Here is a 72089-nt window from a genome sequence, read left to right as displayed (position 1 = left end):
ATGGCAACTATGGACAATATTTTCTTTTAGTACCAGTCAATATGGATTGATTCAGTCGTCTAGGGTCCTTTGTGTAACTTTGAAAGTTCTCTCTAGTATGATGTCATCTGACATTGTTTCCAAGAGTGAGTCAGCACACTCAGCGTAGTTAGATTATGGCGTTATAATTACCTTCCGTCAATGTGTAATGTAATGCAGTGCACAATACAATCTTTTCACAACATCGAAATGCAACTTCGAAATAATTAAGACGTTGTTGGTAGAAGGATGGCGTACGAATGCAACATTCATATCTGGACTCGACCATAGAGTGTTCCCTTTATTGCGACCTGGCAAGTAAGTGCGGGGCTCCTCCGAGATCGATTATACGAACATGTGAGAAACAGATTCTAAATTCATATTATTAATAACCTAACCTCATGATCAAACATCACCAAATTAGGAGAATTTTCACTCAACAGTAAAATCTACCTGCATTATTTCGAACTCGTTTCAGAGAAGGCCGGGGAAGTGCGAGAGACGATCTACTCGTCGAATCATGTCATGACCTTGTGCTTTGAGTCAGCATTTTAAGGTGGGAGAAATGGGTTAATGTCGCACTTGTATAACCAAGTGCAGGCAAGTGGGTTGTGTGTGTGTATGTGGCTGCCTGTACTAGTCCTGACTAATGCCGGTTTGATGGTGCCAACTCACTGATTATGAGTTACCATTCCACTGTTATAACAATCATTAATACCCCACGCAGACTAGATAGCCGCTCTAACGACAAGACCATGGATGTGGTCTTTTCAGTCTATATTAGTGTGCCTAGTTGTTGCAATGGCCGTTAAGTAAACAGTTATTCATGATACGAGAAGTTATCGGTTAGTTGATAGAAAGGCCGACATCTCTAACGAGTATCTACTTGAATGGTCAAACGGGGGTCTTGCCATTTTCAACACAAAGTTCAATGGCGATGAATGCTATGGTGATCCTTCGAAATTATGTCTTGTTTATTAATGGTGTTCTGAATCTTGACAGTTTAACGATACATGCATCACTACAATACACAAGAGAAAAATCCATATATTCATTCTGGCTTACACGTATTTGTTCTAAAGTCTTCTGCAAACATTCGCGAACCTGACAAATTGAGTAAAGTAAAGACTGTCCATATTTCAGTTATTTTGAGCAGAACACACATTGCCTGGATGCATCACGGTGCTTGGGATTCTAAGAAATGTCTATCTGGAGACCATAACATGTTTGGGAGCAAAGCAGACATTGTGCTACCGACGTCATTCGAATGAACAGCTGATGAACCTAAATAGACCCTGCGTACGTGGTGTAAAATACACGCGTATTGTTATTAAATTGGTTATCGCTTATAAGTAATATATATATATATATATATATATATATATATACATTCTCCAAAGGTATAGAATTTATGTCAGGCCATGAGTTTGCTGATGACTGCATAAGCTCGAAAGAGCTTATATCTATTCAGACACAAACCCACAATTTCAAATATTGATCTTACACTCTTTGCGTTGTGAAATAAAGAGCTGCGGTTCCTACATTACTTAAAGTGAGTGTGGCAAAAAACTTCGGGCGGTAAACCTGGCGAACAGATACGTAGAGAGTGTATTGTAAAATTCAGTAACATCAATATAGCTTTTGGCGCTACTCCAACATGTCATGTCTACCGCGCTACAATGCATTGACGTCGACATAGTTCTGTCTACTTTGGAACAAAGCATAAACAGGTCGCTTCATTTTCTCTGGGGATGTCTGTTTGACTGATGCTTAGAGGATATCTGCCTACGTGAGTTTATTGTCTTATTGAAGTAGACCAAGCCTCATGGTAAAAAAATATGGTTTGTCAACTTTATGACACTAAATGCAAAAAAACACATTCTCTACTTTTGGTATGTTTTGAAAAAAAAGGTTTTAGACATTTCTCAACGGGAACCAGTGATGATATCCTTTTACATTAGTAAACACATTTTGTTAGCAGACACACGGGTTTGACAAAGTACAAGTTATGAGATTTACATTGTCACCTGTAATTTACACACAGCATATTACATAATCATTACACAAAGGAAACAGTGAGAGGGGTAAAAGTAGAGCATACCCCTAAAGCACAGAACAGTTGAAACTTATGCATCGAGATGACTAGTACTAACCACTGACGAAAATAATTTTAATAAAACCATGCACGTTTGTAAGTACTTAGTTTTAAAGCATACCCTTTCATTTCCCTTTAAAATTGTAAGTTATGGAAAACGTGTCTGTTGTTAAGTTATCAATGAAAGCACTTCGCATGGTTTCCAACATGTAATTACACAAAGAGAAAAATAAGGTCGTTCGCAACGCTGGGGCTGCTCATACTTTCACTATGTCTTGAATAAAAGTGTATTTTTTTAAGATTTGCTGTTAGAGCCTTCAAATCTATAGCTGATGGAATGACGGATTAAAGGACATTTTGAAATCTGTGTGTTTGTACTGTTTCGTAGGATGTAACAATTTGACTTGGCAAGATAACTTAGCGTGAGGCTAGAAAATAGCGATACAATTTGGGATGGAATTTTTGCACATGGATTTTAATTTACTTTGACAACGTCTTTCTTTGAGGGATTCCCAAACTGTTCCAAATGGAGCAAAATGCGAGATTCATACATGGAAGAAAAAGTGACAAAACGTTCTGCTTCAAGTTGAAAGGTTTTGGAGTTTTCAGTGGCACCCGTCTCATTTAAGTTCTTCTTTGGGACATACTATTGCACAAGCAATTGCCTTTTATTCTAAAGTCCCGATCTACTTGAGTTTTAAGAAGCAAATTTTGTTTAATGCTGATAAAAGGTACAAATGAAATATGGTCTTCAGAACTACACTGGTACTACTGATAAGAAGTTGGTTAAAACATGTGTTGAAGAACACGCACGCGTGCACATATATATTTTCTTACACACCTGTGGGTGAGAAACCCGTTTGAGATAACTGGTATCAAACATATGTGTGAGATCGAATTCCAGGCCCGTGATTGGCTACTCCATGGTGATGACCTGGGGTCAGATGATGACGGACTACTTTCCTGAGTGTAAGTCATTCATAAGTTGCTCGTGCTTCAGTCGAATGTTCACCTACGTCTCTATTGAACAACAGGATCGTGTAATTAATAATAAAAATAAACAAACTCGTCCTCGTCTGCGAGTTTGTTTGTTATTATTATCAGTTACATCATCTGTTGTTGTGTCAACATTATCGTTTTTCAGAATGTAAACCCCCTGGATGCCACAGCGACACATATGTCCTTTCTCATCAACCCTCACTTCGAAATCGAAACAAAATTCAAAATACATCACGCACACTTCACAGTTTTGAATTCCCCCTTCTGTTCATCATTTACTGTCATTTTAGGCAATTCAAAATTACTGAAAGTGACTGAAAGTTAGGTACATTGTAAATCTCGCCAAATCACAATTCACGGCGTTATATAAATATATTCACTGTGTGTTTAGAAATCTAAATATCGGATATTTACTCGAATAATTAAAGTAGAAAACTAGCATATTAGCGATCACGGGTATCAAATCACTAATGGTAATTCTGAAACGTCGCTGATAAGCCTAGAATCGTTTAGAATGTTTTGGAAAATACGCATACAAGAACGCCGAAGTGTATAATCCGCCATATTGGATTGTGTTTACAAAATGCCGGTTATGAGACGCATATTCGATCAGATATCTTTCAAACTCAGCTGCTATACATGCATCCCTGAATTCCACATACCTTTTCGAACCAAATGACAAATCGTCTTTGTCACAAATGCAAATTATCTGGATGAAATCATGCGAAATAAATTAGGTATGGAAACGAAAACTGTGCTCGGAAAATTGTACTTGCTGAAATGTAAACAAGGCAGAATTCAGATTTTACACTGTGTAGCATTTTTAGAGGCACTTTCGCCTAATTGCTGCATACATTGGCTCGATCACGCGTTTGAAAATATTCATGGGAAGAGTATCGATGCACTTATTATGGAATTACACATATATGCATTACAATGATGTGGTAAATTCAACAGAAGCCGTTAAAGTTTCCGTCCTGTGTGACGCCATTACTAACGCTAAATCACGCACAACGATGACGGTAGTTATCTGCATTTCTGACTAATTCTCTTTGTTACATTGGAAAACATGGTAAACAAATAACAGTACGCAGATTGTCAGAATGTTTCTGATTACTTACTTGACACATTTATGTGTATACGATCCCTCAATCAACGAAAACCTCCTCTGGAAATCCCGCGCACTGTTGTCAGTCGGTCACCGGTAGTGATGTCATACGGAAGTAAACATTGTTGTACATGTTTGTTAATTTCTTTGAGATGTAAACTTTCAGCTTGGCACACAGCATGTTCTTGGTTTTTGTCTAGTTTGCATTTTCATCATCGCCTTGATAATCCACAGATATGACTGAAACCTTTTTGTGTAGGGTCACATTATTTATGAGGAGTAAGCAGCACATAGGATGACGTCACTTATGACAGTGGTGTTATGTATTAATGCGCTCCTGCAATCATGAGAATAGACAAAATTCATCGGTTCGATGCTAAAAGTTGCGATTTTAGGGTGTGTAAGAAACAGATTACTTCACTCGTGCCTGTCAGATACCATTGATCTTACAACTCGTTGTTAAAAAGCGTATCTAACGATCGAAAGCGAGTTTTGAAACAACTCGTTGTAAGATCAATGGTATCTGACAGACACTCGTGTAGTAATCTCTCTGTGTCCTGGTAAAGAGCTAAGATGGGACGTGTGCCACAGATGGGGAAAGATAAGCTCATATTTTCGCACACACTTGGTATCAGTTGATAGCTAGTGACCTTTTGGTCTGAGGGGGTTGATTTGCTGTCTGCTTTGGCTGTTGAAGTTTTATGATCTTTGATGCAGGTATCTACTCGGCTGGAGGTTTCACCGGCACTACAGTCACAGTTGCTTGAGTTATCTACTGATTTCATGAGACGTCTTGTGTAGGGTAGGCGGATTCTGACGGGGGTGGAATCTGGACAGGTCATTTTGGGTTGGGGTTGAAGTGTGGTGAAGTCTTCTTGACTTGCTTGGGATAATACTGGTTGAGAGCACAACTCTCTCTCTCTCTCTCTCTCTCTCTCTCTCTCTCTCTCTCTCTCTCTCTCTCTCTCTCTCTCTCTCTCTCTCTCTCTCTCTCTCGATTGTAAGTGGTTGCAAACGGTTTGAGACGTTTCTGGAATGTTGGCAGTATAAGTGCGAGACGGGAGCGATTCGAGACCTCCTTCTGCGTCTTGACTTGCGACTTATCTTTGTGTCCAGTTCGGACGGAATACCTTTAAACACTGTTTCCTGGGTTCAGGAACGGAGCACGTGCTTCATTCAAGACATTCGAATGTGAGTAATTCAGGACATTAGTGCTTGCACTGACTTGTTTAATAGGGCCTGTTGTATATCGCTGTTGTATATCAACTTGTTAGACCAGCCAAAGTAATACCCAATAATTGTCGCCCATTTCGGCAAGGGTAGAAACTGGTCACTTACCTCCCTTGCCTCGGAAAGGGTGAGTGATTGAGTGAGTTGGGTTTAACGCCGCTTTTAACATTATTCCAGTTATGTCGCGGCGTGTCAGCTTAATGTGGGAGGAAAGCCCGAATTGATGCAGGTCTTAGACGTTTACGACTTCGGTGAAACCCACGAGCACGGGTATGGTGCTGACAAACCTAGAAACATAATCGGGGTGAACCGGGATTCGAAACCACAATCATAGGTTTCTGTCGTGTCCAGGGGACGTAACTCTGCACAGCGAATCGCGGCGCCTTAGACGACTGGGCCACCCGTGGCCCCGCCTCGGAAAGATGATAAGCACAGGGTTATGTAAAATCAGTTACTGTACCTTTCTGCACCCTGAAGTTTGACCATGAGACAACTGTTAAATCCCCAAGTGAAGAGTAAAAAAGGATTTTGAAGAAATCATAATTGTTAGCTGCATCTTATTAAAACGTTCATAATATGTTACACACTGGTTTGACAGGTCATTTGGTAACTTAGTGAGTTAGTTAGTGAGTGAATATGGTGCAATAGTCCAGCACTATCACGACGGGGGACACCAGAAATGGGCTTCACACATTTAATCCATGTTTGGAATCGAACCAATGCCTTTGGCGTGACGAGCAAATGTTGCAACTGAAAGAGGTATTAACCAAAATCACTCACTAAAATATACATGAAAGGTATCTTTTTGAGAACCGTTCGTTTCTCTCGGTATAATGTTTGTATCATAAAAGAAAATATAAAACATAATGAAATACTTAAAATTGTCCTTAATTTATCTTCACTAAACATACATCTTAAGGTTTTGTGAATTGAAAGTTAATTTTTCAATTTTTACATATAGTTCAGAGATGTCCTGATATTATGTTCAAGCTTCTTAAGCACAACCAGTAAAATAAGCACGAAACATGTACACAGTATGAATATATACTCACCGCCAATAGAAACGCGAATACCATACACGTTGGTTAATATATGAAGACTTACTCATATTCAAGAAACATTAGATGGATTCGATGCACTAACGGACATACTGCTAAGTTGTGTGAACCGATTCTCTTGAACGCATCACATGTGACGTCATAGGTCCATGACTCGAGAGCCTCCATTTGTCTCGTGAAGGATTAGCCAGTAAAGGTTGGAAATAACGTGCAGCATATCGTGATAAGAATAAAGACGCTCTGTGGTAACTCTTGACTGATTTTTAGTTTTGTCATTAATAGGTACACATTGGAAACACCTCTTCTTTACTTACATATTTCTGTATATGTTTCTATGGTTCGCGTTTCTTTTGGCGGTGAGTATATTTACAGAATTGTTTTTCAACAACTAATTCAAAATAAAACTTCCTCCCTTCAGAGGTTTACACGTTTACGCACAAAAGACATCAGTTAACATTGTGAATGCATACTTGCAAATGAGATAAGAATAGTTTGAGGAGTTTACAGACCCCAATAACTGTGTAACATTTGTAATATATTTCATAAATTCAAGTTAAATCTGCTTAAACCTCAAGGGGTATTCTTCACACAAAGGACATCTACTAGTCAAGCGTCAACAAAAGCAAACGTCAACGCTGAACGCGTGCAAAAGAATGGGTGTCTCTAGCAGTACTTTGGCACCCAAGACTGCCACAGATGTTGAGGATCCTGGCTCAGTTGTGATGTCATCCTATCGAAGAGGGAACATGTTTCATTGAAGCTGTCAAAGCTAAACATCCCACACAATGGATGTACACGGCAGAGACGACCGCAGTCCGGTAGACTGATTGGTGTTTCCCCCAGAAGACCGTTCTCAAACTTGGTATTTTCACCGACCAGCTTGTACAAGCTTTTCTGGATGTCACCTAAAAATAAGATGAATAATTGAACATCGTAACTGAGAACTAACTTGCTCTTAGGCTACATTAGAATACTTAACCTCACCTAACATTGGCTTTATACAAATCGAAATGATACCTGTCTAAAAGAACAAAGAGATTGGTGTCAATGTATATGATGAAACTGCTTAAACATTTATAGAGTTATTTTGTTGGAAAGTACTTTGCATTTGTAATCATGTAGACATGTGACAGCAAAATGACATTGATTTATATTGATTAAACAATTGTTGGTAAAATCATCATGATGTGTACATATGGGTGTGGTAATCTATGACTAACAGGATAACATCGCTCACATTTACGTATTTGTCTCAGCTGCCCGAGACCGAATGGTCAGTAGTTATAACTCCCTGGCCCCATTTCAAGAAAGGTTAACACATAGTTACCCTACCTGGCGCTCGGCATTAAGGGGATAAAACAAGGGGACTAGGCAGAGTACAGTGGGTGAGTTGGGTATTCATGTTAAACTGCGGCAGTGTATCTCATTGGGCTTACACCATAAAAAAGGTCTTTTACAAACGCACGCACGCACGCACGCACAACACGTAATGAAACCCATCATTGGTTACACCTACTTGGGTTGTCAGTTCAGATTTGAATAGGTCATTATGCGACGATGTCGTTTTGGCCACAGCATATTTACACATGAATATTTATTGAAAGGTGAAGATCATCCGTTTTGTCTTGTGATGAAAGAATCGCGGTCAAGCATGTTCTCTTGACTGTATTGCAATCACAAGGGATAAATATTTATACAGTCAAGGACCTTTTAGTCATGTTAGTTATCATTTAATATTGTGCTTTGTAAAAGAAACAGAATTAATTAATTAATGGCTGTACCCTCGATTGGGGCTAAAGTAGCCTCAAATTATTGTCCCCATTAGTATAGTGTTTTAAATAAAATTATCAACTAGTTTTAAATCGAAACGTTGATTACATATACTGAACCGCAAAAGAAACGTCACCCAAAGTAACATTACATGAACAGTTGTCATATAAATATCTAGGTTATTTTTGCCAAAGTTTCTAAAATTTCTAAAATCTATCTTGTCCGGAAAAAAATAATTTGATGATAAAAAAACAAAGCAGATGACAATAAAACCGATCACCCAAACACATCACGGCAATGGCTATGGTAACCCGATGCACGTCAGTTCCGTGCAAATTGAAATGCACATGCGTTCCTCCATTTCTTGCTCTAAAAAAATCCACCAAGATCGGATTACATTCATTCGTTATTGAATGGCTACAACATGCCAAGACTGACAAGAACTCAACGACACCAAGCCCTTGAACGATTGCAAGCTGGACAAACCGCCCGGCAAGTAGCCAAAGCATTTCAAGTCCACGTACGGACCATATACAGGCTCCAGCAACGGTACCAGACCACAAACACTACAGATGACCGACCACGTTGTGGAAGACCAAGGGTCACCACCCGACGTCAGGATCGTCAAGATGCGACAGCATCTTCAAGATCGCTTTGTTATTGCTGCGGAAACTGCTCGATAGACCATGGGGGGTCACCAGCAACGCATTACTCTGGGCACCGTGCGTCGACGATTGACGAGCAGACACCTCCACTGTCACAGGCCACACCGAGAACCCATTCTGACACCACGTCATCGCCGGGACCGTCTTCAGTGGGCAACACAGCACCGGCATTTGCGCCAACAGCAGTGGAGAAGAGTCATCTTCTCAGACGAGAGCCGTTACTGTATCCCGACAGCAGATGGCGGAGAGAGTCTGGCGACGCCGTGGGGAGCATTATTCGGATGCTTGTGTTGTTGAGAGAGATTCGTGGGGTGGTACGAGCATCATGGTGTGGGGGTGGAATTGGTCTTGCACAGAAGGTCGGCCCTGTGGTCTTCCAGAACATCGGTCCAGGGAGAGGCAATGGTCTCACAGCAATTAATCAAGTCTTGAGACCACACGCCATACCTCATTTGGCACGTTGCCGCAACCATGAGTTTCAGCATGACAACGCCCGTGCCCACACTGCGAGAGCAACGAGAGACTTCCTCCAGCAGAATGGCATCGGAACCATGCAGTGGCCTGCCCTCAGACCCGATTTAAATCACATTGAACACCTGTGGGACGAGATTCAAAGACGGCTGAATGACATCCGACCAAGGCCGACAACTGTAGCTGAACTGCGTCAGGCGTTCCTCAGGGTGCGGGCTCTTGTGCATATGGCCTTCATCAATCGCCTCATCCATTCCATGTATCGTCGTTGCACGGCAGTCATCAATGCACATGGCGGACACACGAGATACTGACTTGTGAAGCCATTTTCTCAGAGACTAGTGTTGTGTTTCATTTTTAGAACATTTGACACTTTAATTTCAACCTTGATGATCAGTTATGCCAAGTTTCATCTTTTAGATATGTCTCCAAGTATGTTAACAGTGTTTAGACAAATAAGGTTTCTCATATATCTGTCCATGGTGACGGTTTTTTTGCGGTTCAGTATAGTTATCATACTGTCCATTGATGACATGTTTTTCTTCAATCTTAATATATTTAGTATAAATGTCTAAGTTCTCGTGACGACGTTACACTCACTCACTCACCTGTCTTTTTTTGTGACATGTAATGTCGTATCCTTGACGATTTGGCAGTTATGTGATTAAAAACATATGTCGTTAAGGCCATTTAATAAATTTACACAGGAACATGCATTAGTAATATGTGGTAATGGCCAGTGGCAGTATAACAACAAAGACAAGGTCTCATTTCTTGGGATTCATTTTGAAATGCAAAATGTTTGTCTCGGAACTCGACAACATAAGCAGATCCCCTTTAGGCAAATCATCTATGTTTTATGTCTTATTGCACAGTTCGGCGAAGGCACTTCATACGTTGTCCACGTTATACTTGAGCCAAGACAAGCTGCACCTTTTCATTGCCAGGCCGTAATTGAGGTTTTATTGCCAGATCACAAAAAAACATAAAACTATTTCACAGGTCCCTCACTCGTTTAGTCTCATAAACTGTCTACCCGCAACTACTGCTCTACCACCTCATTTAAATGTTGAATTAATAGAATGCATGGAATAGTGTATCAGCATAGAACAAATCGTAGTCGATTATATACCAAAGCTAAACGTTGCTTCGACAATACGTGCAGAAACGCTCATGGTTGTGACCCTGTGTACAGTAGATATGTCTCGATTGACTAGTACATCAGAACCCTGTATGGTTCCTCTTCCTAGAGTAACGTTGTCTGCAGACCAGGCGATCCACAAATTCCTGGAAAATTTAAAAGGGAAATCGGCTTATCTCTTCTCTGATACAGCCAAATGAAAAAATATTAACTTCCGAAATTAGTGCAGGGATGTGTTTAGTATCGGTTCATGCAAAATTGTAAATCTGGCCAAGCTTGTTATGTTAGCACTAACAATACCACATAAAGTGATAATTCAGAATGTGCTTTCGATATTTTTTGGAGAATTAGTCTCTGGAGAAAACGTTTGAGCTAACATATAAACTGTAACCTATTTAATGTAATCAAATCTATGTACAACGGTATAAAATCATGTGCAGAGAAAACTGATATATATCCTGATTTAATATATTGTACAAATGGCATTTGACAAGGCGAAACAGTATTGCTACAGATTTTTACAGTATACATTAAAGACAGAAAACTCACTTATGTCCAAATAACTGGATTGTAAAACGCTTAGCCTAGATGATGATGATAGTGATGTTATTGAATTTTTTTTTATTTGTATATTTATATCTATATTGTAAATCAGTATAAATACTTTATCAGTATTAAATCTATGTCATCCTCAGCAGTAACCGCTGTTATGTCACCGCCAGAAAGCTGACACAGCTATGCATTTGTTTTACAAACTTTATTGATATATTGATTTGTTGAACGTAAAATATATTTAGTTGTTTGTACAGTATGTATTATTTTTGTTTAGGGATGGGAAATATGGGGTTTCGAAAATGTTAGTGCCATCGCAAAGGTACGTACTTGATTTGAGATGTAGTACGCCCTTATACATGTGAAACAAAGAAACCGGTCGCTTACCACAAACAGAAATTAAATCTCGTATACTCTGCTACGGGTCTAAAATAGTATCAGAAAAATGGAATTTGGAAAACAAATGGAAAAAAACAAATACCAAATAGCATTGACAAATTCACAAAAACACGACTAGCACTTTAAATGGCTCCAGTTTATTAAATTATGACTGAATATCCTTTGCTAATCCAATATCTAGCAATCTCCAAATATCATTTAACCTACATGGTTTAAAATTGTTAATCTACGAATTTCCAAACAGTCGCTCCCATATATGAATGAAAAAGTAGCATCTTCCTCTAAAGGTACCTTTGTGTGAAATCACACTGTAATATTGCATGGCTTCAGACTAAACTGGGCACCAAGGATCATACCACTTGTTAAAATGTAGAACCTCAAACCCTGTATTATTAATTGAAACTTGTGAATGGGAAAATATTTGTCAAACCTGTCCAAGGCAAGGTGAAAAAAATCCACGACATTTTTTTAATGTTATAAGTTTGAAATGAAAGAAATATGTTTCTGAAAAAATATTTTGTTACCAACCCGAATTTCTATGAACTGCCAATTCTTCTTCAGTGAGAAATGTGACTGTCCTACGAAACTTGTGCAAATTGTTATCTATAAGTATGTCAGCTGCTGTGATAAGTGTGTGTGTAAATAAAATATACTAGTAATACCAGTATATATACATATACCGGGTATATTCCATGGGCTGCACTGTAACCGTAACTGCCTGTGTCTGTCTTCTCTATCTCCATACCCGCAGCGACATTGCTGGAATATTGCTAAAAATGGCGTAAAACCATACTCACTCACTCACTCACTCTATCTCCATAATGGTTTACATTTATATATAAACTTGTGTGTAATAATGCTGATTGATTGAACGTTATCACTTGTTTTGGGAAAAAGTTCTGTCGAGTAGATTGTCTAATTCTTTAAAAAAATATTTCATGTATATGAATATAAAATGTCAATACATACAAGGGAATTACCAGTCTTGATTATCCTCCGAAACAGATGTAGATTGAATCATTATGTGTATTTACATACTCCCGTCTTCCGATTATTAAGATCGCCTGTATGAACGTTGTTAATGTTTTGTGTATACTTTCAATGCATTTTTCACACTGTCAAGTAATATACTGAACAACAAAAGTTCCTGTGACATTGAATAAGATTTAATGCAAAGTTATGTTTTTTACCAAATCTGAAACAATTTCGGTTTGCAACAGATATATTACTCCTGTAAGTGTTCAAATGGTTTAATTTGCCATTATGACTTCAGAAAATGCGTGATTTCATAAAAAAAAACCATGAACATGCCAAAATGTCAATTTACAAATCAACAGCGTTTGTGCCCACCTCTGGTTGCGATGCAAGCAACACATCTTCGTCTCATGGAATGGACCAGGCGTCGCACAAAGTCCTGTGGGATATCTGTCCATATCTGCTGGAGCATGTTTCGAAGTCCCTGGAGGTTCTGTGGAACACGTGGTTGACGTCGAAGGCGCCGATCCATCTCATCCCACATGTGCTCGATTGGTGAGAGTGAGCCGTCCAGGGAATGACATTCACGTTGTTTTTGTTGAATCCTGAACAACCCGAGCAATATGAGGCCGGGCTTTGTCATGTTGAAAGGTAATGCCTGGGCCATGAAGACGCAAAAACGCTAGAACAACAGGGTCGATGATCTCGTCGCGGTAGCGCTGTTCATTGAGATTTCCCTCTACCACTATCAAACGGGTCCTCTGTCTTGCTGTAATCCCATCCCATACCATAACACTGCCGCTCCCGAACCGATCTTCTTCCATGACACAATGATTGACGTAACGTTCACCTCGATGTCGGTACACTCGAATCCGTCCATTGCTGTGGCCGAGGTGAACACGTGACTCGTCAATGAATAAAACTTGTCCCCACTGCATGGCCGTCCAGCGTAGACGCTGTCTGCACCACTGTAGACGTGATTGACGGTGATTTACTGTCAAAATAGGACGTCTGGCGGGTCTTCTGGCGACAATCCCTGCACATCTGAGGCGACGACGTACGGTTTGTGAAGATATTCGTCGAAGGCCAGGGATGCTTCTTGCAGTCACTGTTGCTGGCTGGAATCGATTTCGTAGGTGGGTTGTTCGACCCCAGTTGTCTTGTCGATTATTGGTTACGCGTGGCCTTCAACTCCGAGGATGGTCTCTGACTGCATTCGTCTGTTGCCATCGTTGCCTTTAACACCAAATGGTGTTTCTGTGGACGTTATATTGTCTCACGTTGACTCGATCCTGCTTCAAGCATACAAATGGCTCGCAGACGCTCATTTTCGGACAGGCGTGGCATTTCGTAAAGTTAAATACTTGCGTAATTTTGTTGTTTTTCTGAGTGGTTGTTGTCAGCATGATGCTAAACAATGCATATGGAATCCTGTTGAGGCACATGTTTTTATACCCATTCTTGGGTAGTGAAATGCATGTGGCTTGCATCAAAGTCAACTTTTGCATGGAATGCATGCTTTCTGTAGCAGTTGCGTTTTTGTGACTTGATTCCATACATGTACTATAATATTGAACACGAAACTTTACTTGTTTGAAAAATACACTAAAATATTGGTGTCACAGGAACTTTTGTTGTTGAGCATACAATAAGTTACATTATAGTAAAATATATTAAAATACGACATAAACTATCTAAAATACATAAAAGCGAACATAGTTTAGACTAATAGTGACATACCATCACTTCACAGCAAGCATTCATAACATACCTACACACAACCTGCATACAAGTACGCTACACCTTCAACGGACAAACGTACAACCACCCATGCTTACACAGCCCGCTTACATGCAAATGCACCCGATGGTTCCATATACATAGACCCACTCCAATACCATACCATACCATACCATACCATACCATACCATACCATACCATACCATACCATACCACCACCCTTACACCCCCCACAAACAGAATACACTAAAATATTGGTGTCAGGAACTTTTGTTGTTGAGCATATGAAAGATATACACATTTGTTAAATTTGCACCTACGTGTAGGAATCACAATCCATCAGCTGAGGAGTTTGTTCCTGTGTGCCCGGACAAGCACTACATTCTCGAATGGCACTTCGGGTGTTGCCCCACCCTCCGAGGACAATTTTATAAGACCCGCTACTGCTTCCGTCCCCTAACAGGATGTAGCCGTCATCACAGGTCCTTACTTTGAAACTGATGCTGGAACATTCGCCGATTTCAACTCCATATTTAGATGTGTTGTGATACTCTTGATGCCCGCTAGAATATATCACTGCAGGAGATCCTAAAACAGCTGTTGAAATACAAATTGTGTATAGACATGACACAAGATATGATGACATATGGAGAACGGCGTTGTCAAATTGAATAGCACAACATGATTTGATGGTTTCCATTGTCAGGTTGTCGATATGTATCAGCGTTACATTTCATTATCCCGAATGAAGTTTGGGTCACGTCGTAAAAACATAGAGAAACAAGTTTGTTTGTTGTTTACTGCCGTTCACATCCCGCACAGTTAAAACATATATAACATCTTTGGCGACATTTTTTTTTTATTTCTTGGTTTACGAATGCGCGGCTCTTTCAAAGTCCAAATGATGAAAAAAATATTTTTAAAAAATTACACCTTTTTTTATTACCGCCGATCTTCACTTCAAAACATGCATAAATAGTTCAAACAAAAAATGATTTTATTTGCTCCGCGAGTGTAAAGCAAAGGGAAGTCACTCTGATATTTCTCGCTGAGATCCTTCTCTAAAACCATCAAAGCTTGTCAACCCAAAGCGAACTGGTGACCAGTTTTACCGTTTCAACGCTGTTGGCCGATACACCGGCCATGAAGCCAAGTCACCACACACCGCAGGGTTGACCGGCATGTCACGGCAAAATAAACTAAGCGGCAAAAGAAAGTAAAGGTTAGCAATTTGTAATTTTCCTTAAAACAGCGATAACTAGTGGAAATTGGGTATTTGAAATATGACTGCCCAGGAACAGGTACAAAAAAACACCTAACCCGAACGCGCCACCTTTGACGGCGCTCGTGCGGTGACCCATGGCATTAACTGCACGTGCATGTGAGCTGTAGAAATGCGTTAGTCTGCAGGGTATAACCACACGTGATGAAAGGACCCAAAAGAAATGCCACGACTGTCACAGGAGGAGAGAGAGAGAGCCATCGGTATGACCGAAATGGGGGCAACACAGGTCCAAATTGTCAGAAGGTTTGGTTGTACACCATTGACAGTAGCCAGGATGATTCAACGGTACAGGCAGACAGGGAGGACACAGGACAGGCCTAGAACCGGACGACCCAGAGTGACATCACCACTGGAAGACGGTCAGATTCGGCTCATTCACCTGCAAAACAGATTCGTAACGGCAACGGCGACGGCAGCAACAGCGTTGGGACATCCCCTTAGCCAACGTACAGTACTACAACGACTTCGTGCTGTTGGAATCCGAGCGTATCGTCCTTTCCGAGGAATGGTACTGACTGCTCAACATCGACGCCTGAGACTGCGATGGGCGATGCAGGTTCGACGCTGGCAAGTGAGAAATTGGCGTCGAGTGCTGTTTACTGATGAAAGTTGGTTTAACTTGTTTCGAAATGACGGCAGAGAACGAGTTTATCGACGCAGAGGGGAACGTTTGGCTCCGGCGTGTATTCGGGAGGTCCATCCATTCGGCGGGGGAGGTGACATGGTGTGGCGCGGTATTTGTGGAGATCAGAAGACTGATTTGGTGATTATACAGGGAAACCTGAACGCTGTGCTGCATAGAGACCAAGTATTGCAGCCAGTTGTGCTTCCGTTCTTACAAAACCAACAACAGGGGTCATTGTTTCAACACGACAATGCCAGGCCCCATACTGCAAGACTGACTCGGAACTTTCTAAACCAGCAGAACGTTGACGTTTTGCCATGGCCTGCCCACTCACCCGATATGAACCCTATTGAACATCTGTGGGACCATCTTGACAGACAGATTAGAGCACGCCATCGGCCTCCCGTCAACAGACAAGAATTGCAGCAGGCCCTGAGAGACGAGAGGCAACGGATTCCAGTTCACATCATCAGAAGACTGACGTCATCGATGAGGCGGCGTATCACAGCATGAATTGAGGCAGCTGGAGGTCATAAACGCTATTGAAGGCAACTGTGTCGACAATGAACTTGTAGTGTGTTTGACAATTTGTTGGTGACATTTCAGACAACTTTTGAAAATGAAATTTCTTACCCCACCATTGTTTACCTTGTGCTTACATTACCTGTGATTTCACAATTTCATTCAAACTGTGGTTGTTTAGTTTATAATTTTATTAACCTACCTTTCATATCACTCATTTAGTAAATCTGTCACATTTCGCAATGTCTGAAATACGTATTCCATTTGATTTTATCATTTTGTATCAATAGATTTAAAAATATTCACTATTTCCCGCAATGTTATTGAAAATACAATTCTCGGACACACTTAGACAACGTGTCCTCATCGAACATGTCAAACAGCAATATAAAGACGTTTCTAGCAAATCTTTAAATATATTATACAAAGTGATAAAATCAACAAAAGTTTATCTAAAGGTTTCCAAACTGACATCTAAGATATTATTTCCATCTTTTCATGCGATCGCTTTTAATGTAAGCCAAATGACATCTCGGCTTTAGTCGCCTCGATTTCTCGGCTCGCACATGATGTCTTTAATGCTAAAATATATGCATTAGAAATCTTTGTCACAGCTCGAAACCTAGCACTTTACATCCATGAAGTTTTAATATAGCTCGCGATTTCCTGCTTAAAACGTTCATAATAACGTGATTTAATCAAAAGCTTTCGCCAAAAATCTGAAAATTATCACACGCGAGGACAATACCGTTGCTGTAATTTGATTGGCCGCCTTAGGCCACGTGCTTAAATTTGACCAATCACGAACCTTGTAGCAGATTATGTGGGTGAAACAATATGATTCTTTTTTAATGTATACTCACATGGCAGCCTTCGACGTACGTGTTATTAATACGAAGCTTCAAAAACGGAGGTATTTTCTCATGTTAGTGAGCGGACAGCCACTATCATCGTGAAATGGGTGATGACAGATATTATTTAAAATTCTTTTTAAAATAACGTTCCGACTACGTAAACAAATGAAAATTAAAAAGAAATACGTAGATCAGGGTGGATGAAATCTTATATTTGCCAAAAATCGTTAAATTTTTGCTGCATTAGTCCTTATTCTGGACGTTATGAATGTTACATTAGTTTAATTCAAAACGAACTTAATTAAGTTGTGAATTATTTAAATACTGTTATACACATAACTTTCGTATTTATAAAAAAGGATTAATTATACCTTTCAAATAATGTATAGCCCAACATGTAGTTGGAAAGATGTTTAACAAGCAGATAATTTCCTTGATAAATGTTGGCTTCATCTATCACACAAGAGTCTCTCGGAACTTGGTGTCACAGCAGTAATCTTCTGGTTGGCTGGGGTTGAAAGAGTTAAATGTTGCCCATGCTGCCAAAATGTCTTTCATGCATTACCACCGATGACATGAATATTGTTATATTCAATTTGCCATTTTGGCACAAGCTGAGTGCCAGGGATATAATAAAATGGTCATGAAAAATTGAGTTGTTTTACTTTTGTTACTCCAAAATATTTTTTTATACCTACTTAACTTTTTAAGGACAAAATTTAAGTAAAAAAATCTCATAGGCATTTTTTTTCAAATTGGCCTACCTCACTTTTGAAATGAGTTTGAAATCCGTAAACCAAGAAATAAAAAAGTGTCGTCTTAACTTCGGCAGTTTATGTTTTTATTTAATAGTAAATAATTTGTCTTTAAATATAGATTTTAGGCTGTCTATTGCTGCGTATAAGTTAACGATTACATAAAACAAATTCATACTTTTACTTTGCTTTAAAAATGGAAGTTTTGCTTTCATAAGAAATAATTTTACAGTCACTAGGATATTGTAGGTGAACACAAATTGAAGAATGTCCGTGTCAGTATCTGTTTCTTTAGTTTTCATCAATGTTTCTCCTGTAATTTCAGTTGCTGTATTGACAGCATCTTCAACCACTCCACATGGATATCCTTGTACTTGGTGACATGTCTTTAATTCATCCGAAACAATTGTACACAACTTGGAATATTAATTTTAGTGTGCCACGGATGACATGAATTGAATTGCAGGTACTGATGCGTGTCCGTAGTAAATATCTGTTTTCAATTGGTTTCCTTGCTTTATAATTCTTACGTCCAAAAATGAAATCTCCTTATGGTCACATCCCATAGCAAATGAGATCAGAAGTTCGATCGAATACAGAATCTTTCGGAAATTGTATTAATTTTCCACTGTTGAGAACCAAATATACACTTTTAAAAAAAAACAAAGAAACGCCCAAATTGTATGTAGTTCAATAAACCTGACTTCACAAAAATTATGGTATATAAATTGGATATATGTTATTGGGAAATGTTGGTGTCCTGATATTCGACAAACGGTGCGTCAAAACGCAGCCATTGTCGATTTGCAATGTCTTAAACGGCATTGTTTTCAAACTTGTTGAAAAATGTCATAGAGGGAAACAGTGAAGCAAAATGCACATGCAAGTTATGGCATTTGTAACGTGTGGTAGTGGATGTAAAAAGGCAAGCATAAACCAATAATTTTTCATTCAATTCACAACATATTTCAACTTCGAAAATGCCGAGCACTGCAGATCGGAACATCGTCATAGGACGTATCCAAAGAGGGGAATCGTAGTCTTCTGTTGCACGCCACTTCCACGACCACCATAGCATCATTTGCCGCCTTTTGGACCGATAAACACAGTTCAATTCCACTGCAGACCGTCCGAGAACCGGGGGCACGGGTGGCCCAGTCGTCTAAGGCGCCCTAGACTCACTGTACAGAGTTGCGTCCCTTGGGTACGCCCGAAACCTATGATTATGGGTTCGAATCCCGGTTCGCCCCGATTATGTTTCTAGGTTTGTCAGCACCATACCCGTGCTCGTGGGTTTCACCGAAGTGGTAAACGTCCAAGTCCTGCATCACATCGGGCTTTCCTCCCACATTAAGCTGACATGTCGTGATATAACTGGAATTCTGTTAAAAGTGGCGCTTAACCAAACTTACTTACCGTTTGAGAACCGGCCGACAAAGAGTTACCACCCCTTCACAGGATCGCTACGTTCGACTGATCCACCTACGTCATCGCAATGCTTCAGCTACGGAGACTCCAGGGCGCATCCCTGGTTTGAGGAGGACACCGGGCCAGGCTGTCAGGAACCATCTTCGCGAGGCCAGAAGACCAGTTATCGTCCCTGTCTTGTAACAGATACATCGGCAGCGAGGCTTGCGTTGATGCCATACCTTACAGCCTGTGGTGGCCTGACGAGTGTGGGTTAGCGATGAATCACGATTTCAACTTCACCGGCGAGATGGAAGACAACGTGTTTATCGTCGTCGAAATGAACGTTTTGCCCCACATTGTGTACGTGACTTCAACAATTTCGGTGTCGGTAGTTTCATGTTGTGTGTGGTGGCCGCAAGATATAACTGTTTCAACAGGGCAACGCTCCACGGCACTCAGGTCGTGTCACGGTAGACTGCCTTCATAATGCTAACATCAACGTCTTGCCCTGGCCATCGAGACCTCCAGATCTCAACCCAATCGAACACACCTGAATGAACTCGATAGACGTGTAAGTCAACGTCAGAACAAAATGAAGACACTCCCACAACTGGCCAACGCGTTACAAGAAGAATGGCGCAGAATTCCGCTTGACAGAATTCGAACACTGATTCAGTCAGTGCCGAGGAGATGCAGAGCGCCATCTTGTGGCCTTATGTGACATGACAATGAATAGTTTTTAATGCCTTTATACAACGACAACATGTGACTATCGAGCTCCACAATTTCATCTTTGTATCGATGATATTAAATTAAATATATCGACTTTATATTAGGTACAATTTACTAAACATCTACCTGTGCGTTTCCTTTTTTGAAGAGTTTACATAAAAGTAGGTTAATGCGATGTTTACATAAATCTATGAAAAAAGAGAGATTGGTCAATTGAAGGCTGTCAAGTGATGATTCCTTCCAAAATTACAAGATCTGTCATGACTTGACTACAGATGCTGCATTAACAGGACTAGTGATGCCGTAAGGCAGGACTAATTTTGCGGCATTGACATAATTATTGATGCCGCATTGACAGGGCTAATGATGCCGCATTGACAGGGCTACAAATGCTGCCACCTCCAAACGTTTCGACGTCTTGAATGCAATAACGTTCTCCACATTGGCAATTAACGCAAATTCTTCCACCTGATCTGAAAAGCTGGGGATCTGCTGTCTCCTGTGAACATGACTTAATCAGTTTTTTGTTCTACCAGCGTTGCAGTGTCAGCAATAGGTTTCAAAGTGGTCAGCAAATTCTGATATTGTACCGACAGGATGACTCTCTCAGCTTCTTGCGTCACAGTGAAAATATCATTTCTCAGATTGAGGATACGTATGTAGCGTTTTCCTGGTTGTCGGTGACAGGAGGCCTGTCACTCCAATGTCAGTCTCTCTTCCACCCAGTCTGTCTGAAATGGGCCATGCGCATGTTGACTGTCATTCTGATACAGCTAAAACTCCTTGCAACGTGGTCATGCGTTACTCCTAGGATGTGTATATCAAACCAACAGTTTACTCTCTCGGTTGTAGCGTTAATCTTAACATGCTAGTGTCCAACGGTTTGGTTGTGAATGAACAGTCCATGGTACGTCGTTTCTTTTATACATATATCATTGTTGGTTGGCATGCTGTAAGTGCAGGCAAAGTTTCACTTCAAACTCAAATTCCATTTATCTGGATACTGTACCACTGTTCATTGCTCAGGGTATGGACCGAATGCGTCTAAATTTCAATTTGTTAACTTTTCTCCGGTAGTTTATATCAAAAGTTATACCATTTATGACCATTATCTACATCTATTTAATTCAAAAGAACAATCCTCCAGCAGTTGTGAGAACAAGCATGTTAATTTGGCCAGTTTTCTGTCAGTCTTAAGAAAACTGCACATTGGGCTATTGGTACACATGGTGTTGTAAGAAATGGTCTTTTGTTATATATAAATGCTTTATTATAGTGTTATTTTCATTCATCTGTTTTAGTGCACAGTGGGACAATTTTAACATTCTTTCCAAAATCTCAGCCTCTAAAAATGATGGAAAAAACGTGTGTCTCTATCCAACCTTTTACGTTGTAGTGTAAAACAAGATCTTACCTGTGGAACATGCCAACACAACCATTACATGGAGTAGATCTAGATTTGCACAGAACATCCTTTGTAGCTCTTCTGACGAAGTTACACACACTTGACTAATCTAACTGACAAGCGTTGTGAGTTTCCATTTTGAGAAAGCAAGTGAACAAAACGACTTTCACAATTGGGCACCTAATGTTGCATAATATGATTCTCATAGCAACTGTGAAACAGTATTGACTATATATTAATCAATATAGATCTCATGATACTTGCGTCACATGCAGGTATGGATGCATTGGAAGTTATCAAGTTCAAGTCATTACATTGATTAGATACTCTTTCAGTGAGTGAGTGAGTGGGTGAGTGAGTATGGTTTTACGCCGTTTTTAGCAATATTCCAGCAACATCACGGCGGGGGACACCAGAAATGGGCTTCACACATTGTACCCATGTAGGGAATCGAACTCGGGTCTTCGGCGTGACGAGCGAACGCTTTAACAACTAGGCTGCCCGACCGCCCCTGATACTCTTTCAGCGTTGGTATCCACGTGTTCTATATAGTGCACCGGATAATAAAAGAATAAAAACAAATTGGAGAGAAGTGTTTGGAGTTATTGAAGTAGACAAATATTTGTGTTTTCTGTTCCTTTCAGCGTTTTCAGGCTGTAATACATAATTGTACATACTACTCAAAACAAGTTAAGGGTAAAACGTCTAATCCTGCACGATCGTTAGTTTGACATAGAAAATATATGACTTAGAAATGTCTAATCGCAAATCCAGTCGAAATTGATTTAATATGTCCTGACGCTTAGCATTGTGTGCAAATAATATGCGCTATGCAACCACAACGACTGTGAATATCTTTTGACAAATCACCAATTCAAGCTGAAACACAAGGGTCAACGATGTGTTATCATCGACGGAACGCAGTGTTGACCGATCATCGTGCGTTTGTTTTGTCACTGAACCTGCAATCTGTGTTCTCTGTGATAAATAAGGACTCACTGTTATTCTCACTTAAAATTTCATCATGGTCAGACCTCAGCTAAGGTAGGTTGATTGAGGAAGAGCCATTGCGTGGATGTGGGAAGTTTTTCTGGAGATGGTGGCAGGAGTTGTAATGGGTGTACTGGTCTGTGTGTGTGCACTTCACATTGTCATTTCCATTCTGTTACCTATTGGTGGTAATTATCCCCGTACTCCCGTTTGGCCATTGTCCATTGCCTGGTACCAATCAGTGATCAGTTAAGTGCAGGCTTCCCTTTGTCCATTACTGCTCACCTTATCAGCGCCAATTATCTGTTGGCACCCCTTGTTAAGTTTCCACCTTTTTTCTCTTATTACGTTTGTTCTTACAGGCACATATATATGTTCTCTGCCTCATGGTATTTATTCAGCTGACAAGTAAGTATATACTCCGAAACGTTGTGTTCCTCATAATAAAGAAGTTGACAGCCATAAATTCTCATCCATTATGTATATACATTATACATTATATAACCCTTATATATTAGACGTTGATTTGGATCAGCTACACGTCAAGTTATATTGCAGTATTGTCCAGCATTAATGACCAGCATAAGGTGTTATATTTTTTTAAAGTTCAGCAATGTTAGTGTATAAACCTGAACTAAACCTGGAATTATGTATCTGCCTCTGATTGCTTGTAATGATGCTGTTCTTGGAGAAAGTGGTCGACCTCTATCATTTCTCACCTATGTAACAAAATGTTTAAAATATTGGGCTAAACTAGACACTATGAATAATGGCCGACTTCGGAAGCAAAGGTATCTAATGCTGCATGGATAGGATTGCGTAAACAGAACTTCCTGGACAACTAAAATAAAACGTATCTTATTCCAGTTTGGTTTGGTCTGGTTTATGCAAGATGTTGGAAATGTTTATCTCTTTTTCAGTTCAAGCAACGAGTATCCGATTATAACATCAGTTGATGATCGAATTGTGCAGACGCAAAGGCATCGATCCAGAATGTGTAGATATTGTCTTAGATTAAATATTAGTCTAGTGGAAAACTAATATCATTTTGCACTTGTATGCCCCGCTTTTAATGCTTTAAGATATCGATACATTGATTCTGAATACTTTGTAAATCCGTCACTGGAATCTTTTGTGCGCCTGATGTCATCTAATCATAAATCTACTATTGTACAAAATTCAGGATGACTGTATAGGATGACAGAAGAATTTAAGATGAAGCTGCAAATTTCACCCTTCATCTTGCAAATCAATAATACCAATTACAAATTAAAATCGTTCCTGGAATGTTATGAAGAGCACCATGGAACTCGACATGTTGTTTGAAGTTCTTGTTTTTGACACTGTCGTGCTGGTACTTATAACTTATCTGCGCTAGCCTCGAACTCCAACCTCTGACGTTTTGCGCTAATGTATACAATCACTAACCTACATTAAACACGGGATATGAGGTCTCAAGTCACTTTAAGGAAACATCTCATGGTGCATGAGACATGCTTGTTCTCAGATTTGACCATTTCAGGACATGTAGTGTGAAAGACGGCTCGGTTGGCAGTCAGACGTGGAGCTTAAATTCAAAGACTGCTAGGCTAGATGAGACTATTAAACGACCTAAAAGGTATCCACTGGCACAACCGATGAACTGCCCCAGAAACATATCGAACAGTACATATTGTGGTAGTTTATACATGTATATTCAGCATTGACATTTTCAGCAGACGCCCTGGGTTGGCTGTCTGCTGTGTTTACAATTGTCTAGTCCATTATGCACTTTTCTGTAGACAGGATACGACGTCATACAATGAAAATAACGTGAGATTACGATAAATTGATCATGTTTTCTCTAACACAACCTTTACATTTGCCACTTGTCTCCGTTGCCTAGTAGTAGAGCTTCTTCCCGGAGAGCTGAAGGTCCGGGGTTCGATCCCCGGCAGCGTCATACCAAAATACGTCACAAGATAGTACTTGTTGTTACCCTGCCTCCCGCTCGGCATACCAGGGCTAAAACAAGGACTGATCGACTCAGAGTCCGTGTACTGTGCCTTAGTGGGTAACCGTGTTAAACTGCGCCATGGTAAGTCAGTGGGCTAGCACTATGAAATCGGCATTAGTCTGGACTAGTCCAAGCGGCCACACACATATACATGTAGGTGCAAGCACTTCGCCATTTAAGTGCAATAATCTAGAAGATGAAGTTGAACCCAAATGTCACCTCACCTCTCAATTTGCATAGGGGAATAATTCTGGTGTTTACCTTCACTGTAGAAAAAACACAAAACATTATTTACATGAGTAAATATGTGAAGCTTGAACATTTTGTTAACATCCAAAATGCGGTGGAAATATCAAAAAAGATATTAAGTTTCGAAAGGACAAAATTTGTTTGCAGGTTGTTGTTTAGGAAGTTTTCAACTTTAAGCCAAAATTGTTGAACAGACTGGCAATCGAAATATACATGAGACATATCTCCAGAAGCAGTTTTACAGAAAGTACAAATATCTTCATCGACAAGTTTCATCTTGAACAATTCTTTCTTAGTGTAAATTATTCTGTTTATAAATCGATATTGAAAATCTAAAAGTTTATAATCGCGCGTGCATTTTCTATAACATAGAAGTATATCTTTTCAATCCAAACCTTGAGGAAAAACCGTATTCCAGTGTTCCAATGATTTCGGTACAGTATCATTCCTAATTAGTTCATCATAAAAAGTCCTTGATTTTTTAACGTTATTAAAAAACTGTTTACATATTTTGTTCAGCTGAAATACATTAACATCAAGGGGTTTGTTTCTGATTTGAAATCTCCAACTCTATGGAATATTGTTCAGTAATTTTTGAAAGTCTAGAAAAGTTCCCTTGATCTTATAATTTTGTTTGCAATTTTCAAATCTAAGAAAACCGTTGTTGTCGCAAAGGTCTCTGACACTCTAGACATCTTGGTTAAACCAGTTTTTTTTATAATATAAGATAATTTAAATAAATGATTCAGCCAGAGTGGTTGATTCAGAATGTGGTCTAAATCATACTCATACAAACTCATTTTTTGGTAAAATATCTTCCAAGCAGACAATACTTCTCTCCAATAAGGGTTTTCATGTTTAGATAAACATTCTACAGCATTAGAACCAAGTTTGAAAAGATGTTTTAGTGGAAAGATTGTTGTAGAATCTTCATGCTTTTTTATATACTTTTGTAATGAAGATAGTTTGAGAGCATTAATAAAACATTCAATATATATCATCCTTAGACCTCCATTTTCATAATTTCTACTAATAGTCGATCTCTTAATTTTGTCGTTTTTGTTATTCCAAAGGAATCTAAAAATTAATGTGTTAAGGTCGGAAATAAAAGCTTAAGGTGGATTGGGTACAGCAGAGAAGATGTGTACCAGAGTTGATATAGCAAGAGTTTTGATAACCGTAATTTTTCCAATCAGAGTTAAGGTTCTTCTACGCCAATTAGCTAGAAGTCTATTAATAGGTTCTAGTCTTTTTCTAGTATTGATACCCAAAGGTCGTTCAATGATGCATTTAAGGTTATCCCTAAAATTTCAAAATCTCCCTTATGCCAATCAAGTTTAAAGTCTTGTGCTAAAACTAAATTACTTTCAGACAATGATCCTATCCAAATCGCTTTTGTTTTTTCTACATTTATTTTAAGTCCTGACATTTGATAGAATTTGTTGAGGGTATCCATTGAAGTATTAAAGCTTTTTTCAGATCCATCTAGAAATAAATGAGCATCGTCCGCATACTGACCTATTTTACTTTCCTTATCGTTAAGTGTTATACCTTTTATATCTGGATTTGTTCTTATCATAATACCGAGAATTTCTACAGCGATAATAAATAAATAGGGTGAAATTGGATCTCCTTGTCTACATCCCCTCTCAAGCCTAAAAAATGATGATAGATGTCCATTTTGAATAACAGATGCAGTGGTATTAGAAGTCAAAATACCTACCCATTGAATTATATTCGGTCCAAAAACAAATTTTGTCATTACTTGTATTATAAAAGGTTTAGTAATTGTATCAAAAGCCTTTTCAAAATCTATTAATAGGAGTGCAAAGTTGGTAACAAGCTTAATATGGACACATGGAAGACATGTCAAAATTTGACGCTTCAGTTATCAAACTGTCGTAACTGCGTTCTCGGCGTAACTTGTCCCTTCTTCAGTAACCTAATGTGTTGTCGTTCCCCCATAATGGCCAATAACGCCATATATGTACCTCCACAACTCGCCTGGTCAACCCAGGGTCACTTAAGTCATGGTGTAATTGGTCTATCGGCCCAGAATCCGAAATATCTCCATCAGCATTCATGTGCTGGCCCTTACTCACAATGACAAACGCAACACAAGGTTTATACTAATATTCTTTACTGACGCTTCAGTCCTTCCTTCGGTCAACCGCAAAGGCCGCACTACTTTGCTTGCGTTACGGGTATCTTTAAAAGGTGATTGATCTAACCTTCTTTGTCACGTCATAATGTGTCAATTTAATTCATCAAGACAAAATCTGACCTTGAACTCATATGTGTCGTAATCGGAGAAATACCGATGTCTACGGGTCCAGTTGAGCATCTCTGAATCAACCTGTTTAATTTTTCATAATGGAAGTGTTTTCCCCTCTGTTGATTAACTGAATAACAACAACAGTGCGGAAACCATCACGCCAATAACATGTGTCGCTCGATTCCCTTGTTCGTTTTTCACTATGGATAAGATTTTATCGCTTATATTTACAATGAGTTCAGGTTACTCCCATCCTTCATATTACACCTGTATCTGCATCTGCTTTTTACATTAAAGAGTCCAAGTGATATGCGTCTTGTTATACGTATCCAATGAATTATTGAATATTGACTTCTATTTGAATTTTGAACGAAATGTGAAGCCCTAGGTTTCAAATGTTACATTTAACACGGGTAACCACACAGTACATGTTAGTACTCCATTCAATCTACCATGATATTGGAAAACTTAAAAGCGAAATATTTGATGTCAACGAAGATATTGAGCGTGATAGGTTGTCGCAAGGGTTGTTACAGTTTTCGCTTACAACTGATTTGCTGTTTCAGAAATGCCGCCATTTGATTGTATACCGGAACTACTTTCGTCATTCATTGATAAAGTCTTTTTTCCCACGAACAAACCACACACAAAGACACACACACACACACACACACACACACACACACACACACACACACATATATATATATATATATATATATATATATATATATATATATATATATATATATATATTAATTTTATTTTCTAATAAAGACAATTGTTTACAATTGTTATGCACAAAACATAAATTGATAGGATTTCTTTAAACATTAACATTTAACTAAGTGAACACCACCCAGTTGAAGACATCCCCCCTTTGATGCAGGGATGAGAAACCAAGATGGGCCTGATGACTAGTAAGACTCAATTATTGGATTAAGAGGAAGTTTGGAACGACGCCTGAAGCGGAAAAACATGTTTTTTCTCTTTTAGATTCCACAGAATTTTCAAAATTGAGGGATGTCATTAAGTCTAAAACTAAATCATTAAAGAAACAGAGAAAATGAAAACCTACCTTATGAGGTTATTTCTGACTTTAAATTCAAGAATTGATTTTCAGCAGCCGATGCGTTTAGTAAGAGGCGACTAACAGGATCGGGTGGTCAGTCACTGACATAGTTGATGCATGTCATCCCAATTACATGGATCGATGCTAATGATGTCAATCACTGGATAGTCTGGTCCAGACTCGATTATATACAGACCACGGTCAAATAGCTGGAATATTGCGGAGTGCGGCATTAAACAACAACCAACCAAACAATCTTTCCTTCACCAATTCCTCTTTTTGTATTTTGTATATTCAGTTCAGGACCAACCTTATTCATCTTGTTTGAGTGTCCTAGGTTGTGTTAACAAACAAACTACTAAACGATGCAGGCCAATGCAATTCACCATAGTGAAGACGGTATGGTGGAACAACACCATGTGTTTCAATCTGAGGACAATTACTTTACACAGAAAGATGTCTTTGGTGGATGTCACAGTAAAACGCGATTTCGAGAATCATGCGTATCTTGAGTATATTGAGGCTGATAGGCCGAGAGCCTGTTCATAACCGGATGATCTCGATTCTTGCCCGGCCACTGTGTATACGTTGTACTGAGACTTTTCTGTTATAGATGATCTGTTTTATATGGGAATGAACACCAGAGGGGGTCTCAAATCTGAAGAAGCTTGGTTCACAAAGCCTGGGGGCACAAATATACTAGGGGCACTGAATTGAAACTATGGCTCTAATTTGTCCTCTGACAAACGCATCAGTAATCATGCATAGTGCGCAAAAACACATGAGTCACTCACTTTCAAGTAAGGGCATCCCGGCAAATCAAATAATACCGTCTTTGAGAAGAATTTAGAAGTTTGAGTACCAAGTTAGGATAAGATATATGGATCTAAAATCAAATAATGCCCATTACTTGTCATAAAAACATCCAATTCATGAACAATAAACGCATACTCGCAAATCACCGAAAGTCATGCAACACCGCGGCATTTCTAATGTTCTGTCAAGTTCCAATGCGTTGATTAAATACGGTGCAAGGCCAATGTCCGTGAATGCACTCTCCACTGCCTTTTGTAACTCTCACGCGGTACCCATATCTACATCGGGACAAGAACATGGCGTGGTTCTGTCATCAAATTCGCAAAACACAAATGCAGATATGATACACTCCCTCTCTTCCCGTTCAAGTTACGGCGGTGTATTCAAAATAAAATCAGTCTGCCGGACATACTTATTCCAAACGTTGCCGTGTCGAAGATTCATAATCCGATTCAGAATAAGTGTACACTACTTCAAACTCTTCTCAGCACAGGCCGTACCGTAACTTCGTCCTTCAAAAACACTGATCACTTCGGGGCCAGGGTTGAGCACCTTCCAATGTTTGTTTGACACTGACTGTTATTTGAAAACATTTGTTCACATAAACATGTTTGTGGAATACTCTTCACTTTTTGAAGAATCTTTTTAAGCTATTTGTTTGTTTTCACATTGTAGAAATCGCAAGTGTTTTTTATTTTCATTTCCACTCTGTAATGATGTAAGCCTGCTTTTAGCGTAATGACATCCGTGAAACTGGTGAATGGTTGGAAGTAAACTGGGCGTGTTTGATTATTTATCAGATATCCTATATCACTTTCTGTGGATTACTTAATATATATAAATAAATGAAAACAAAATTATTCCCAATTCTGAATGAGGGAATATTTGGTTTAACATTCCATGATATAGATATGTTTCAATTGAACGTTTTGACGACCGTGGGATCAAAATGTAGTTGGATGTTTCTTTAGTGAGATTCCAGGGAACTTGATGTGGTTTCACACGTGGAGGAATATTTCAAAATGTGACTTCGACTCTCTCATAAGGATAAATGTAGGTGTTTCCTTTTCAGCTTTTTATGTTTAAATTTGATGACAGGTAAAGTAAAAACAATAAACTACTCGTGAGGAGGAATGGCGGATTATCTGTCGCTGAGAGACGTCCGTCAATCCTCGGGAATTATTGTCTATGTCACAAACACATTATTGTTACGGCAACTCTCCATATTATCACCTACAAGTATACATATTAGGATTTCATAGTGACTACATTCACTGAATATGAAAGAAGCATTTTTCTTTAAATATTTCCTTATATTTTGCGGTGATAGGGCCGTCAAGCCAGCTCTTTCATAAGGTGGTTACTGTGATTTGAAACCTCTGTTTGGCCATTTAGAATCGAGAAGGATCTAAGAATAACCTATAACACATTATCTGTCCCGAATGAATAAAGCTTGTAAGTCTCGACCCTTGCCAAAGAACATCATTTCACGATCGACAGATCCGTAGTTCCGACTTCCGAGAAGGTTGGTTTTCATGTTTCCCGTTGTCTTTTTCCCGTTGTGTTTTAGAAAGACGTCACATGCGACCGTTTATGACGACACGAGCAATGGATGACTACATTTTTTAAATTTGCGACAATGCGATCACATATGACCTTGCTTTAAGCCTCTTCGCTAACAATTTAAACAATGGAACAATTGGAACGAGCCAGCCGGTGATCAATAAACAAAACGACTTCAGAGAGAAGTACTCAAATGTTTTCAGTTATATCCATGCCCCTCCGTGTAAATCTTTGTTCCATTAACTGAATGTTTGCTCGTGGAAATTCATGCCAATACGATACGTCTTATAAAAACAACAACTTTATAATAATAATGATAATATTAATAATGAGACTATTTTATTGCGCTATATCCACACCACAGGGGCGTGTGGAAGGTCTTCACTAGTATTACCCTGGTCAATGGATCAGTGTGCACTCGACCATCATTCTCATCTCCCTAAAGAATATACAACCAAAGCTGCAACAACCGTATAGTCATCTCATCCTACCGGGTAGTGCTAGGTGAACAGAGACACATTTCGACCAAAGCCCTAGAAACTCAACCTATCCAAAGTGACCAAGGTTGCTTAACTTCACCTAATTAGTGATATGTGCGCTGTGAACAGGACCACGTGCCGCCACCTTACAGTTCGTTGCGTTCATATCTGCCCTGTATATTAGCTGTTCAGAGAGATTTAATAGGCGATATTGATATTGTTGTTTGTCTCCCTCACACTACCTGGCAAGTACTCTGAGCTAGCCGGTCTAACATGATAGTGTCTGGTTTGTGAATACTATACTTTGTACAAACATTATCGTACGTAAGAGTCTTCGGGGTGACCCAGGGATGTCCCCTTACCTTCATAGAGGGACAATGTGTCCCTCTGTTTACACATCAGCTATCTCCTGCTACATTGACATGGCCTAGTTAATACGCTACATAGTGTGTAATGGAGGGTTGTGTGGTCATGACAGTGACCGACTAGCCCTACATACATGTACATGTAATGTAAGTGACTGAGTGAACGTTGTTTTACGTAGCAATTTGTAACGTTGATGATACCCAGCCATCTGTAATTAAATTTGCCAAACAAATCAGTGCCTGCAAGCCCGAACAACGATCGACGCCATCATTTTATTCGATGTGATTGCATCCGAAGTTAAGGCGGGTTCGTTCAATCTTTCATATATGTCTTACTCTGCTGCACTGGCTGGCCTGCTACAAACAGTGGAATCAAGGGGTACAAATGGTAGCGGCAGAATGTGCCTTACAGGACACTTATACTTTGTCCTGAATAATTACTTGCGGACATCATGAAGCCATATGAGCGGGGACTAATTATGTTTTGCAACTATTTCGGGTACATATTGTTACAAGATAAAATGCATCCCACAAACCTATGGAAATTCTGACGAGTTCAACATGCTGATAGAGTTGATGCTGTCGTCTCCTGTTTAGTAAATCACAAGAGACTCAATACATTAATCGTGAAATATATAATACATTAGATCATTTAGGAAATCATTGACCCACCGGAAAGAAGTTCTCGGTAATTTCCGATCACGACACAAACATGAGCTCATCTGATATATTTTTTAACGAATCAAAGTGATGTTTTAGATGGTTTCAGCTCTTGGTGAGTGGTGAGGGTTTTACAGTCAGTTGCTGTTACCTCACATCATACTAAAATATCACGCTTACCAATCTACAGGAGTCCCATGAAAGAGCGAAATGTTACTATGACACGAATACTTCTTCCACATGGGAGATTAGGCGTGGTTCCACTCAACAGCCTGTGCTGTAGGGCAATGTAAAAAGTAAGGCAAACGATTTGAAGAACATTATTACATCGCTAATGACTTGCAGCATTTTACGTACAAACAACGTCGAGCACAGAAAGGTTCCCATCCACGCTAAATGGGCCAACTAACTCCAGCTGTCGCTTCGGACAATCAATCTACTCCGCCTCAACTGGACAAATCTGATACGGACATGACAACCCATACTTGACAACAGTTAACCCCGAACAGGCACAGACTGCCACCTTGTATTTAAAGGAGGGGGACGTTTATACAGCACACGGATATTAGCGCATAAAATAGCTAATTGAGAGAAATACTACAAGATTCACTGGGAACATTATACTATACAGGAGGCTACATGGGAACCCGAATCAAACATCCCTTAAGGATTGATTCGATGTTACATGAATCATAAGTCGTAACGGTTAAAGAAGAAGCGTAAGCATTAAGTAAGTATATAAGTATGTTCTCAAATATTTCAAATGCTTGTTATATTTTGTTTTCTTTTCAGTTACAACATTGCATATTTCGTTTTGGAGACATGTGAATGCATTTAGCAAGGCTCATGTCTATACATGCTACACATCATGTATTACATTTTGAGATGATTCAGTTTGTGCAAATGGTTGCAGGAAAATAGAATCGTGCATATAAGTTGTATTGTTTAGTGTCATAAGTTTTGAATACTCAGGTTACTTACAGCCATGTGTTGATTTATACTGGAAAATACAATTCATATTCACGGGTTACTGACCTAACTCTTCTAATCTCTGGGTCACGTTGCGTAACTCCTCCATCTACAAGAAGGTTATAGGTCGCGCTGTCAAAAGGGGACGTTGTAAATATTGCGTGGACCATTAAAAGCTTTGTTCGCCATGGGCGTGTACATAAAAGAAAACAAATAAACAACAATATACAAGCTAGGAGGACAGTGCGTCGCATTCTTATACAACATGCTGAAAATAAGGGGACGAGAACTGAAATACAGTGATAAGAATTGAGGTTGGAGGGTTATGTTGTGCAGGTACAAATATATGATTGATGATGAGCAATGTTGCGGTGACCCATGTTGATATAAGGGTCACGCTATTCTTCAGGGTATTATCATTTGCAGAAGCCTGAGGTCTTCCATTAACTGCCCGACTACATAACGTAACAGACATATATATATATAATGTGAGTAATGGTTGACATTTATTGAAGTAAAATATTCAAAAATTGTAAATACATTTTTTAGGTCATGTATTTAATAATGTTTAGGACTGGGCTCAACCTTTTCTGTATGGAAATAGTTCCAGGATGCTAACATGAGTAAACTGGTAGTTCCCGTAGTACATCATCCTCAAGAATCAAGCATAGCGTGGTTTGTCTACAGACCCTGTTGGCTATTCCGGGTCAGATACAGTTTACGAGCGTGGCACAAATTCATTCTTTGTACGTGCAACTTTGAGCTTGATATATTGTAAACAAAGAAGACAATAGAACGTAGTCTCAACATCTGCCCTCATGTCATGCTTGTCTAACACACTTCTGTGGCGTTCTTATGCAAACATGATTACAAGTACTTGAAGTTCGCATTCACTTGACATAGTTACATACAGGACGCCCTCCGATAAAAGCAGAGGTCGTCACGACCATCACAACGTGCAAGCACCATCTTGGGGTGGAGCATTTATTGTCTACAGATACCATATTTAAAATACTCGAATTGCACCGAAGGTACGTCACAAACATTTGTTTTTGAAAAGCTTAAATGTTGAGATAAATGTTTGTTAACTCCATGAGTGTGAGGTAAGGGAATGCTCACAGTCCAAAGGTAAAACGATGTTATTTACGACTTCTCTACATTTTCAAAATAGTACGGTTTTCAGGGGTAGGTTGTCATTTCATTCTAAACATGAATAAGGTGGGTGTGGGTCAATGGAGTTTGACGTCGCGTTTATTGATATTACACTCATATAATTTATGCGCGCGTGTGTGTGTGGCTGATTGTACTTGTCCGGACATTGTCGGTTTCATAGTTTTAGACCATGCTTCTGATTAACATGGACACGCAACTCAGTCACATATCATACTGACTCCGAGCCGAACAGTACTTGTTTTATCTCCGCAATGCCGAGAGTCATGCAGGGAATCAACAAGTACAAACTATTATATATATTATATAATGACATGACGGATGTATGTGTCGCAACTCAGTGTAAAACATGTGTGATGTAATCAGCGTCTCATTATCAGCATTCGCGAAATGTAGTTGATTTAACACCATTTAAAATTACGGAAAGTTCGGAGTTCGTGTTTCTCTCCACACATTCTTCCGTTATTTGCGGGGTTTCAGAATGATTTTTGAGGTTCTGATAAAGGAGGGATACTAAGATCACGTATGTGATATTCATATAATTGAAAGTTGCCAACACTATTTACTATATGTACCTTATTTTCGTCCATATGTGTACTTTTCTTTACCTGAAATGGGCAAAAATAAATCAGTACCTGCAGAGTGAGTGAGTGAGTGAGTATGGTTTTACGCCGCTTTTAGCAATATTCCAGCAATATCACGGCGGGGGACACCACAAATGAGCTTCACACATTGTACCCATATAGGGAATCGAACCCGGGTCTTCGGCGTGACGAGTGAACGCTTTAACCACTAGGCCACCCGACCGCCCCCTGTACCTGCAGAAACCACAACTGTAAAATGTATTTCGTGAGTGATGGGTTTCACAGAGGTGGTAAGCGTCTGAGACCAGCATCACATCGGGCTATCCTCCATCATTAAGCTGACACGCCGTGGTATAACTGGAATACTTTTAAAAGCGGCGTTAAATCCAACTCACTCACTCACTCATAGTTTGAAAAGGAAGGACATATACAATCGCATCACCCGACGTCAAGTGGTTAATAATTATAAAGCGTCTCGCATATATCCCATGTTGCCCATCACGCCCCACACACAGTGTAAGCTTTGTAATGTTCCACACATTATCACGATTTACAACTCCGCATGTGAAAGTCATGCATTGAATTATGCGTGATTTCTATTGTTGACGCTTTTCGCTGTTTCGTTTGCGTGGTCTGGAACAGAGAGTTGTGGTCTTACCTGCTGATATGTTTAACTGTTGTCGAAGGAGAAACTGTATATTTCTTTAAAGTGAACTTTATGTAAGGTAATTTACACATGATCTAATTAGAAAACGTGATACCGAAAAGGCACATAAAACAGTGGAACGTGTATTTGCATCTCCAGATCCGTGAGCAGACAGAAGGATGTACTCTGACGAGATTATAGACGGTGTGGGGGGAATGTCCCGGTTCCAGATCACGATCATGCTGCTAATCATGGTTCCGAAGGGTATGATAGCATGGGGAATGTTGATGATGTCGTTCGCGGGAGTATTCCCTGACAAATGGTGGTGTACGGACGTCGTTGGTGAAAATGTCGGCATCAACAACTACACTGGTCTGGAGAAATGTCCGGTGGCAGGCAACGAAAGCTCCTGCACCTTTATGTACAGTCAAGAGAAGGACACGGTCATCAATGAGGTACGATACAACCATTGTTAGTGCAGATGAGCAGCTTAGGTATTTTTAGATAGTCTGCATATGTACTGGGATGGTTGTGAATGTTATGAATATAGCAGTATTACTGTTGCCACATTCAGGAGTATATGCTTGGAAATACCTTCTGTCCAAAAATGTGTATTGGTGCTTAACATATATAACATTACAGGACGGTACTCCAGGTATATATCATTACAGGACGGTGCTCCAGGTATATATCATTACAGGGCGCTGCTCCAGGTATATATCATTACAGGACGGTGTTCCAGGTATATATCATTACAGGATGGTGTTCCAGGTATATATCATTATAGGATGCTGCTCAAGGTATATATCATCATAGGATAGATGGGGCTTCAGGTAAATATAATTACAGGATGGTGCTCCAGATATATATTATCATAGGACGGTGCTCAAGGTATATATTATCAGAGCACGGTGCTCTAGGTATATGTTATCTCAGGACGGTACTCCAGGTATATATTATCATAGCGCGGAGCTCCGGGTATTATTATCATAGCACTGTGCTCCAGATATATATCATTACAGGATGGGGCTCCAGGTATATATTATCATACCACGGTGCTCAAGGTATATATCACTGCAGGATGCTGCTCCAGGTACATATTATCACAGGACGGTACTCCAGGTATATATGATCATAGGACGGTGCTCCAGGTATATATTATCATAGCACGGTGCTCCAGGTACATATCATCATAGCATGGTGGTCAGGGTATATATTATCATAGTACGGTACTCCAGTTATATATCATTACGGGATGGGGCTCCAGATATATATTACCATATCACGGTGCTCCACGTATATATCATTACGGGATGGGGCTCCAGGTATATATCATCATAGGACGGTGCTCCAGGTATATATTATCATAGGACGGTGCTCCAGGTATATATTATCAAAGCACGGTGCTCCAGGTATATATTATCATAGCGCGCGGCTCCAGGTATATATTATCATAGCACGGTGCTCCAGGTATATATTATCATAGCACGGTGCTCCAGGTATATATTTTTATAGGGCGGTGTTCCAGGTATATATTATCATAGGACGGTGCTCCAGGTATTTATTATCATAGCGCGCTGCTCCAGGTATATATTATCATAGCACGGTGTTCCAGGTATATATTTTTATAGGACGGTTTCAATTCAATTCAATTCTTTATTGTATGAAAGGCCACAGGCCCATATACAACGGAGTTACATAACATATTTTATAAAATACAAAGTCAAGGTAACAATTCACTTCGTAACAAAAAAGCATTATGTATGTACAAAGCCAGTTGATGTTGTGTTATAAGATCCTTGCAAGACAGTAATGAAGACAATCTTTTAGCATTAAAATGAGATAGAGACCACTGCGGTAAGTACTTGTCTCTTAGATTTTCGTGTATAGGGCAAATAAACATGAAATGGTATTCATCTTCGACAACAATGTCACAAAATGGGCATAATCGTATCGATTTTTCAATAGATGAAAATCTCCCTGTGTTAATTTTTAGATCATTCAGGCCAAGTCTGAAACGAATAAGGTGTTACGAGAATTCCTGTACCGTAAATTTGATAAATAGGATTCTGGTTCAAGCAATGACTTTAACTGGCGATAAGTATCATATCTTGAACTTTCATAAATATCTGAATGCCATTTCTGATGAAACATGTCAATGGCACGCATGCGAAAGTACTTAATGAAAGCATTTGCATTACCAATTGTCTGGGACAGCCAAATGAAACCAAAGCCATATGTAAAAAGCAATGAACGAATACAAGAAGCCCATGTGTTCTTTCCAAGATTGTCGAGGTGTACGAGCATGTTGTAGGCTTTCTTGGGTAAACGGTGTTCAGGCATTAATATTATTTTACACCAATACTTCAAACAACGAGCTTGAGTGTAAGATCCAATGTACAATGGGAATCTCCCGCATTCTCCATAAACCATATTACTTGGTGTTGACATACCAACATTCAAAAACTTTTTACAAGCGAGGAGATGAACCTTTTCAATTGTATAGAACTCTTTACAACCCCATATCTCAGACCCGTATAGTAAAATAGGTTGTATTTGAGAATCAAATAATTTAAAATACATTTTTGGTGAAATAACTCCGAGCTTAGACATAACAAAGTGGACTTGTAACAGAGCTTTCTTTGCTCTGTTTGTGAGATTAATTACTGACTTATTCAGATTCAGTGTATGGGTAAACAATATGCCAAGGTATTTGTATTCATGCACAACATTAATACATGTACCTTTAAAAAAACATTTCTCTCTTGTGGCCACTCGACCACCTCTACGAAATATAGCAATATTTGTTTTATCAAGATTAACACTAAGTTTCCATTTATCTGAATATTCCGAAAGTATGTTAAGCTGCATATGTAGACCAATAATAGTACTAGACATCAAAATCACATCATCTGCAAAAAGTAGCATGAAAAGTTCTATTATATCAGGGGAGAGCTGGACACCATGTCTACCAGACTGTATGATATCAACATATAACTCATTTATTAAAAATGAGAAAAGTATAGGACTTAAAACACATCCTTGACGTAAACCTATCGGACAATCAAAAAAGTCACTCTTAATATCACCACAGCGAACACATGATTTTACATTTGCATACATTGATTTAATAATGTCAAGCATTTTGCCTCCTAAACCCTTATTTTTCAAACACCTCCACAAATAAGCTCTATTTACAGAATCAAATGCCTTTTTAAAATCAACAAAGGCCACATACAACTTACGTTTCCTGTACGATAAATATTTCTCAATGACTGCATACAAAGTAAATATGTGGTCAAAAGTAGAATAGTCCTTTCTAAATCCCGCTTGTGTTTCAGGGATCAAATATCTCATATTTGACCACTGTGTTAATCTATTATTGATGATAGATTTAAATGCTTTATTAAGGATACTCGTGAGAGATATACCCCGGTAAATGTCAGGATTGTTTACGTTTCCATTCTTGAATAACGGAATAATAATAGATTTTGACCAGACACAAGGAAAAATACCTGTATCAAAAATCCGATTGAAACATTTAGCCAGAAAAGGCATAGTATCAGGTAGTGAGTACTTGAGCATTTCAGCTATAACACAATCAGTACCAGCAGATTTACCTGTTTTAAGGTGGGATATAGCATTAAATATTTCCGTTTCCGTGATAAGCGATTCCAACAGAAGCATGTCAACATCACTAAGAATTTCACTGACGCCATCATCATCACGTTCAAAGCACTCATTGTCTACCAAATATATCGAATCATCTTTTGAGAATAACTTCTTGAAATGATGTAACCATTCTGTTTGGGATATAGATCCTTTGGGGGTAGGATGTCTCTGAAGAGAACGTATAGTATTCCAAAATAATTTCGGACAGTGTAAAGTGCTGTTTAGTCGGACTAGCCGTGACAATTTAAGATCATATTTGAACTTCCTACAAAAGGTTTTCTACACATTTCTCAGTTTACAGTAGCGTTGTCGGTTGTATTCACTGCGACAGCACCTATACCTTCTGAGAGCCTTCCTGGATTCAGATCCTGCTGCCCTACATGCTATATTCAACTTTGGTTTATGGTGTTTATTTTCACCATATTTGATCTGTTTCCTCATACAGGACGCCGAGTCTAGAACATACTGTACCAAATATGTAATCCCCTCCTCTACATTAGCTTCAATTTTATCCATCAAGGAATTTTCATGAATATCCAAGGGCGGTGCTCCAGGTATATATTATCATAGCGCGGTGCTCCATAAATATATTATCATAGTACGGTGTTCCAGGTGTATATTATCATTAGACGGTGCTCCAGGTATATATTATCATAGCGCGGTGCTCCATGTATATATTATCATAGGACGGTGCTCCAGGTATATATTATCATAGGACGGTGCTCCAGGTATATATTATCATAGCGCGCTGCTCCAGGTATATATTATCATAGCGCGGTGCTCCAGGTATATATTATCATAGCACGGTGCTCCAGGTATATATTATCATAGGTCGGTGTTCCAGGTATATATTTTTATAGGACGGTGTTCCAGGTGTAATTGAAGACACCAACGACCATTGTATACACAGTTATGTTTGTTTGTATCCCAAGTCACGTGTCCTGCTTTAATGTAGTTGTCGGAGCATTTTTGAATTAACATGAAGCACGTTGGTGAATGCAGAATCACATGTTTTCTCCAGTGGAACCTGTTGTGCGATATGGAAGGGATAAAGCCATTGATAACAGCAGTACAGATGACGGGAGTGCTGCTAGGGGCGTTCATCAGTGGTCAATCTGCTGACGTCATTGGGAGAAAGAAGACCTATTACATCTCGCTGCTCCTCCACGCACTGTTTAACTTGGTGGCAGCATTTTCAACATCATGGCAGATGTTTATTGCGTTAAGGCATGTATGAAATCATTCTTTATGTTGAAACAAGATGGTACCATTGCGACCTGCTATTGCAATGAATGAGAAATTTACATATTATTATTTTTATTATCAATTAAATCTCCACATTTGTAAAAAGTATAAAGTCCGTTATTGTTCCCTGTTGAATATAAATGTTAAAAGCTTGATAAAGATTGAAAGCAGGTTAAACTAATATTCACTCATTGTGTGTGCCCTATCTGATAGTAAAATTATGGTTTTTCAGATTTTGTATTGGTTTGATGGTTGGTTCCTTCCTGGTTGTGAGTTTTACCTACACAATGGAGTTCATAGGGACCCGTTGGCGTCCAATCATCGCCGCTATTCCCTTCTGGCCAGTCGGATCAGCTCTGCTTTCTCTTACTTGTTGGTTGCGACCGAACTGGTCTGATCTACACATTATATTGGCAGCCATTCAAGTCCCCTTTCTCTTCGGATACCTGTTAGTATATCCATTTTCTATTTACTGCAGAGAAAATTATGTATATTGTATATGTCATGGGTTTGAAATGGTGTTTTACTTGTGACACACACCCGACATCAAAAGAATTGTATTTTGAAATTTCATGTGGTGTAATTGTTTTAACGAATTGTTTACCTTTTCAAAAACAAGACCCATGAGTGGCATTTTGAAATTGGATGTGAGAGTGATCAACTTCATAACATAATACGTCAGCAATATTAAAAATCCTATTTATGGCCATTCCTTTTCAAAATGGAATTAAATTTGGGATGTGTGTAGTTAGCAGTGGGATTCATAACATATGTTCCGCTTTTCACGATATTTCAAAGTTTGCCTTGCACTCACATTTACATTTGGCCTATTCTCCTAAATTCTCTCAATGTCTTTACACTATTTTAAACCTCAACTCCCCAGAAGCCAGTGGAAAAAAGCTGAAACTTCACTTGACTGTTTCCACCAATTATAATATCCACATTTGTTCATCAGATTTGAATCCGTTTTTCAAAATGGTCACCTCGACAGCCATTTTGAAAATGCAACTTATGGCCATTGCTCAGTTGCCCATGTTCAGATTGAAATCAAATTTGGTACATGTGTAGTTAGTAGTGAAGCTCAGCGTATGTTCTGATTTTCTTTCAATATTTTAAAGTTTTACCTTGTTTGACTATACTCTTTGGCTCGGTCATCGTCTTCTCACCGGACATTGTCAGCTTCGGGAAATTAAACTTTGCCATGTATGTTTACTCATTAGGCTGACGTCATGTCTTGTTCAATTCATAAGATTTTGGGGTTAGTTTATACTCTTTAGTATTTAAACAGAAAAACTTCAATATCAATGATGACAACAACTTCTATTTGCTGACTCTGCAGCGTTGTGCCAGAAAGTTTGCGGTGGCTGGCAGTTCATGGTAAGCTGGAGGAGGCAGAGAAGGTGGTGGATCAGATGGCTCGCTACAACAAAAGAGAGAAGCCAGCGAACACTGCGATCCTTCTAAAGAAACTGTCAGAGGAAGAAAGAAGAGGTAGCGACTCTGATCGCAAATACAGCTATTTGGACATCTATCGTGGCTGGAGTATGTTCAGGAAATCTATTGTCCACCAAGTTATTTGGTGAGATTTTTTATATAATCTTGTACCGTTTATTGCAAGCAGACCAATTCAAGTAAAACTGATGTCATACACCTTTATGAAGAATTAATGAAGTAACGCATACACTCGGGATTCTATGGTGGCCGAGAGGGGACATCACTTTCTCGCCTTCTCGCTCTATCTTTTCTCGCTCTATCGCTTTATTGCTTTATCGCTCTATCGCTTTCTCGCTTTCTCGCTGTCACGCGGAATAGCAATATTCCCTCTTGGCCATTATAGGGGTCGCATGTTTCCATACAATAAAAAGTATATACGTAAAACAACATTAATGAACTGTTAAACATGACCTCAGTGGGCGGAAGCTGAGGTGGGTTTTAATCATAAAGAGAGCTGAGATTTTTCCAGTCACATTTCAAATTATTTTTTTACATCTACTTACTTAAACATAATTTTAACAGTACAGACGTATGTGCTTTTTTAACAATCCTTGAATTTCTGCGTAAAAAAGTATCTGATTGATTTATGGCCCAATTTAGGAGTTTAATTGGATCCCCCATCCCCAGGCGTAGTTATCAAAACAAACAGCAAATAACACCGCTTATTTGCGCTGAGTAGAGTACTTCCTAAAAAACAACCGTGTTTCCCTAAAAACAACACTTACATGTAGGTTATATCAATGTTTATTCTGTTTGCAGAGTAGATATCATCAAACCATACCAATGGTAATACTAAAGGATGTCCATTTTGTAATTTCTAATGTTTGAATAATATATTGTTCTCAGTAAACGTGGGGCGGTCGGGTAGCCTAGTGGTTAAAGCGTTCGCTCGTCACGCCGAAGACCCAGGTTCGATTCCCGACATGGGTACAATGTGTGAAGCCCATTTCTGGTGTCCCCCGCCGTGATATTGCTGGAATATTGCTAAAAGCGGCGTAAAACCAAACTCACTCACTCACTCACTCACTCTCAGTAAACGTAATGTGGTAATATTTGATAGGTTTTATATTCAAGTTGGTATTCCCGCTATGCAAAGTGTGCGGACGTCTTATAAACAGTCATTTCTGAGTCATAAATGCAAAGTTTAATTAAGTTAGTCTACTCTCATGTTTTTGCATTTATAATTAAGTCTCAGGTTTATTTCAAGATTTACAGTACATACTATTCCAAAGAAGTTAAAGAGCACCCGATTCTTTCATGTGACGATGGTATGTCATTAGAAAAAGTGATAGAGCGAGAGAACGATATTTCCCATTAAAGCCGTCCATTAAAACGGTTTTTGCTGATATTCAGTGATCCATTCCTATAATTACCACCGCTATTTTGCCTTTTATAATTATTTTTTTCAACATCCTGTAGTAGATATAAATACGTTAATATACGTACAAGTACATAATGTTATCTCGTTTACTTTGTTTTCACACGTGTTTATTTTCTTGTAGTGTAGTAAATAAGCAAGATTGACAGACTACAACATAATAGTCGCTGTTCATATTAATTTTTTATTTTGTTCATAACACACACACACACACACATTCTTCCATCAATCTTAAAACTAAAACTTTAAAGAATAAGACTAGATATCGCATTATAGTATAGGCTCAAGCAGGTATATACATGTTTATGTAACAATTCTCTATCTATTAAGATATATCGTGAACCATTGAGCGTTCAGGTGTGGGTTCTGTAGTTATCTACTACATTGTACCACAGACAATGAGTCACACACACACAAACATACACACACATACATAATTTTGACAAAACTATACTTAAGAAATACATAAAAATATTACAATGATAGCTGATTTAACATATGTTATTGATAATCATAGTAATGCACTTCAGATTATTATCAACGTTGACTATGTGGCCACACTAATTAGTATGTATCTCCATATGTGTAGTTTACACAAGTACACATATCAACTGTGATAACTCCACATCGATGGGGGCAGTGGTATATCCTAGTGGTTAAAGCGTTCACTCGTCTAGCCGAAGACCCAGTTTGATTCCCCACATGTGTACAGTGTGTAAAGCCCATTTCTGGTGTTCCCCGCCGAGATATTACTGTATTATCGTCAAAACCGACGTTAAACCATTTTCACTAACTCACAGCGGTGTTTATCAAATTACGATATGAAAGTACATTTACTTGTAGCTTTGCACAAGACAAGAGACACAATACAAGTTGATCATACATCAAATGTCAAAAAGAATATTATTGTAACATCATATACTACCGAAAACAAATTATAGAACACACACAATTACAAGATTGTATTTTGCAATACAATTAGCCATGACTAATTAACCATAGTCTTCTTAATTTCTTTTGAAAAGTATATATTTAGATTTTAACGTGATTTAAATAGAGCGTATTGCCATCATCTGCCATGCGCGTTCGGCGTGATGGCCACAACCAAATAGGGTCATAAATCAATCAATTACATTTTACGCAAAGCTCTGGATTGTTTTGAAATCACCTACGTCTGTATAGTTAAATTAGGTTTTAATTAAATAGTGAGAAAAGTTTAACATTCCCTCCCAATTAAAACAGATACCACATGCAGCCCCTTTAGTGGTCAAGAAGGGATATTGGTTTTCCGTGATAGAGTGAGAAAGCGATGTCCCCTCTCGGCCACCATAGGATTCAGTATTGAAACTGCTGTAACACAGACGATACAAGAGAACTGTACAAAAACAGCCCGTATGTTTTCGGATTAACAAATCATAAATACAAAGTGACATCCTTTTGATCTTCATGAATGTAAATATTTTAAAACTGGTTAATGACTTGTTTGTTTGTTTGTTTAATGCCGAATGGACCAGACATTTCAGTAATTGACATTTTAAGCATCGATCTAAGCAACTGGGATACGATGACATGCATCAACAAAGTCAGCGAGCCTGTCCACTCGATCTCGTTAGTCGCCTTTTATGGCAAAAATGGGTAGCTGAAGATCAGTTCTAACCCGGATGATCGCAACGATTTCCTTGATATAGGATTTCAGGAGCGCATGTTGATTTCGGGTTTGCAAATAAGTCACCAGCATCCTACACGCATGAATGATGTTAGATGTGATTGAATGGATCGGATGATGCTGTTCGATGACTCGTTGATTGCGTGTTATCGTACCCCGATACCGTGTATCGTTGCTCATAATATCAACCACAAGATTGCCTGGTCTTGACTTGATTATTTACATGCCCTATCGGTTTAATGTCCTGCATTTGATCTGTGTGCGCTGTTTCCTGCAGGTTGCTCGTGTCCTTCGTTTACTATGGCATCTCATTCGGGGTGGGGCGCTTGACTGGGAACCTATATGTCAACATGTTCCTCGTATCAGTGATTTCTTTGCCCAGTGAAGTAGCCGTGTTTTTCTTGAACAACAGGTCAGCATTACTGGATACGTTAAAATGACTTATGTTTCAAAAATGTTTTATCTAATGTGTCACAGTACATCAATATACACATATTTAGAAATAAATAAAGACCAAGATTAATCGAAATCACGATTTACTTTCATTTATATTTTAATTGTATAAGTCTGTAAGTCAATATCAAATGTACAACATTCTATATCAATTTTAAAGCGATCATTGGTATTTTCGTAAATGGAATTAAGACCGGACAATCCTAATCATCAGGATTGGGCGCAGATGGACGGGATTCTCATTCTTCGTGTTGGCTACATGTGGAGCATTCGGTGTGGTCATTGCAACTAGAGTTGGTATGTGCTGTACGAAATACTGAGTGGGCGAGTGAGTGAGTGAGTGTTGTCCGCCAAAGACACCAATATTAGAAGTAAACCAATCTGGACCACACCAGTCAGTGAATGTTGACATTAACAACAAACTGGCCATGTACGTTAACCAGATTACATATTGTCAACACACGATCTAATTTCTTGATATGCTAGTGACCTTTTCTATTCTGAATCCCATCAGTGACATCGATCGATACACATTAAAGGTTTACTGCTTTACAGTATGATAATGAGCACTGTTGAACATAACAACCAGGGTTATTTTTCTGTCACAATTAGGCTCATACCTGTATATCGCCTCTGTGTTTATTATAGATATGTCTGAAAGTATCCGAGGAGTAGCAACAACAACACTGGCCTTGATATGTAGGCTTGGTGCATCATCAGCCTGGAGCTGCTACCTTGTATTCACCAGTGAATCCTACCCCACCGTGATCAGGTATAAATAGGCAGGGATAGTATCCCTCTAGCATACGGATTAGTACGGATTATCTGTCTCTAGTGTTGTAAGCGAATTACTGAATACTATGTCACCGATATCAGCGTAGGTATTATCTGGTAATAATCATTCTACTTTAGAAGCACGATAACACTGAAAATACGGGATATGTGAGATGCTGTATTATTTACCCCAACCTAACGAGTTTAGTCTTTTAACATATTATTCACAGATGTGTTGTACGTTTGGTCACTGATGTGACGTTATGTTCAGTGATTCTTTTAAATAATCTCTTCCAGGAACTTGGGCTATGGCGGTGCTAACATTGCGTCTCGTCTTGGGGGTATCGTTTCTCCATATGTATTTGCCATGGTGAGTCAACTATTTACTAAAATATTGAACAATCACCTTTCAACTTTCTTAGATGAAAACGATATATTGACCCCAGCCCAAGCTGGATACAGGAAATCATTTTCGACAGTTGATAACCTATTTGTCATTTATAACCGAATGCAAATATTGAAAAATAGAAAGCAGAAATTGTATTGTGCTTGTATAGACTTGAAGGGAGATTTCTAACACTAGTAAGGGCAATGTATAATAGTATAAAATCTCTTGTACAATATAATAACAATGAATCAGCCTACTTCAACTGCAATATTGGTGTTAGACAGGGAGAAAACTTATCTCCTTTACTGTTTTCATTATTAATGACATTGAAAATAACATTCTTGACTCTAATTGTAGTGGTGTTTAGATTGCTCTGAAGACAACTATATTGAACTATTCATACAACGTTTGATCTTACTGTATGCAGATGAAGCAGTTCTATTTGATGAATCACCGCAAGGATTACAGAAAGCATTAGACTCCTTCGAAATATATTGTGATAGATGGAAATTGCCAGTCAATATCAGCAAAACTAAAATTCTTATCTTTGGGAGTGGACCAGCAAACACATCAAAATTAAATTTTTATTATAACAATAAAAGACTTGATATAGTTGACACATATAACTACCTAGGCATAACATTTCATGGGAATAGAAGACTGGTGACATGTATTAAAGATCTCGCTGATAGTGCTACAAAAGCTATGTTCAGTCTGTTGAAAAAATTACGAAATATCGATTTGCCTTGGATTGTTTACTGTATGCCTTTGATACAATGATATTACATAATCTAATTTATGGGTCCGAAATTTGGTGTTTTGAAAATGTTGAATATCTGGAAAAAATCCATCTAAAGTTTCTTCGACTTGTTACAGGATCAAGGAATAAGACCCCTCGTTTTATGCTCTATGGTCAACACGGCAGATTCCCTATCACGAAAAAAATGTACAAACGTCTCATTTCCTTTTGGCATAAATGAACCTACCATAACGGTGTAAATAAACTTTCAAACCTTGTCTATATTTACTTGACCTTGAATAATGAAAAACTAGAAAAACCCTGGTTGTTAAAGGTTAAAGACATTTTAGATGGAACTGGTTTGATGAATGTATTCAATAGTCCGAGCTCATGTACTACCCAATGGCTAGCTTCACATGTGGAACAAATACTCAAAGATCAATTTATCCAAAAGTGGAGAAATGATGTTGCCTCGAGCTCCAAAGGACTTTATTATAAATATCTCAAAACGTATCCATTATTTGACGCATATCTATCTTTTCCAAAGAGACCCTATATTCCTTTACTAAGATATATTACATCTAATCATAATCTACCGATAGAAACTGGCCGCTGGGAGAACCTACCACGATGTGAGAGAACTTGCAATCTTTGTAAATCTTTTTCTATTGCTGATGATTTACATTACATATTTTACTGTAAAACTCTCTCTGAAGCAAGAAAAATGTACTTACCATCTCTCATAACAAAATATCCAAGTATACCAAACTTTGTTAAGTTATTTACAACCAAAGGCGCTAAAGAAATTATTAATCTATCAAAATACCTTTCGAAGGTATTATCTCTTAAAAGAAAAGTAGAATCTTAACTCCAGCCATCTTGTATAATATCTTGTATTTATTAATTCTGTATTTCAACATTGTGTATTAATTAATTTTTCATTTGTCTTTGTATACTGTATATGCTCTTGTACCACCAAACGTGGTTTTTGAGAATAAGTGAACTAGAACTTGAGCTAATCCCCCTGCACTTTCGGGAAACTTAAAATGTGAACAACTGACTTTAATTATGTAATGGATTAGGGTAATTCATTCCCTGGTACCTCAACAAGCTAAATGCGATAATTAAACTCAAATAATAACAAAAACATTCACTATTATATCACTGAAGCAGCAACAGCCATACATGAAAGCACAATAAGAACTTGGCCGTTACTTTCAGGGAGGTGATGATCTTCTGCCACCTTTTGTCATTGTGGGATCAGCTATGGTTGTCTGCACCTTACTGTCACTGCTGACTCGGGAAACTAAGGGCGCACCCCTGGCCGACACAACTGTGGAAGCTTCAGTGAAAACTGAGCCAGCTGATGCAGAGATAACAAATTCGAAAGACATCAAATTGGATGAGAAGATCTGTTCCTGAATGTCATTCACAAACAGTCGCACAACCTGTGCACTCTATATCGTTTGTAATACGAAGAATCAACTTAACATGCCGCAATGTATCTAAAAACTGTCCAAACAGGCATTAAACCTAACTCACTCACCCCTTAGCATTATACTTCTAAAACTGTTTTCTTCACAATAGCAAACGCTTTATACATTATTATAATTATTATAATATTTTGCACGGAAAGAGTTTATTCAGCATTCTACCATGAATTTGGAATATATTCGATTTTGATTGTTCAGAGGTATCAAAGCACTCTATTCCCCCTGGCCTCTGATTGAAACAGCCTATTCACAACGGAAGCTACTATATTTAGAATAGTACTTATTTTACAGCCATTGTCAGTAGGCGTATTTACATAATTATGTCTACAATTATAGGCTACAAAATACAAAGTTGAAGTTACTAATATATTCAGAAGATGTGTGCCAATGTATTTCGTGCAGAAAATACGATATACATCTTCAAAGAGACTGTATTTCAAGTTTTGTGAACAGCAAATAGCTTGCTATTTGGCGCTATATACCACGGTGAGGTCATATCTTATGCGTCACAATGAACGTATGACATCATGATAGTGACGCGCTGTGAAGATTGAAAACTTGGCAAGGCTTGCTTATTTTTGTTTAGAGTGCCCACCTCATGTCAGCATACGATGTTGCCGTTGCTACATACTTACACTGCCTGCCATTAGTTCGCGATCGTGTGAAGTATTCCGGTGTAAAGAAGCTGCTTGACCATGTAGAGCTCCTTAGTTTTTTAAAGGCTGTTGTCGGTGATTTCGTAGATTGCGATCGTCAATACACTCAAAACACTGGACCAAACCAATGCTGCTTCACTCAATATATTTACATACACTAAAGACTTCGCGTTTTATTTAGTCATGGTAGAATGGAGATAAACATACTGTGTTTTCAGTGTAGAGCTAGGTTAGTGCTGCGCGTTCGGTTCCAAATTCAATTTCAGTTCGGTTACATCTACAGGTAACCTGGCTCTATATTGAAAACATTGTATGTTTATTTCCCATTTGAAGGCCTCGTCGCCATGAGCACAAACATCTTCATGTTACATGAATATAACTGATGGCCAATGATGAATACATTGGTGCTTAACGAGTTCCTGGCAAATGTATTTTTAAATAAAGCGCAAAACTTATCAGATCACACACAAGTTTTTTATCTTTAATACTGACATGGACAAGACATGGAATGAACGTTTCCCGATTGTTCGAGTACTATGGATATACAGCTGCGAAGTAGCAAAACGATGATTAGTCGTCTTCGATTTCTAGTACATCACACTTTTGCAGAGCAGTGATGCGAGGGCTGGTAAAAACAAACACAACCAACAATTTTGAAAGCGCTTATTAATTAATTAAATTAATCAATATTATCTCCCTGCTTTTCAATACACTTCTCTTGTCACTAGTGAAGCTTTTCATTACCAGTCATGAAGAAGTTTTCTGAAAAAACAATTCACTTTCCAGGAAGGTGGTCTTTCAATTCAGGAAACAGGTGGAAATCACTTGGTGCCAGGTCTGGCGAGTATAGAGGGTGATAATTTATACGAACCCACATTGTCGCATAGCAGCCTTTACAAGTTGAGAGATGTGAGGAGAGGCATTGTCTAGAAGTAATAATAAAACTCCAGCAGTCAGTATTCCTCGCCGCTTTTCTTTGATAGAATCTCTTAGGCGATGAAGCGAGTCAGCATAGAAGGCACCGGTAATCATCCTGCACCGGTAATCAGCAAGGATCACACCCTTTGCATCCCAGAATACAGTGTCCATAAATAACTTTTTTTCACATATATCTTGAAGATTTGAATGTCTTTGGTGCCGGAGAACTGGAATGGTGTCATTTCATGAATTGGTGTTTTGACTCGGGCTCATAGCGGTTACGTATCTCTTTTTTTGATTTGACGAAATCCTCCTCTATTAGCTCTAAATTTTCTCTGGCAATATCAATTCTTTTCTTCCTAAAGATCAGAACTTAAACACTTTGGCACCCAACGAGCAGATATCTTATTCATCCGAAAACGTTCACAAATATTAGTTTCAATGAATCCTTGGCTTAGGACTGTGTCTTCCTCAAGTTTAGCAATGGTAATACATCTATCTGACAGTGTAAGTGTTTCTCTCTTCTTGGTTTTGATTTAAACATATTTCATCGCGGAAAACAAAATGGATTAGGCTCAAGTGACACACTTACGAGGCCTTCTCCTATATACATTTCATTAGATTGTGGTATGTGAATTCTATGGTGCAGAATAAATGTACATTGCATAGGAATTACAAGTAATGAGAAAATATGATAACACACATATTCTTATATACAGTATTACACACAAACACGTATACCTACATAGACCCACACATACATCTACATATATACATATGATGAATTTACATTTTTGGTATACAGTGGTACATGATATATTTATAAAATAACACAGTAGTTAATAAACTACATGTAATAGACATTCTAAATTTATGTGAAGGGCAGGAAGTCTAGAATGTAAATAAGCTGTGATAGTTACAGGGAATGCTTTGGTTTTACATCAAAATCGGAGTGTTGAAACAACCATGTATTATATGTGCCAGTCACTTGTAAAATCCAGATAATTCGAAAGTAGCTCATGAAATATAATTCTTGTTATAATTATTGTTGTATTAGGATACAATTTAATTTATGTTTGTTTCTACAATAAATTTATGGACATATTTGAAAATTAAGTTATTTTGTTCTTCAGATAGATTTTTGTTACCACAAAGAATTGTTTCTAAATTTGGCTGAGTCCCTATATTCCTAATGTTGATAAACAAAGATTGTCTTATTAAAGAATATTGTTATATTCAAGAAAATAGTGAAAAGCATTTTCGCATGGGGAACCGCAAAGGCAAGAGACAGTGTCTGACAAATTAACCCTAAACAAATCATCATTTAGATTGCTACATCAATGTCTAAGTCTTGTGTGGATAATATTGATTTGACGCTTTCCATAACTGAAATAATTTGGAGATTTAATAACAATTGAATAAATTTTAGTTTTTAATTCAGCTACAGCGATACTATTTTTAATATTTTCATTTTGTGAATTCCATTGTTTTAAAGAGTCTATCATAAGTGATTTCTGAAATGTACTTGTTCTGGCGAAAGGTACAGTCATGTTCTGTTTGTTACGTAGGTTATAATATGAAGCAGCTGATCTATTGAGGGGTAACAAATCATTTAGATATGAGGGACACTCATTTATTATCATTTTGTGCACTGTCGTAAGTTTTTTTAATTTTTCGTCTCTCATTTAGTGGTAGCCAGCTGGTTTCGAAACATAAACTTTCTCTCAAGGCAAATTTGGTCAAGCCTGTCACAATTCTGGCAGCGTCAAGTTGTATTAATTCAAGTTTATTTTCGTTATAAACAGAACAGTTGTCCCATACTTCCGATGAGTATTCCAGAATAGGTCTTATAAGTGTCAGATAGATTTTTGACAGATTATATCTATTTAATTTATATTTAAGTTTACGCATGGCTGAAACCATTTTCGCTGTTGACCTAGCAATAATTGAAACATGTGCAGTCCATTTCGTATCTTGAGAAAACGTGACCCCAAGATGATTGTGGGTTTCAACATGTTCAATGGCACTGTTAGCATAGCAAATAATTGGATAATCCAGTACCTGTTTGTGACTAAAAAGCATGTATTTTGTCTTGGGTGGATTAAAGTTTACAAGCCATGTGCTTGCCCACTGGTGGAGAGAGAGAAGGTCTTGATTTAGTCTGTCTTCAATTACGACCATAACATTAGATGGAGTTCCTATACATGTATCGTCGGCGAATAACCTAGTAATATTTTGAAGCTGATCAGTAATATAATTTATCTAAACTAGAAATAGGAACGGCCCCAGTACAGAGCCCTGTGGGACACCTACTTTAGTGATTTTTTTACTTGATAAACTACCATTAATAAATTCTCTTTGGCAACGGGCTAACAGATAACTACGACACCAAGCTAATAATTTACCAGTTATACCATATTGTTGAGGTTTATGCAATATACCTTTGTGCCATACCCTGTCGAATGCCTTAGAAATATCACAGAATATCATACAAACATATTTGTGATTATCAAGTGAATTACAAATGTGACGGTAAATTTCAATTAATGATATGTAGTACAATTGTTTGGCATGAATCCCGATTGATATTTGGAAAGTAGTTTATTCTCCAGAAAGTAATTATACATTCTTTTAAAAATGAGTCTTTCAAATAATTTCACAAGACAAGATAACAGTGAAATAGGTCTGTAGTTGGAAGGGTTGGATTTATCTCCCTTTTTGTATAAGGCATTACATTAGCAAGTTTCCACTGTGATGGGAATGTGCTATTATTATATGTTCAAAAGACAAATTAAACAAGTATTTGTCACAAAGTGACGAAATGTCCCCCGCCTGTATATACACCATAGTACCAAATATGAAGACAATCTCAGCGATTAGTTCTTGAGATATCGCGGCAACACCGTTTTCCGACTCCAAAAGCAGATTTGCCTGCTGTGACCTTGAAAATGGGGTCAAGGTCACCAAAACCGACTGGTGTCTGCTGAGTCGGTATATACACCATAGTTCCAAATATGAAGACAATCCAGTGTTTAGTTCTTGAGATATCGCGGCAACAAACAGGTGGGACGTACAGACGTACGTACGGACGGTCGTGAATACTCTATCCCCCGCTTCGCGCTTTCGCGCGGCGGGGGACAATAACAAGCGTAAAGGATTGGCTATGGATAGTGATTTATATTAAGTAATCTGTGATTCAGGTTGTCGGGAACGCTTGCTTTATTTACCGGTAGGGACTTTATGAGATCTGTTATTTCTTGACTTTCAATAACGGTATAATCCAATTCATGTTCACATAGTTTAACAAATGGTGGTAGTGAGGGGCCTTCATCATCAACATTGGAAACTGACGTAAAATAATCGTTGAGAGCTTCAGCTTCAGAGGCGGGATCACGGTACCGGTGCTGGCTCCACTCTTTGATCAAGTGACGTCAATGTTTCCAATAATTAGAACTGATTTCCTTGATTTGTGTAGATAATAATTCATCTAAGTAAAGATAAAAGTTTTCCTTGGCAGATTTCTTCAAATTGTTTACTTTATTTCTCTGTTTTCTATATTTAGATAAATCGCGTTTATTGCATGTTCGTTAAGCTTTTTTTCTCAGTCGATCTCTTATTCATATTTCTCTACGTAGTTCACTATCAAACCATGGTTTATCTTTTGGCCTTATTGTGACAGCACGGCTTGGTATGCATAAGCTTATACAATTTTTAAATGTGGACAGAAAAATATCACATATTTCATCAATAGACTCGCAGCTATTAAACATGCACATCCAATCAGTTGATTCAATCAGTTCATTTCACTTCGCATAGTTACCATCTTTATAAATTAAAACCTCTCTCACATAGGATTTTTTCATGTCAATGCAGTTCTTCTTGGTTGAATCTTCATTGACGGAAGTTTGGGAAAGTCCAGACCTAGGGTCAACACCAAGGCTTGTTCTCCCAGCCTTAATCATACCTGATCAACGTTTAACAATGTAATAGCTAGAGCACTTATCCCCATACACTTGTGACATGAGGTCATGGATTTCTTGGGAAGTTCTTTTCTCTATAGGCAAAAGCCTGATGAGTGTTCGGTACTCGTTCTTTTCCATTTTCACTTTGTTTTGACTCACAGTCGAAAGTTAGTCGGACTGAGAACTTTTCTACCAGCCCTCTTTATGGATCAACATGTTTGTTAAAATGCTGTTTTAGAACCATGTATCAGGCAACGAAATTTATCCAGTACACTGACAAGATCCTTATCCAAAGACACAATGTACGGCTCCGTACACTTCAGTTTCCAACAAATAATTTGTTAGACGCATAGTGACTTAAAATTACAGATTTGCTTGTGTTTTCGTTCCAGTTTTGTAAATCAATATCAACACACCTGCTCCTAACTAGATGCGTACAATGACCCTGTAGTAGGCATGTATTTACAAAAACAGAAGCATTCTAACATGAGCAGCCCAGTTGGTAATTGGTAATTGTTTATTCACAAAAAGTGTTAGGCCGTAGGCCTATTACACAGAACTATTTACAGAGAGAGGAAGAAAAAAGAATTACCACTATTTTACATATATATCCACATCCATACACATTCATACACATACGCATATATACAAATAGATATTTAGACTGTATGTAGTGAACGAAGTCGAAAAGCTTTGTAAACGTAGACTGCTAGATTTCGTATGACTTTAAAGTTAGTGGATGACATAAGAGCATTAAATATATTTTTAGAAGGGGTTGTAAAATATTTAGGAGGAATGTATTTAGCTCTTAAATCATTACAAGCATTGCATATAAGCACAAAATGATATTCGTCCTCAATAAAATTATGTCTCTGTTCTCTAATTTCCTTAATATATCGACCGGTCTCAATTCGCAGCATGTTGATTCTATATACAAAGCTAAGTCGTTTATAAAAATAGAAAATAAAAATTACGCAGCCTTGCCGAAATCCTAAAGGGCAATCAAAACATTCTGTAAAACAATTTCTGATCTTAACACAGCCCAGTTAATGTTGTCATTTTCATCTTGTACTTGTGGCATTCTTTAAAATTCCCAGATAGCATTTCATACGTTGGCCCATCGTTGTTACCACGTCAGGTAGCATGTCACCCTCCTACCTAGAGTTCTATGCGGCCGACAGCCAGCCAGCATAGTTATGTTGAGTCACCACTGCGCCGGAGTGTTGTAGCATTTCGGAAATTATTTTCAAGGGACGCGACTCTTAATTGACAGCAACTCATAGAGGGCGCTGTGTTCTTACGCCCGACTTCGAGCAGACGACTCGACACAAGCAGAAGCTCAGTCATCGGAGGGGCGGTCGGGTAGCCTAGTGTTGACTATGTGGCCACACTAATTAGTATGTATCTCCATATGTGTAGTTTACACAAGTACACATATCAACTGTGATAACTCCACATCGATGGGGGAAGTGGGATATCCTAGTGGCTCGCTCGTCACGCCGAAGACCCGGGTTCGAATTCCGACATGTGTACAATATGTGAAGCCCTTTCTGGTGTCCCCCACCGTGATATTGCTGGAATATTGCTCAAAGCGGCGTAAAACCAAATTCACTCACTCACTCACTCAGTCATCGGTGTTCTGTTTTCCTCAAATATATAGCGGTAAGTGTTTAATTAATGTCTTATTATAATGTTTAAACAGTACCAGAGAAGAAACAAGCATTGTTCATTCAGAAAAATCAACACGAGTAATTATTTTTCAGAAATTAAAAACACCACGTACACTAACTTCATAATATGTCACTCTGATTGCTTGCATAACCATAATATACTAGCATACTATTACTGGCCGTATCATAAAGTTTGTAGTGATCGTGAGGAAAAGTTAGTGCAATGTAATGTGCATCGTATCGCATTAGGTGCGGTGTCCATCTTAGCTAGTTCCAACAGTTGGGAGGTCACCGGACAGCGAGTGACCACATGAATACCTAAACAAATCTGACTGTCGTATTTGTAAATGAATACTGATTGTTTCTATTCTCATGTATGGCTGAAAATGGAAATCAAACTCAACTGAAAAGATCAACTTCGTTTTCGCTTGTGGCAATTTTACGGTAAAAAATATCAACCAAACGGAATAATTCAGAACGAACCTTTCCAAAACTCTAAAGATTCCGTGTACATGATATTATAAGCGTATGCTGATTCCTACTGATCGATGTTCAGTGCTTTTCACTGTTGTCGGCAACATCGCGAGTTCAGTTTTCGATCACCACACAGTGGCCGTGGGATTATATTTTTTGTTATTAAGAGGGATAGATGATGACATAGCCTCTTATTTATTTGTGTATATATAGGAATTATCAACTACTGCGGGGAGTTATGGTTAAAACTAAGGGTACGTATTGGATTAGATTAGAAAGCATGTCCGATTGTGAATAATTTATTTCAATAAATATTTACAGAGCTGTTTCAACTTCGTCTGGTATTGTCTAAGCTATTGCATTTTGTTAATTTTCCCATGTTACTATCTTTGTAAATGTTAGAACATAGAATCTATATAAATATCCTGGCATATTAACATGGAAAATAATAATGTCAGTATTTAAAAAAAAAAATTCACATTTTTAATTTGGATAAAAAAACCCGAAGAGTTAACACTTCTATCACTCATTATTCATATTCAACATCCATGCTTCAAATATGGGAACTATTTATTTTTTTTGGCAATATATATATTTATCATTTAGATCTATCTATATATTTTTCAAATAAGGTTTTTTAGAAAATTGGCCAACATATTCAGTGTCACTTGAATCACTAGTTTGTGATGTACTGCAGAAAGGTAAAGTTACTGCTTTTGAATAATTACAGTTGATCTATTGACTGATAAAACTATTTGCCAATATTAACACCAGTTACATCATACTAGTACTGTTAGTTAATTGTTAATTCTTTCAGGTGTAATAAACAGTATTGAGGAAGCATATTTATTTAAAGCACATCACTGACAGAAAGGTATGTATGGTGCAATAATATATACAAACAAGTTTGATTTCGATCAGCGTATTTTATGAGAAAATATAGCTTTTGTTCATGTTTTGAACTTAAAATATTTTTTAATTCAACATTTGTGCGACCTATAACTTGAGAACTACTGTATGGATTATTTTTCAAATTTAAGGAACCCTTCTATACTATTAGGAGAGGTACAGTGCAAAGTGTGATTTCGATAAGTGGATTATCTGAGAAAATATTGCCTTTTGAGTGGATGGAGTGGAGGTTGGGGTATTAGTGAACTGTGCTCACATTTTGCCTTGTTCAATTCAATGCTAAACGTTTTTCCGCCTATGTATGATCAAAGAGCATCATGGTATTACTGTCAATGTCTTCTTCGCACTTTCAGAAGTTTTTAACAGTTTAATGACTGACATCCGACATCAAAATATCATTTGGGGGAATGCAACCATTATTGCCCCATTATTTTGTTAGATATCTATGTCAAAAATATGTCCCTTGCCTTGTCATTTTATTACATTTGTGTCATTGTTTTATACAGTTACAAAGGCATAAGGAGAGCCAAAGGATACACTTGATGATCATCCCTGTGATAAGTTCTTCTGACTCTTCATTTGTGGACTGAAAAGGCTCCTCAGCTACTAAGCCCAAGTTCTGACTTGTCATTAAACAAATAAATAAAGGTGACCTCAACCAGGATTCTGTTGTCATTCCGTTGCTGTCATCATATTTTGTAATGGATCAAAGAAATGGATCTAAAGACATCAGATACAAAGACAATTCAGCTTGCCTCAGTGTTGCTCTCAAAGCTGAATGTATTGGGTAAGGCCAAGAAAATATAAATGTTTCAATTTGTGCAGGGCTTATTGTCTGATGGTTTTTAATTTGCAAATACGTGGGAAAATCAAATGTCTTTTAACTGTGTTGAAACATTTGTGAACAATTTGCACATAGCCTTGAAAATTGTTTTGGAAAATAAATTATACAACCAAATTGTACATGTCACTAAATACACTTAGGTTTTTTTCTTGGCCGTTTTTCAAACTATGCCGATGTACTCTGCCAAAAGAGAGTGCATTTCATTGACTTGCTGTTTCATGGATAGGGTTAAAGGGAATTCAGATTGCAGAATGTATTGCTTGGTACCTGATGTCTTAACTAGATTGGTACCAACACTTCAGGCTGCCTGGGAGGTATTGAAGAATAAAACAGGCGTTAATCTACAAGGACATTGCAACAACGTCCTGCATTGGTTGTAGTATCGCCCATATGTATGCAAGACACGTTGTCGCGACGTTTTGATTAAAAGTTGTAGCAATGTAAAAAATGGACGTTGTGACAACGTCTTGATTTGGTTGTATTTAGGTTTACGCACAACGTAGTAGCAACCAATCTGGGAGTCTACAGGTTTACGTTGTGACAACGTAACATCACAACGTTGTGGCAACGAAAAGTCAACGTTGTCACAACGTAGAATTGTTTGCTGGGTCAAGAAGTGTTTCTTGTAGATGGGTACAACTAAACTTATACTACGTTTATATGTACTTCTCCATCTGCGTCCTACTTATCATTTCCCTTCACACCGATCTAGAATTACATGTATAACAGAGCGTACGATCGAGAGTACATGTAAGGCAATAATTATAACGTCCAATGTCGCACGAACATGCTTCTGAAAGCAAATTTATTTCATGTCAACAAAAAAGAAAAGCCTTGTGCGAAAAGCAAATAACGATGGAGAGACGAAATATATCAGCATAAATGGTCAAAGGTTTGTACAAGAACGTCAATAAAACAAACAAGTGGCAACACAGTGTACATGATAGAATTGAAACACAGTTTCCCATCGCCTATATCCTTCTTCATAACGATGTTCGTGTATTTATAACACGTCTCTACAGAACGAAAGTGTTTTCAAACACCCGGTGTCATCACTGATTTTCAGTGGTCCATTCATCTGATTGTCACGGCTGTTTTGCATTTTACACTAAATGGAATCAGTTTCGTTTCGTCTCGTCGGATAATCGAGGTCTGGTTATTCTCTGGCATTTGTGTTTTATATTTTCCATTAATAGGACAGGTTATAAAGTGCCTTTATTGGGACACGTGTACAATGTTTGATAATATGAGACACCCTAAAACACAAAATGGCTACTGTCAAACTAGTTGAGTGATCTATGATGTATACATAAGTATCCACAGTTTCCTATACAAGCATATCGTGGTAAATATTTTGAAGTATACGATCCCAAGCTGGCTACTGACAGAAAACAGAGAGTCGAGCGGTTTGTTTGCGCAGACGGGCGGCGATGTCTCCAGCCGGGGAGAGCATTCTGTGTCACGTGATCAGTAACAGTTATAATCGTGCGGGGGGTGTGGCAGACCGGATTGAGTTGTATGTTTTCTATAGTTCAAATATCAACTCTAAATTATTTGGGTGAGTCAGCACCTTACAGTGAAGGGTCCGTCCCAGTTATGTAACCTATCCTGTGTGTGTTGTCGGTATGATTCCGTGCAACATGATCCGGCAATGTGTACTCACTCTCTTGTCACCCTTCTCATGACCTCCTTCCCATATATAGCCTTCTGCAATTGGCGGGGTTGAGTGAGGAGGTGTCCTGTTATAACCCTGATATATCATTCCGTTAAGAGAATTGGTTTTTTTCGTTGCACAAACAGAATGTAACATCCAGTTTAGTCAAGATTCGGACTTCAAGTTAAACACATACAGGTAATGAATCGCTTCGTTATGTGTTTATATTTCTTGCTTCTTGTTACTAGGAGTCTAATATGTCTTATTTTGGTTCTTTGTTATTACAATCAGTGAAAGGAAATAGAATTAATTGCGCTAAATCGTTTGAAGTGTTGGTGAGATGTAATGTGTTAACTGGTTTGTGACGTTGTTCACAGAAACATTGCTCTTGGAAATATTTTTGTGATTTGCATAAGCGATTTTTTTTCTTTGTTTAACGCCGCATTCAGCAATATTCCAGTGGCACCCAGTAATTAATTGTCTGGTTGTGATAATTCAGTGAGTGACATCATAAGAATCGATATATATAATTGGTATAAACACTAACATAAATGAGGCGAGCGTCCATGTTACTGGCGTTTTTCATTCGTCCTGATAAGCAGGTGGCCTGGGTCTTTGTCTCTGCAAAGATCACGACGTCGTGATCAATGACATTTCGATTCTTTCTTTTTGAACATGTCATAAATGTATCGACTGGCGTCTCGATTGAGCCGTGCACACCACGGGTGTTGTAAAAACATGATTAAGCATGCAGTAGATGTCTAACGTATATATAAAGTAATGAGTAATGTTCCTGAAAGGAACCTTATCTATATTTGCACGAAGTCCAGTCTTGTTGCCATGGAGAGGCAAAATGTAAGCAAAAACTGAAAAGCGAAAGGTACCAATTTAGCAGTTGTCTGATCTGTATACAAAAGTTTACTTTCTGAACAGCTTATTGTGTTTTATAATCCGCAAATAAACCATAATGTTGACATTGAAATATCCCAAATATAAACATTAGAGCATCCTAAATGTATAAAAACACGTGTACTTCTCTGGTGTGTATACAAGGTTTCACGCTATGCTCTGACAGCGAACCTAGCTACCCTTCTATGACATACAGTAAATTTAGAATAAACGCTGGTTCAACCAATGCAACGGATCGAAGAGACATCGAAGGCATGCATTTGAAGCAATATCGACACATATTTGATATACAATAACGCCCGCTTCTTATAAAAGACCTTCCGAAATCGATACATTCACGTCAACTATTCGAGTTAATACTCGAATATTCGAGTTAATATATTCACACTGTAAAAGTGATGTCCAGTCAACGTTCCACTTCAAATCAATGAATGTCAACATTGCCAAATAATTTCACAAGATCGTAAAATTGGTCATATAAATATATTACATGTTGTAGGAAGTGGTATATTTCACGAAAGTTTTCTCAACGAACCCGGACTAGAAGCGACTGTAAGTAAAAGACATGTCTCACTCCAGGTTTTGTGAAAACATGTCATATAAATATTTGAATGTACTTGATATTTTTTTTGCACATATAATTACGATAAACAATGACCACATTCCAGTTGCCAGGGTAACTTTTCAATCCATTTTGAGTTTTACACCCAGGTGTATTGTTGTGATTGAAATACATCAGCAACAGTGGCTGCATCTGATTAAAGTTTATGCTATTCAGCACTTTACCAACCTTGAAATTCTTCCACATTATTTGCATAGGTTCGATCGGTTTAACATCACACAACAATACACAAAACGGTTAACTTTCACAACCATTGTTACCATTGGAATAATGTTTTGGACAACATGTTTCAAAAGGCATCTTTTTCAGTGATTTATTACGTATACGTAGTAATGAAGGAGTCATATACATACAAAAGAAGTAAACTTTTGTGCAATTTTGGACATAATAAAGAGCTCTCCCTATAGACTTTCCGTTTGATTTAAGTCATGTTGTCAACTGACACAGTCGCACTGTAACTGTATATACGTAATAGTACTACAGCGTCATTGGTGTGAAGTGGCAATACGTGACGTGTACGTGCTGCTAAATCCTGATGAACAGGATTATCCGATCATATTGGATATGTGAACAGTTTAGGGCGCTTATCTATGTGTGGCTTTCTCATTTTCTGGCTTAATTCTTCAGTAGTAAACTGTATATGAGTGAGTGAGTGACACTGTGGTTTTACGTCGATTTTAGCAATATTCCAGCAATATCACGACGGGGGGCACCAAAAATGGGCTTCACACATTGTACCCATGTCGGGAATCGAACCCGGGTCTTCGACGTGACGAGCGAACGCTTTAACCGCTCGGCTACCCGACCGCCCAAAACTGTATGTGGTACAGATATATAAGTTTCTTTCTAAATTTCATGGCATAGTTTGCCAGTAGTAAACTGTATATCAACAGAATGTGGTACAGATTCTCCAGTTATTGCTTAAGTTTGTGAGTCTAATGTATCACTAATAACAATAGTGTGGACACGACGGTAGACAATGGATGATAAATGCATAATTCTATGCATGTTTCTTTGTTTCAGTTTGAGCAGCACATGTGAACATGTATTCTGATGAGATTATAGATGGAGTGGGAGGAATGTCCAAGTTCCAGGCCTTGGTAATATTTGTGTTTAACGGGCCGAAGCTGATTACGTCTTGGGGAATGTTGATGATGTCTTTCGCGGGGGTGACGCCACAGCTTTGGTGGTGTTCTAATGTAATTAACAACGACGCCAGTAATAACACAGGATTGAAACAGTGCTCAGTTGGGGACAATAGCACCTCGTGTGCCTTTGTGTACAGCAAGGAGAAAAGTACTGTTGTGAATGAGGTGAGAACCTTACATCATCACTTTTTAAGTTTTTTTCCAACAGTATACAGTATGAATGTTATGGCCCGAATATAATATTACTTACCTCAGAAAAAATATTTCACGGGTTTTGTTTCCTACTTATCGACATACTAGATATTGACAAAAGTATACACTGAGAGAAAAAGTGTGCATGAATACGTGTGCAAAAAGGTTAACATAGAGGTTCATTACAAAACTCTCATGGGAACCACATATAGAGACCGCTGAATTACATGCATGTGGGGAAATCATAGGTATTGGTAAACTTTTGGTATCCATATTCATGATTAAACAAACTTACGAATAAGTAAAAGAAAAAAAAGAAAATTAGCACAGGAAAAGTCCGCATTCAACTAACCAAATTCCTCACATGGGGCATGGTACGCATGTGTTATAGGAGGTTGTTTGTGTTGCCTGTTTACGTAGTACCACGTGGGTAATAGATTTAGGTCATAGATTGTCGAGAAGTGTCAGTGATGTGAGATGAGATTACACGTCACATTCAAGATCATTGTGGTTACATAACGATGTGCAGGCAAGAGTGCGTGTGGCTGATTGTACTTGTCTGGAGTGCTAGCCCACCGATATGCCGTGTCTACCCAAACTTTTATCCCCGTTATGCCGAAAGTCAGGCAGGATAACAACAAGAGCCATCTTTTGTCACGGAGTATGACGCGACCAGGACATCGAACCACAGACTGGACAGGCGCCCTGTTCATTAGACTAGGGATACGATTTTATAAGTTATACACATTCTGTGAATTGATGTTGTAAGTATGACTAATATTATTGAACCATATTCTATGAAATAAGAGTTTGCTCCTTAATGCTATTCAAACTTCCGTTTCAGTGGGACTTTGTCTGTGACAGGGCAGGAATCAGGCTGTTAATCACATCGGTACAAATGGGAGGTGTTTTGGTAGGAGCCCTCTTCAGTGGCCAGTCTGCTGACGTTATTGGCAGAAAGAAGACATTATTTATCGCTCTATTGTTACATGGAGGACTGAACTTGGTGGCTGCGTTTTCAGTGTCATGGCAGATGTTTATAGTGCTAAGGTAGGCTATAAACAGAATATAACCAGTTTACATTATAATACACAAATAAACGAAACGAGTAAACAAGTTTACGTTGTAAGACACATTTGGTTTGTGCTTTTTGTTGTTTGGCTACGAACATGATATGATACAATCTGTATTTTATTACACTAACAGGTATTATATTTTACAGGTTTCTTATTGGAGCTATGGTTGGTTCACACTTAGTGGTTAGTTTTCCCTACACCATGGAGTTCATAGGAAAGGGTTGGCGTCAGATCACATCTGCAATTACGTTCTGGCAATTTGGATCAGCCCTGTTTGCCATGTCGTGTTGGCTGCGCCCGGATTGGTCTGATCAACATATCATACTAGCTGCCCTACATATCCCTTTCTAGGCTTGTTGGTTGTGAGTATATCCGTTGGTTTAAATATATGCTCTCTAATATATGATCGGTAATTGTTAAAAATAAATATGATTGTACTGTAGAAACAGGGAGCTGCGATCATTGATCAAAATATATATGTTGGAAATGCTACAAGTTGACATAGGTTTTGATCGTCCATCTGCAAACGAAACTATTTGTGAATTGGTTGTCAATACATTTAACCTTGCACAGTGTTGCGCCAGAAAGTTTGCGGTGGCTGGCAGTTCACGGTAAGCTGGAGGAGGCAGAGAAGGTGGTGGATCAGATGGCTCGCTACAACAAAAGAGAGAAGCCAGCCAACACAGCCATTCTCCTGAAGAAACTGTCAGAAGAGGAGAAGAAAAAGAGAAATTCCGATCACAAATACAACTATCGTGACATTTATCGTCACTGGGATATCTGTTGGAAATCACTGGTTATTCAGGTGATCTGGTAAGTTAACATTTAGAAAAGTACGCATTCTTACCTTAGGCATATAATACAGCACGAATGTATTTTCATGTTCATTCTTCCCCACAGGATGTGCATGTCCTTTTCGTATTATGGAATTTCATTCGGCGTTGGAAAATTGGCGGGGAACCTTTACCTCAACATGTTCCTTGTTTCTATCATAGCATTACCTGGAACAACGATGGTATTCTTTCTAAGTAGCAGGTTTGTATGTACATTTACTATATGCCATGTCGTAAATAAATGCTGGTTTGAATTTATGTCAAACATTTGAAGGAAAATTGTTGTAAAAATTAATACTTTTGGAGTTTTCAACATTTAAAATTATTGAACTCCGACAAAGCTTTACCTGTATATGATGTAAATATATAAACATTTCATAAACTTAAACCAAAAGTGTTTATGAAAATGCGTGAAACTGTATTGTTTCTTTATAAAGTATTAAATGTTAACAATTCTGTCATACACATACCAGATCCGTGGTGATTCCGGTTAAGAAAAGAGTTTCCCAGCAACCTACATGTATATATGTTGTAAGAGACGATTATGCATAGGATGGTCAGGCTCGGTGGCAAATCTGGAATGTTGCTGAGTGTGACGTTAAACGACAAACCGAATATAAATGTACGAACACAAAACACCACTTTTTCTTTAAAATGTCAACTGTTTACACAGAATGCAATTCTTTATCTATCAGAATCGGAAGGAGATGGACAACATTCATCTTTTTCTCTGTGGCTACCATTGGGGCATTTGGCGTGGTTATTGTATCCAGAGTCGGTATGCATTCTATAGTTGAAGTGTATCTCACATTAGATCATTTGCAATAGAATTGGCAAGTTACATTCTTGTCGTCTTTAACTATGTATTTGTTTTGCCCGTTTTTTTCTGTCAATGAATATCCACAGGAGTAAATACAGGATTTCTACCCTTAATACAAATGCGCATACATATGAATACTTAACACTGTTTATGTTATAACCATTTCCTGACAGTGGACAAAGATAGATGTTTAGAGCTCCGTTGTTACTATTTCTTGAGATCGAAGGTTATCATTGTAATTTGGGAACATATTAACTACATGAATCTTTTAAACCGAATTGTAAGGCGCCATGAATGCGAAATGTAGTTTCCAGTGACAGCATCCGTGGACCAGCAACAACGACGATGGCTCTGATCTGTAGGTTTGGAGTAGGGTCCGCTTGGAACTCTTTTCAGACGACCACCAGTGAGCAATACCCAACAGTTATCAGGTACTAGGTATACCTAGAATTCTACCATGAATTTGGAATTTATTCGATTCTGATTGGTCAATCAGAGGCTATTAAATCACAATAAACCCCCTCTGAACGAAACAGCTAGTTTGACGGCCGCATCACCGCGGAAGCTAATAGTCATAGAATAGTACTATTTTCAGTCATTGTCGGTAGTCATATTAAAAAAATTAAATTTACAATTACAGGTTACAAAATGCACAGATGCGGTTACTACAATATTTAAAGTGTGGCAATACATTTCGTGCAAAAAAACACGACAGAAATCTACAAAGGGAATGTATTTAAGTTTTGGAGACGACAGAGAGCATGGGATTTTGGCGCTTTTCTATGTACGAGTGTGACGTCATATATTTTGCGTCACAATGAGCGATATAATGTCACAATGGTGACGTGTGATGTAGAGCGAAAGCCTTGCAAAGCTTGCTTTGTTTTCTTTAGGGATTCCCACCTCATGTTAGCTTACCAAGTTGCCGTGCTTATATGATAAAAATGCCTGTCATATGTTCGAGTGAAGTATAACGGTGTAAACAAACTGCTTGAGTATTTACAACGCCATATTTTGTTCGGTGATTTCGTAATTCAGATCGATAACCAACTCAAAACCATGCCGCTTCACTCAGTATATTTGCTAACACCAAAGAGTACGCGTTTTATTTAGTCATGGTAGAATGGAGATAAACATACAGCTGCGCGTTCGGTTCCAAATTCAATTTAGCGGGGTTAAATCTACAGGTAACCTAGCTCTACATTGAAAACAAAGTATGTTTATCTCCTAAGTGAGTGACTTCCGTTTGAGTAAGAGGAGAGTGAGTGAGTGAGTTGGGTTTAACGCCGCTTTTAACAGTATTCCAGTCATATCTCGGCGTTTCAGCTTAATGTGGGAGGAAAGCCCGAAGTGATGCAGGTCTCAGACGTTTAAAACTTCGGTGAAACCCACGAGCACGGGTATGGTGCTGACAAACCTAGAAACATAATCGGGGCGAACCGGGATTCGAACCCACAATCATAGGTTTCTGGCGTGCCTAAGTGACGCAACTCTTCACAGCGATTAGACGACTGGGCCACCCGTGCCCCCTTTGAGTAAGAGGGATTTTATTTTTTCACAGATTGAGAGCTTAATGTAACCTAAAGTTTTAATGGTCAGGTGTAACCCATGAACACGGGTATGGCTCGGACAGAACAATGATAATAATCCGTCAATTCTTGGGCTCATACCATGCCAACAAGACAACCATTGGACGGTTAAGAGGCGTCGTCTATATGGCGTGTTTGACTCCTGGGTCCCAGTGTCCCTTCTAAGTAACTGCAACATGCCAGTATCATGTTAGTAACCATTATGTAGCTCTCAGTTAGAAATGGAATATCAGTGTTTTCATCTTCCAGGAATCTGGGTTATGGTGCCGCCAACACTGCTGCCCGTGTAGGGAGTATCGTGTCTCCTTATGCATTTGCCATGGTGAGTGGGTACCATGATCGAGGCAGTTGAATGCTTTCATGCCTGCGGGCACTAAGAATGGGCACAATGTAACTTTAGGAATCATTATGTTTTCCGTGTCCCAAACAAAGGGAAATGAACACCAAAAAACCGTTGCCCCTATGTGTGAAACAGGAGGCTGCGAAGTAATAAATGAAATAGATTAATATGGATATCCGTTGTAAGTAGTACATCGTATTTACAGCCTCGAGGCTACGGATGACACAATATTTATTTAATTCATGTTTTTATTCTTCCTACTCACGCCCCTGTGCTTTGCTGTATCGCAAGTTTCTCTTCGTCTCTCAATGAGGATTTTCAAAGTCGATATTGCAACTGTACGTGTATTTATTTTTGTATGTATAATATGGTTATTGATGTCAATTCTCGATTTGACCCCAAGGACGATTCTGTTCTGGTGGTATATGAAACAGTCCAGCGACCCTTTAAATAACCCACTCTCAAAACATTTCTTCAGGTGATACATGTTTCTCTCATGAAATGTTAACATTTGATTGACTTTTCAGGGCGGTGAAGATCTATTACCCCCTTTTGTTATTGTCGGATCGACCATGGCAGTCTGTACACTGTTAACAGTATTGTTGCCCGAGACAAATAAAACCCCGCTGGCGGACACGACAGTAGAGATTTCGAGAAGAGATTACACACTTGATAAGATGTTGAAGAAGTCAGTGAAGGGAAGACTGCTAAAAACAGCTCATTGGAGATTTGACAAATTTCTGTACTCAATATTGTATTTCGCTGAATGCAGGCGCTATGGGCTCCTGTTATATCCGTGAGGGAGCGGACCACATCACCATTTCATTGTAATCAGAGAATTGAACGAGAAAGCTCTCTAACTTCGTGCATGTGACAGATGGACAACTTTGAATTACAGTGAAACACGGTTAGATATTTTCCTAGATCGTTACTGTAGAAACGAGCTGCACATATTGGCGGTCTTTACCGGGATCGCCTGTTAACATATAAAAGCACGCGTTTGTAACTATACGTTTCTCCGGAAACACGTTAATCTAGACGATGTCACTAGAAATTAGTCCCTATCACTGTTGTTTCATATTAGACAGGTTTTTTGGCGAGATACTGGTGGTCCAACATATCTACCACCAAACAAAGTCCAAATTATAAGGAAATAACATATTCAAGAATCTCCACTCATTATACATGTAATAATATTGAACTGAGTTGATGAGTATTCATGATCACCGTCTTTAATATCATATTGGTTGTCTCATGCCGAGTCAACTTTTTATGAAGGGGAAAGCCCAAAGTGCTGCAGGTTCCACTACGTTTGTCACACAACGAGGTAAAATCCACAAGCACGGTTATGGTGCGCAGACACAGAATCGCAAATGACAATGTGGTTTAGTGATGTTTATGTGAGGCAAAATGAATGTTTCTAAATGGTACAAATATTACATATAATAGAAAAACTACTAAATATGAAATGACATTGCAGTGTACACATGATGTATTTTGTTCGTAACGCCGACAACTGTTATACATAAATACATTCAATGTTTTAAATCGTGTATGCATACACACGAACAGACCTACATTTTTTACAATACTGAAGGCTATGTATCAGCGATTCGTGTTAATAAAATGCCCGATAGAAAATGTATTTGGTCTTCTTTTTTTTCATAGCTTGACACAATGGTCATTTGAAGTTTTGTAAACATGATGGCAGATGGCTGAACTTCATGTTTTTGCAGGCATATTTAAGACAACTCGCCGAAGTGATGTGTTCAAGAAGAATGCTACTCACCATGGTCTCATGGTGTGAGATACCTATGTATGTAAGTATTGATTCAATAAATTAACCCGAAGGAATCCACTTAATGTCATAAATGCCATAATAATGCGATAATCGTGTTTTCTTGATTGCTGACATGCTAAATAGGACACTATGAAATTATATCTTTCTGTCACCGTGTTCTGGTTTTGTTGGTCGTAAAAATGTGTATAAGACTTGTTGTTAATAAAGATATATTTCCAAGTGTAGAAACTTTAAAGTTTCAAACCTATTCATAAAAGAGCTGGAACAGGTAAATAGTATACATCCAGATCACTCATATGTCAATACAGAGTTAACAAACACATTTCCGGCAAATTTGTCCTGGGGTTTCCATAAAACTTCGCAAAACAAATTCAAGTGCAATTAGAAAGAAATACTTGACAAACAAACGTAGGATAGCAATTTTTAGTGAAGAGACTGAGAGTCAAATTGAAATGGCAGATCAATTTGACAGTAGCAAATTGGAGCTTGTACAGTTTGAATATCGGTGTTTCAAGAGACGGAACTATCTGCAAGCTCACATCATATATAATCCACCAATGGGTGGGTTGAGAAAGGATTGGAAAGTTAGAGGTGTGCGACAGACTGGGAGAAAGTTGCAATTAGTCAAGGAGGAGGTGAACACTTGGACGAGGCTAATTATTCCAACACTTGATGAACAAAGTCATCTCCGAGAAACCTACCTAGGTCACGTGGCAGGGCATGAACGGGCCAAAGTGGAGTCTATTTTGGAAGTTCATACTCCCAAGAACAACAGTATCCTTGGGATAACGGTCGGCTACCGCAAATTTTGTAAAAGCAACAAAACCCTTTCCAGAGTCATGAAACATCGCCGCTTAAAGCAAAGTCGTTTGTTCCTTTATGAATCACTATCCAGTGACGTCTACAGGTGCTCCCCCATCGATAGAACTCGCGATATACACACGCAAAGGTAAGCCAGTTGTTCACCCGAAACGGGGGAAAACACGGTACAAGTCAAATTAGGGCATTGCATCGGCCAACATTTTGGTCACTGATACGTGAAATCTGGAAACGTTGTCCTCACGTCCACCATATAACCTTCTGAAACCCCCACCATGGCCCAAAATTCTGTAAACGTCATATGGCGATCACCGATGTCATGATAATGACATACATTTTCCCCAAACCAAAAAGCAATATGACGTAAATCCATACTACTTCTTGAGTTTATCGACCCGTGAAGACCCGGGGAAGAATAGGTCTTCAGCAACCCATGCTTGCCGTAAAAGGCGACTATGCTTGTCGTAAGAGGCGACTAACGGGATCGGGAGGTCAGGCTCGCTGACTTGCTTGAAGCATGTCATCGATCCCAATTGCGTCAATCGATGCTCATGATTACAATCACTAGATTGTCTGGTCCAGACTCAATTATTTACAGACCGCCGTCATATAACTGCGATATTGCTGAGTGCGGCGTAAAACAACAAACCAAGCCAAATTTAGAGTTAATCCTGTTAGCCCGTATGAATCGTCGTCTGATATTTAGTTTAAGTTACTGGAGCCCTGATAAACATATCGTGCATACTTTAATGGATGAGGCGGTCGATGAAGGCCATAGGCACTTCAGCCCACACTCTGAGGAACGCCTGACGCAGTTCAGCTGCAGTTTTCACCCTTGGTCGGAGGTTATTCAGCCGTCTTTGAATCTCGTCCCACAGGTGCACAATGGGATTTAAATCGGGACTGAGGGCAGGCAACTGCATGGTTCTGATGCTATTCTGCTGGTGGAAGTCTCTTGTCGCACTCGCAGTGTGGGCACGGGCGTTATCATGCTGAACCTCGTGGTTGCGGCGACGTGCCAAATGAGGAATGACGTGTGATCTCAAGGCTTGATTAATGTACCGAGCTGCTGTGACACCATTGCCTCTCCCTGGACCGATGTTCCAGAAGACCAAAGGGCCGACCCTCTGTGCAAGATCAATTCCACCCCACACCATGATGCTCGGACCACCACAAGAGTCTTTCTCAACAACATAAGCATCCGAATAACATTCCCCACGGCGTAGCCAGTCTCTTCCTCTGCCATCTGCTGTTGAGATACAGTAACGGCTCTCGTCTGAGAATAGGACTCTTCTCCACTGCTGGTGGCGCCAATGCTGGTGACGTGTTGCCCACTGAAGACGGTCCCGGCGATGACGTGGTGTCAGGCTGGGTCCTCGGTGTGGCCTGTGACAGTGGAGTTGTCTGCTCGTCAATCGGCGACGCACGGTGTCCGCACTAATGTGTCGCGTGTGTGTCCCCATGGTCTGTCGAGCAGTTTCCGCAGCAGTAACAAAGCGATCTTGAAGATGCTGTCGCACAATCTGACGATCCTGACGGCGGGTGGTGACCCTTGGTCCTCCACTACGTGGTCGGTCATATGTAGTGTTGGTGGTCTGGTACCGTTGCTGGAGGCTGTAAATGGTCCTTACGTGGACTTGAAATGCATTGGCTACTTGCCGGGCGGTTTATCCAGCTTGCAATCGTCCAAGGACTTGGTGTCGCTGATTTCTTGTCAATCTTGGCATGTGGTAGCAATTCAATAACGAATGAATGTTATCCGATATGGGTGGATTTTTATAGGGCAAGAAATGGGGGAAGGCATGTGCTTTTCAATTTGCACGGAACACACGTGCATCGGGTTACCATGGCCGTTGTCGTGATGCGTTTGGGCGATCGGTTTTATTGTCATCTGCTTTGGGGTTTTTA

General features: G+C 38.7%; 1 protein-coding gene and 1 pseudogene across 1 annotated transcript; both read left to right on the top strand.

Annotated features, from left to right (window-relative positions):
* The first annotated feature begins 34184 nt into the window (after positions 1 to 34184).
* On the top strand, positions 34185 to 50054 carry LOC139449690 (solute carrier family 22 member 16-like). Its single transcript, XM_071231190.1, has 10 exons — positions 34185 to 34274; positions 35803 to 36098; positions 40337 to 40542; positions 40793 to 41008; positions 41900 to 42139; positions 45376 to 45510; positions 45766 to 45848; positions 46200 to 46323; positions 46623 to 46695; positions 48674 to 50054. The coding sequence occupies exons 2-10, from the start codon at positions 35823 to 35825 to the stop codon at positions 48872 to 48874; spliced, it is 1554 nt and encodes a 517-aa protein (XP_071087291.1). The 5' UTR covers positions 34185 to 34274; positions 35803 to 35822; the 3' UTR covers positions 48875 to 50054.
* Positions 50055 to 62606: 12552 nt separating this feature from the next.
* Positions 62607 to 68294, top strand: LOC139450545 (organic cation/carnitine transporter 2-like; annotated as a pseudogene).
* The last annotated feature ends 3795 nt before the right edge of the window (positions 68295 to 72089 follow it).

Source organism: Haliotis cracherodii, unplaced genomic scaffold, assembly GCF_022045235.1.
Source record: "Haliotis cracherodii isolate W230 unplaced genomic scaffold, xgHalCrac1.p SCAF_8, whole genome shotgun sequence".
Lineage (NCBI taxonomy): Eukaryota > Metazoa > Mollusca > Gastropoda > Lepetellida > Haliotidae > Haliotis > Haliotis cracherodii.
Note: the sequence above shows the minus strand (reverse complement) of the source record. Positions and strands in the feature narration are given on the sequence as shown.

Bases quoted from the DNA above. Each gene is read 5' to 3' on its own strand.
- LOC139449690 (XM_071231190.1), top strand. From the start codon at position 35,823: ATGTACTCTGACGAGATTATAGACGGTGTGGGGGGAATGTCCCGGTTC. The intron at 36,099-40,336 runs GTACGATACAAC...TGTTTTCTCCAG, and splicing joins AGGACACGGTCATCAATGAG to TGGAACCTGTTGTGCGATAT. The intron at 46,696-48,673 runs GTGAGTCAACTA...CGTTACTTTCAG, and splicing joins CTCCATATGTATTTGCCATG to GGAGGTGATGATCTTCTGCC.